This window comes from Spermophilus citellus (assembly GCF_964194105.1).
Source record: "Spermophilus citellus genome assembly, chromosome: 14".
NCBI classification, from domain to species: Eukaryota; Metazoa; Chordata; class Mammalia; order Rodentia; family Sciuridae; genus Spermophilus; species Spermophilus citellus.
In genome coordinates, this window is record NC_138194.1 from 105850291 (window position 1) to 105900915 (window position 50625).

The 50625-nt window shown below is 41.5% G+C and overlaps 1 long non-coding RNA gene across 2 annotated transcripts; it reads left to right on the forward strand.

The window, feature by feature from the left end:
• Positions 1-3390: 3390 nt before the first annotated feature.
• On the forward strand, positions 3391-31625 carry LOC308633162. 2 transcript variants are annotated; one of them, XR_014018721.1, is made up of 4 exons: positions 3391-3472; positions 28215-28334; positions 28799-28921; positions 31554-31596. It is a non-coding gene; the product is annotated as an uncharacterized lncRNA (long non-coding RNA). The 2 variants fall into 2 exon arrangements; XR_014018720.1 differs by lacking the exon at positions 28799-28921 and having other exon boundaries at positions 31554-31625.
• Positions 31626-50625: the final 19000 nt, after the last annotated feature.

Sequence of the window (50625 nt, forward strand, 5' to 3'; positions counted from 1 at the left end):
GAGCACTGATTATCCTCAACTGCCCACAATGGCCAGAAGAGGGTTGTCAGAGTGACTTTTTCTAATCCCCTTGAATCATATGACTGCCAGGGATGGATGTCCTATTCCCACAGCAAACTTTCTTCTCAGGACTTACCTGGCGAAATTCCATGGCTGGGGGTACCTGGGGTCTATGTCCACAGTGAGGTAACCCAAACCTTCAAGACTTGCTGTAACCCTCACCCTTGTGGTCCACCAGGGGAGACCATTGCTGTGGACACCTTGGGCTATGAGTGTGGTGACAAAAGCTTCCTTCTCCTTGGGACCCACACAGGGAAATGCTGTAGCTGAGGACACCTGGTGCCCATGTCCACAGTGAAGTAACTCTAACCCAAAACTGGGAACCCACCCAGGAAGGGACCATGGGTGCAGGCTAAAGGCACCTTGGAGCAATGACTGTTGTGACAGAGCTTCCTTGATACCCTCACAGGGAGATGCCTTGGCTGGGGACACCTAGGGACCGTGTGTACCATGAGATTTTTTTTCCCCTTGGCATCTACATGTGGATGGCACAGTGATTTGGGGATAACTGAAGTCTATCAGAGGAAAAGGTGGGGGAAGAATGAGGAAAAGCCTCTTTGTCCACTATCCCAGGCACTGAGAAAGAAGCTCTGCCTTGTTTTTACTTTTGTAGGTAATATTTTGGTGGGACTTAATTTTATGAAAGTATTCCTTGTGAGGCTTTGAGTGCTCACTGTCATAGTATATTTTATGGGGAGAAGGTATATTTTATGGGAGAAAACCCAGCACACTAAAAGGAGAAATTGAGGCACAAACTCAGGGCAGTGCAGGGGAGGCCTGGGGTTCCCAGTACAGGGGACTCACTAGTGCCTGAGGGCAAAGGCTAATGTTGCTTCATTGTTTATATTTATTCTGGGTAAGTTTGCACACAGTTGAGTTATTTGTCTGATAATTCCCAGAAGCCACTGTGGTGATAACTGTGCTTACATAGACATCTGACAGAGGTGTATGTGGGAAAAACACTGGACTACATTACCCATAATTCTCAGGGGGCAGTAGCAGCTTACAGGAGTGCTCCCCACTATGAACTAGCAAAGGGTGGGACTACATTACCCACAGTCCTAAGGAGGAAGAAGCTCTTAGGATCCCCCACAGAGAACCAGCAAAACACTAGCCTACATTACCCACAATGCTTGGGGTGGAGGTGGGAATGGGAGGTTCATAGGAATTCCTTCACCATGAGCTGTAACGTGGGACTACATTACCCACAATCCTGGGGGACAGAAATCACAGGATTCCCATGCCTCACGTGAGCTGGTAAAACATGTGACTAAATTATTCACAATCCTGAAGTGGCAGAGGCTCCCAGATTCCCCCATAGGAGCCAGCACAATGTTGCACTACAGTGCCTTCAGCCCTCTGTTGCAGAAGTTCTCAAGAGTCCCCTTTCTCCACCCCCCAGGCAGGCAAAATGCTGAACAACATTATTTATAATCCATGGAGGGGGAGGTAGAAGTGCACAGAATCAACCCCTCTGAGCCAGAAAATACAGGGACTTCATTACAATCCTAATGGGGCAGATTGTGGGTAATATAGTTCAGTATTGGTTCTGCAGAGAGAACCAATACTGGACTACATTACCCACAATCTATGGGGGGGTCACCTCACAGGAGCAAACTGACAAAATGCTGGACTACATTACCCACAGTCCTCAGGGTCAGAAACTCTTAGGAGAATTATTTCCACCTCTTCCCATGAGTGGGGAAAAGTCTGGACTAAATGACCTACAATCCTAAGGAAGATGAAGCCCCAGGAGCTCCCATGAACAGCTAGCAAAATGCTGAACTACATTACAACAAGAATAGAGTTAGGGTTTGGGTTTTTCTGACTCTCCTTGGGAGTTTCTGGGCGCTTCCTCACCCTAAGAATTATGGGTGATGTAGTCCTTGATCTTACCCACACACCTCTGCCAAGAGACCCATGAAAGCTGAACGTACATGCTTGCCCTTATACCCTGAGGATTCTGAGTAATTTTAGGGGTAGGGGTAGGGCTAGGCAAAAATTAGCCACAGGGCAAAGGTTAGTGAGATTTACAAAACCAAGAGGTACTCTTGAATTTCTGCCACTAAAGACCATGGGTAGTATAGGCCCAGGTTTAACCACTGACTCTGGAGATCCTGGGAACTTCTTCCCTTTAGGATTATGGATAATGTAGTCCCAATATTTCCTGCTCTTAGCTTGGTATTGTGGGAGGCTCTCCCCAAATATTGTGGGTGAAGTATTAACAGGTGTATGGCTCAGGTTGAGGAATTCTGGGTAATTCCTCCTACCAATTCACATGGAATTGTGGGTAATATAATCCCATGTTTTATTCAAACTGTGGAGACTTGTGGGAGATTCCTCCCCTGTTAGAGTTGTGGGTAATGTAGTTTCATGATTTATTGGCTCTGTGCAGAGGATCTTGGGAAATTCCTCCCTCCTAGGATTATGGGTAATATAGTACAAATTGCCTGCCCATTGCTGGGTATTCTGGGAGTCTCCTCCCTGAGGATTTTGGGTAATGTAGTTTCATGATTTGCCCTCTCCACATAAAGAATTCTGGGAATTTCCTGAGCCATAGAATTGTGGGTCATGTAGTACCACGTATTACACAGTCTTGCGGAAGCTTGTGGTGACTTGTGGAAGCTTCCTTTCCTGTGGACTTGTGGGTATTGTAGTCCCATGATTTAGCCTCTCTGAGCAAAGAATTCTGGGAACTTCCCCTCTTTAGAATCATGAATGACATAGTATCAACATTTGCTGTTCACCACTGGGTATTCTGTGAGCCTTTTTCCATAAGGACCGTGGGTGAAGTAGTAAAGAACATACCACTTTGGGCAGCTCTGGGAATTCCACCCATAGAATTGTGGGTAATATAGTCCCATGATTTGTCCTCTTTGTGCAAAGGATCTTGGAAACTTCCTCCCCTTTAGTATTATGGGTAACATAGTCCCAGTATTTCTCCACTCGCCACTTGTTATTTTGGGTTCCTCCTTCCCTGAGGATGATGGGTGAAAAGTAGTCAGGAGTGTGCCACTCACTTTGGGGAATTCTGGGAACTTCCTCCCCCTCAGAATTGTGGGTAATGTAGTCACATAATTTATACTATCAGTGGGGAATTGTGGGAGCTTTCTCCCTATTTGAATTGTGGGTAATGTAGTCTCATAATTTGTCTTCTTCATGGAGAAATCCTGAGAACTTCCTCTGCTAAGGATTATGGGTAGTGTAGTTCCAATATTTGTTTGCTCACTGCTGGGTATTCTGGAAGCCATCTTACCCTTTAGTTTTATTGGGATATGTAATCCCAAGTTTTGCCTGCTTACTGTAAGAGATCCTGGAAAATGCGTCTTCATAGAATTCTGGAAATTAAAGTTCCATTATTTGCTTGCTCACTGATGGCTGTCCTGGGAGACTCTTCCCCTAAGAATTATTAGTAATGTAATTTCAGATTTACTGCTCACTTTGGGGAATCCTGGGTGCTTTGAGCCCATATAATTATGGGTATTATATTTCTAGACAACCACTTCGGAGGGGGAGGGGGACACCATTACCCATAATCCTAAAATGGAGGAAGTTCCCAGTATCCCACTTCCTGCATTTTAGTATTACTGGTAATGTCTCAGGTTTTTCCCTGATAGCAGTAGGGTCTCAAACGAGGATTATGGGTAATGTAGTCAAAATTTCCTGCCCACTGCTGAGTATTCTGGGAGCCTCCTCCCTGAGGATTTTGGATAATGTAGTCCCATGATTTGCCCTCTCCATTCAAAGAATTCTGGGAACTTCCTGTGCCATAGAATTGTGGGTCATGTAGTCCCACATATTACACAGTAGGGTACTTGTAGAAGCTTTCTTTCCTGTGGACTTGTTACTCTCCCAGTGAGGATTGTGGGTAATGCAGTCTTGGGTTTATCACTCACTGGGGGATTCTGGGAGATTCCTCCCCCCATAAAGATTTAAATACAGAGTCAGGTTTACCACAGGCCAAGGGGTTCCTGGAGCATTTTTGCCTTAGGTAATACAGTTCCAAGATTTATGAATAACATGCCCCCATTTTTCCTTGATAAGCATTGGCAATACAGGGAGCTTCCCTTTTTTCTTGGGATTGTGGATAGTGTAATCCCTGGTTTAGCTGGCCCACAGTAGGGAATTAGGAGTTCCTAAACCTTAGTCTGTACATGATACATTTCTGGGTTTACCACTTATGTCAGAGGATGTTGGAAACTTTCTCCCATTAGGATTGTACGTAATGTAGTCCCACGTTTTACCTGATCACTTAGGGAATCTTAAGAATTTCTGCCCATAGTAGGATTGTGGGTAAATTGGCCTCACAATGAGGAACTTTGGAGTCTTTCTTTTTAGAAAGTTATAGATAATTATGGATAACTAAATTATGGTTAATTTAGTCCTGGGTTTAACCACTCAACATGGGGTATTCTGGGACCTTCCTACATCTTTAGAATTGGAGGTAATACATTTCCAAATTTATTTGCTTGCTTCAGGGATTCCTGGGAAACTTGTTAAAAATTATTGTGGGCACTGTAGTCCTATTTGACTGCCCATTAGATAATTTTGGTGCTTACTACCCCTTGGGATTGTGGAAAATGTAGTCCGTGGAATGCCCCTCACTGTTGAGGATCCTGGGAACTTCCCAGGAATGTGGATAATGTAGTCCCAAGTTTTGACTGTAAACTGCAATGATTCCTTAAAAACTTATTCACAAAGGATCATGGGCACAATAATTCAATTTGACTGGTCACTGATGGGCAACCATGGCAGTTTCTGCCCCTTACAATTGTTGGCAAGTTAGTCATTGGAATTTCCCTCTTGCTGTAGAGGATTATGGAAACTTCCTCCCTAAGAACTGTGGGTAATATAATCCCCAAATTTGCCTACTTACCTCAGAGAATTCTGGGAAATTTGTCCATGTAGGATTGTGGGTAATGAATATTTGCAATTTATCACATAGCAGGAAAACTTAGGAGCATTCAGTGTCATAGCATTGTGGGTTTTGTAGTCCTTGGAATTGCCCTCTTACTGTGGAGGATTCTGGGAGCTACTTCACTAAGTATTGTGGTGAATGTTATCTTGTAATTTGCCAGATGACTGTATGGATTACTAGGAAAATTGTGCATTAAAAAACTGTTCATCAGTGAGCAGTCAAATTAGTACAATTTGACTGCTCACTGATGGACACTTGAAGGGTCTTAACCCTTACAATTGTGGGCAATGTATTTCTTGGATTTACCTTCTCAATGTAGAGGATCTGGGGAAATTCCTAAGTAAAGATTATGGGTAAGGTAGTCTCACACTTTGAACACTGCAGAGATTCTGGAAAACATGTCCATGTGGGATGGTGGGTAATGTAGTCTAGCAATTTCACCACTCATTTCAGGAACACCTGAAAGGTTCAAGGACCATAAGACTGGGGACAATGCAATATTCAAAACTGCCACCTAGCTACATAGAATCCAAGGAACTACTACCCTAAGAATTATAGGTAATATAGCTCAACAATTTTAATGCTAACTGCAGGGTTAGGTTTAAGGTAAGATTGTTAGGGTCAGGGGTTAGGATTAGAGTTAGAGTCAGTGAACTGATTTCTATGATACCAAGACTCATAGCAGTACTGTACTCTACATGGTAACCTGGGGAATTTAGGCTCTATTGATGGTACCACTCTCAGAGATACTGGCTATATGTGCATAACCACAGAATAGGGTTTCTATTATTGAGTTTCACTGGCTCCTGAACTCTATGAAAAACCATATAACTCATCTTATATGATGGTAGGATACACAAGCCTGGTGAGCAAAATGTAGAACATAGTTAACTGTTTATAATATGTTAGAATTCCCAGAACTGTTGAGATCTTCCTATGGTTCTTGGGATTTATGATGAAAAACCTACCATATCATCTTGTGTCTATGGGAGCCATATAACTGGCTTTCCATTATGGCAGGATTCATAGATCTGCTGACCTCTATGTGTAAAAAAAGGAACCAGTTTCTATGATGGGAGGAAAGCAAAGCTGCTGGTATCTACAAAGAGAGTCAGAAAAGTGGTGTTGTATTTTCTAAGGATCCCCAGGTCTCCTGCACTTTATTTGGAGATCCAGATAAGTAGTGTCTTATGATAGCAGTTATAAAGGTATGCTGGTCTCCATGTGAAAAGCAAGTGAAATAGGGTTTAATTTTGGTAGAAGTCAAATGACTGATGGATTTACTGTGTGTCCAAAGCTAGGGAACTGGGTTTCTCTCATGTCATAACACACGGAGATGCTCAGCTGTCTGTGCAGAAAGAAAAATGAGTTTCTGTGATGGTTGGTACCCCTGGGCTTCTAAACTCTGTAGTGGCCAGCCAGGGATCTGAATTTCTTTTGTTGGCAATGTGATTATTGTTGCTGGGTCTACATATGGAGACAGGTAACTGGCATTATAGGATGGCAAGACACGCAAGACTGCCAGATTCTACTTTGAGAGTCAGGGAAATAGGGTTTATGATGATTGTTGGGAAAAGTATAAATGGCAGCTGTACCCCAGAGAAAAAACCCCAACACGGCACCTAAGGACTTCTTCTTCCTACCTTCTTCTTTTCTGCAGTGGCACGAAAAGTTCCCGCCCTTGTGAACTCTCCCACCGGTGCCAATTTCAAATCTCGCTGGCGGGGAACCTTAGCCCCAATGAGAGCTAATTCCTGGGCTCCAGAGCTGATATCTGGAAGAACTTGCCAATAAACAGGTGGCCTGCCATTTATCTAAGCCCTACCATCTCCCCTTTAGTTCTATATAAGCACACAGCTTTTTGCAATAAAATTGGAATTCTCCTGGCGAAGTGTCTTTGCATGGGGAATTCTTTCAATGATAGGTGTTTGAAGGCTGCTGGACTTTATTTGTAAATCCAGGCAACAGGGTTTAAATTAAGGCTGACTCCAAGGACTGCATGGCTCTCCAAGGAGGCCTGGTCAATTGCAATCTATGATTTCCTAATATCCAAATTGCCTCAAAAAATGTGGAGTCATAGAACTGGGTTTCTTTGATGACAGGACACCCAAAGCTACTTGAATCTCTGTGGAGAGTAAAAAATGACAAATTCTATGACAAAACTTATAGAAATGTTAGGTTTTTCATGGTTAGCCAGAGAACAGGAGAAATAAAATAGCAGGGATTCCAAGTCTTCATGATCATATTTGGCTAATCAAGGAACTGGAGTACTGATGACAGGAATTTCCATGCTGCAGGACTCTTTGTGGAGTGTCAGGGATTTGAGGTTCTATTATGACATAACTTGAGATTTGACACTATAATGGTGAAACTTACAAAGTTGTTGAGATTTATGTATCCTAGGTAAATGGGGTTATATTATGACAGGATTCACATTTTTTTGGGCCTCTTGGTGAAAATTGAGAGATCTTGATTTTATGTTGACAGTACTCAAAGTGCTACTGTGGTCCATGCAGAGAACAATGGGATGAAATTAAATTGATAGTAGAATTCCCATCCTGTCTGAGCTGTACATGAAAAACCAAAACAACAATAAAACAGGTTTTCTGTTTATGGCACGATGCACAGGGCTCCTGGACTCTACAATGAGAGATGGAAAACAGGTGTTCTATGACAGCAGGACAACTGATCTTTATGTAGAGAAAATAAACTGTTTTCTATGATAGCATAAACACCAGAGCTGCTATGAGATATGTGGAAAGCCAGGGAACACAGGTTTGATAAACTGGCCTCCAATGTTTTCTTGACTTTACTTGGAGACATGGAAATGGGGTTCTATCGTGTCAGAACTCACTCCAGTATATGGAGAGCAAGGGAACTTGGTTTCTATGATGACATGACTCTCAGGACTGCTGTTCTCCATGGATATAGGAAGTGAACTATTTTTTTTTTTAATGTTTCCAGGAAAATCTAGTCTGGTGGAATTTACATGGAAATCACAAGAAACTGGGGTTATATGATGACAGGACTCTCAGTACTTTTGACTATCATATTAGTATTAAAGTTCACAGGAGAGTCATTGTATTAGTTTATACATATGTATACATTATTAAAGATATTTAAAATACAAAAAGAAGGGGGGCTGGGGATGTGGCTCAGTGGTCGAGTGCCCCTGAGTTCAACCCGCATCACCAAACCAATAACAGCAACAACAAAAAACCCACAGGGGACTGCAATTCTAGGAGGTTGGACTATCTGTCCTGCTAATATTTGTGTGAAAAGCATTGAAGCTGAGGTTCTATTTATGGAAGAATTCCTGGTCTCCTGGGGTCGACAAGAGAGACAGGTAAGTGGGTTTCTCTGGTAGCAGTGAAGCCAGAATTAGACAGGCAGTCAGTGAAGATAGGTAAATTGAGTCAGGTCAGATCGAGGAGGCCAATTTGAGTGAGTATGGGCAGTTGGATATTGTCCCTTGAGGGATCTTATCAAGAACCTGCCCCTGCTCCAACCCATTGCCAAGGTAACCTGTCCCAAGATTTTCCCCTACTATAGGGAGCTATAAGTTTGTTCAAGTGTCCTTGGCTACTCTGCCCTGCCCTTCCCCCTTCAGCCCACCAGTTTTCCAACTTTTGGCCATCCCACTGGGCATTCCTGGGTCTAGTCACTAGGCAGGAAGGAGAAAGATCAGGGGGAAAAGGCAGAAGAACAAAGGAATTCTAGAACATATAAAAAGGGCAGAACACCTCATCTCTTGGGATACCAGGATCCCAGCTATGGCCCCCTTCTCCCTCGCTGTTACCCCCTTTAAAATAAACCCTGGTCATATGCTTGCTTTGGTGTGCTTCTCTAATGTTAAAACTTCAACATGTGGGGAAGCAGGACTTGTCACTGATAACTGGCAGTGTTACAGCTGTTTACTGGTGACAAGTCCTTGCTTCCCCGAACGTTGAAGTGTAACACCAGAGAAGCATGCCAAGGCAAGTGTACAGTGGAAAGTGGAAGGCTTTATTAAAGGATTTCAGAAAAGACTTCCTCCAGGATGAAAAAGAGAATCCATGATGGGGGAGGTCTTCCCTTTTTTATAGCTAAGGTCTTCTTTTAGTCTTCCCACATTTTTGTCCTTTGTTTCCCTTTATCCTGCAGTGATAGAATGTAGGTAGGAAGGCCAAAATGTGGGAGATAGATGACTGGAGGAGTTATCTGGGCAGGAAGGGCCTGGGGTGGTTTGATTAGCACTTCCCTGTTTGCTGGGAGCTGTTTCATTAACAGTTCCTTAGAATGAGTTCCAGGCAGGCCATGGGGACATTAACATTTCAATTTCCCCAAATGCTGCTCTGGTTTCTTGGACTCCAGTTTTTGATAATGGCCTCAATTTTCTTTATCTTACTCCATATTAGACCTGATTTATGTAACTACACTAACTACCTATCTTTAAATCTGGCTTCAGCGGTATCAGCAGGGCAGTCAGTTCCTCTGAACTCTATGTTTAGAAAAATGGAACTGGGGTTCTCTTGATGGTAGGACTCACAGTGATGCTGGGCTTTACATGATGAGCTAGCAAATTAGAGTCAATGACAGCAGTACTCACTGGGAATCTTGGCTTTTTTGTGGAGCATCCAGAACCTGGGATTTTATCATGGCAGTATAGCTGGGGTCTATGTAGAGAGCCAGGGACCTTGAATTGTGGAGAGCAGGATTTGCAGAGATGGTTACCTCCTCATGGAATGTCAGAAAACAGGACTGAGGGAGCCTTCTGGCTGGAGTGATGATGAGGTACACAGTAAGATGGACCTTAAACAATGGTGAGGGTTTTAATTAAGGCAAGGACATTCTAGGCACTCAGAGCAGCAAGAACCAAAGTTAAAAGAGAGGTGGCAAGTCATAATGACACAGGATTCATTTAGAGGAGTGGTTCTTAAATTTTTTGTGTCAAAGGCAGAGAGGCTGAGGCAGGAGGATCACTTGAGAGGTCTTGAATTTGAGACAAATTCTGTGCAACAGAGCACAATCCCATTTTTATTCATTATTAAACATTATTCATCACAAAGAGCCTTTATCATAAGATGACATCAATTAGTTTTTATTGTTTTGGGAATTAAAATTTATTAAAGTTTGAGTTACTGTGTCAATTCCCTATGGCTGCTCAAGGATATTGCCACAGATAATGACTTAAGTGACAAAAAATTATTATCTAGCTCCTGTAGTAAGAAGTCTAAGATGGGTTTCACAGGGCTAAAATGAAGGTATGCCAGGCAGCAATCTCTTGATGTCTAGCTCCCAAGATAAACCTCAGCTCCATGGGATTACAGATGTGCACCACCAAGCCCAGCAAAAGATTCTTAATCATATCTACAAAATCCCTTTTGTCACTTAAGATAACATATTGAAAATTTCCCACAGATGAAACATGTATATATCTTTGAAAGACCATTATTCTGCTTATCACAATTAGTAATTTACTAATTGCACATTGGCACACATTCATAAATCCTAGGGACGTGGGAAGTTGAGACAAGTGGATCAAAAGTTTGAGGAGAGCCTGGGACACTTAGCCAGACCCTGTTTCAAAATAAAACAGAGGGCTGGGGATGTAGCTCAGTGGTCCACATCCCTGGGCTCACACCTCAGTACCACAACACACACACACACACACACACACACACACACACACACGCTTATAAATGCATTACAAGTTAACATAAAATTGTTATAAATAATAATCAAAAAAAGTGAGAAGAGCAGTATTGTTTTACTCTTTTGCAAATATTTTAAATTCTAGCATGATAAAATACCAGATTCTTGAAATTTGCTTCTGCATTCAGTTTCTTGGGTTAATGTAAGTCTAGTAGTCTCTGGTCAAATTCTGCTATACAAATATGAAATGATGATAATAAAAAGGCAAATAATGTATTATACCATGAAAAGTTTTCACCCTCTGAAAGAGCTTCTTGTTCCATAGGGGCTTCTGGATTATACTTTTGATGGTTGTTTTGAGTTTGTCTGAGATACAAGGTGGTGTGGATGATGACCTTGGAACTATTGTTGTCATATTGATCTCCCATCTATGGTGGCCAAATGTCTGTAAGTTATACTGACATCAATAGAGGCTTTAAGAATTGGTAAAGGTGTCACTATGTTGTTTTTTTTTTTTTTATTTTTATTTTTTAGTTGTAGATGTGTTACCGCTGTTTTACCAGTGAAGAGTCCTTGCTTCCCCAATGTTGAAGTATAACACCAGAGAAGCACGCTGAGGCAAGTTTAGAGTGGAAAGTAGAGGCTTTATTAAAGGACAGCAGAAAAGACTTCTCCCCTCCCTGGAGGAATAAGGGGACCCAAGAGGTGGAATCCATGGAAGGGTGAATGTGTTCCCCCTTTCTATAGCTAAGGTCTTCATCCAGCTTTCCCCCATTCCTGTCCTTTGTTCTGTTATCTTTCAGTGATGGAATATAGGATGGGGCACAGGTGGGCCAAAGGAGTAATCTGGGCAGGAAGGACTTTTGGATTAGCATCTCCATTTTTGCTGGGAGCTGTTTCATTAACATTTCTTTGGGATGGGCTCTGGGCCTTGGGGACATTAACATTCCAAGAGTTGTTCTGCTTTTCCCTGACTCCATTCTCAACATGGCCTTCATTTTCAATTTTACCTAAGTACACTACCTATCTTTAAATCTGGCTTCAGATGGACACAATATCTTTATTTATTTACTTATTTTTATGTGCTGCTGAGATTCAAACTCAGTTCCTCATGCATGCAAAGCAAGTGATCTACCACAGAGCTGCCACCCCAGTCCATTATGTTGTTTTTGCTATTATTTTTGCAGTACTAGGGATTGAACCCAGGGGCTCCTGCATGTTTGGCAAGTGCTCTGCCACTAGGCAAGATCTCTGTCTCTCCTTGCCCTTTATGTTATTGTTATTTTGAGACACAAGGGATGGCTAGTTTGCCCAGGTTGGCCTTGAACTTTCCAGGACTCCTCCTGCCTCAGCTTCCCAAGTAGCTGGGATTATATGTATGCCCTACAGCACTGGCTCACCACATGTTTTTATTTATTTATTTACATTTTATTATAATTATTTCAGTTTTAGGTGGACACAACATCTTTATTTTATTTTAAGGTGGTGCTGAGGATAGAACCCAGTGCCTCATGCGTGCTAGGCAAGCACTCTACCACTGAGCCACAACCCCAGCCCTTCACCACATGTTTTTAAATGGAGAAAGATATGATTTAAACTTTCAAGTTACTTTAGTAGAATCCTGGTAACATTTTGTGGCAAAAAAGAAAAACCACATAATTTTCACATGGAGGGTGAGAGTAAAAAGTTTGTCATAATGAGAAATTAAGAAAGTAATAGTTCAGGGTTGAGCTCTTGAAGCTGAAGAGGTTGCTAAAGATGTTCAGGTGGAAGGTGTGGCTGTGACTGCACAGGGCTATAGGACCAGATAAGTGCTGTCTGGCATGGAGAGGTTCAAGGATGAGTGTTAGAAAACTCACCACACTGGCATCACTCTGCAAGACAGGGGGCCTGCTAAAATTACCAAACAAAACAGGAGGCTGCTCTGGAGGCCTTTAGGTGATGATATGTGAAACCAAGTATCATATCATTACTAACACAGACCTCCATAATTATCTCACTTCTAAATAATTTAAAAACTCATTTCTCTGTTTTAACAATGAGAATAGTAGCACAGTCAACTTCTATAAAATACCACATAGTAATAAGTTACTAGGGAGGACTTGTACTTGGCAAACACAGGTTATTAAGTTCCTATGACACTGAGATGCGATACTGTTACACTGGAGCCTTAACTCATGCTCAACAGTTAATGGGTTGGACTTTGCTTAAGCTCAGTGAGTGGTTTCTAGTGTGCCTCTGCTTGGGCTCACAGGAGGGCACTGTCTGCAGCAAGCAGCACCACCTAAAGGAGCCGACTCCATGGTCTACCGACTCACTCAAGTCGATTCCTTTCTATGGAACCTCCCGCTGCAAGGACACCGGGCAGCCTTGGCTTTATCTTTCCTGGGAGTCCACTTGGGTGAGCAACAAAGGCTTGGGGCCGCTCACCCTGGAATCTCAGCTCCAGCTGCGCAACTGCGCAGATCGCGACCTGGAAAGAGACCCCGCCCTTGAGGCTCAGGGGGCTAGACGGAGCCCAAGCGCAATGGCAGGCAGCCCAGTGCGGGCGCGCTTCCTTCTCTCTTCCGCTGGTCCTCCCGTGCACACCATTAGCTCACCTGGACGCTACTGTGGGTCTGCTGTCCATCGTGATTGCCTCCGCCCAGGTGAGCGCAGGCTCCCGACTTGCGGTGGCGTCAGAGAGCGAGAGGGCGGGCGCGGAAGGCGGGATTGGGGCGTGCTGGGGGACCGCGGGGCGGCGGGGCGCGGAGGCTACTGCCGCTGCTATACGGCGCTGCGGATATAGCGGCGCGGCGGGGGTGGGGGCGTGGGGGGGAGAGGGGCGCCCTGGAACGCGCCGTCCATGGCCGCCTTCGGAACTCTGACTGGGCGCCAAGGTCCTAAGGTGAAAGTCAGGTGGAGAGTGACAGCTCCCTCTGACCGGGCAGGCGGTGGTTGCATCCTTAATGCAGAGGGGTCTGCGCTGCTCCGGAGCCTGCGTCTTAGAGGTCAGGGCTGTAATTAGCTGGAGGGACTCATTGTGTAGCAAAGGGATCTGCAGCCTGTGATGGCAGGATGTTCAGAACTGATGGCTCTGAGTGGTAAGCAATGGAATAGTGAGTCAATGATGTCTGGACTCCCAGAGCTGCTGCTTTTTTATATGGCGAACAAGGAAGCTGATGTTCTGTTGATAAGACTTGAAGTGCTCCCAGATTTATGAGAAACATCAGGGAAGTGTGGTTCTGTGATGGTAGGACTCACAGTGCTGCTGGACTCTGGTAGTAAGGGAACTGGGATTCTATTGATGACTGGACAACTAGGACTACTGTCTTCTAGATAGAAAGATGGAACTGTTGTCTATGACAGCAGTACACACAGGGCTGCTGCAATCCTCATGGAGACACAGAAAGTTGTGTTTCCATGATATCAAATCCAAGGGCTGCTGGTGTCCACATGGAGAGGCAGGAAACTGGTGTTGTAGGATGGCAGAATTCACTGGGTTACCGGGCTGTATGATGGCAGGATTGACAGAGCTGATGAACTCCACGTGTAACCAAGGGGAATTTATGGTATGCCTCACAGTACTGCTGGGTTCTGCTTGGATAGCAAGTTAACTTGGTTGTGTGATGGCAGGAATTGCCAGGCTGCTGGTTTTAATGTGGAGAGCAGAGAAAATGGGTTTCTCTAATGACAGGATTCCTGGGGCTGCTGGTATGTATGTTCAAGGGGAGATAATTGGGTTTCTATGATGGCAGAAATTGTAGGGCTTCTTGAATTTACATGGAAGTCACAGAAAATTGGGGATCTGTGATGTCAGGACTTACAAACTTGCTCTGCTCTTTGTGGACAGCTAGGGAAATGGGTTCTTATGATGGCAGGATGTGAAGGACTGATGGGCTGCTGTAGAAAAGCCAGGCAACTTGGTTTCCATGATGGGTGGACACACAGTACTGATGGGCTGTACATCAGGAACAGGAGAATGGGATTCTATGTGGTCAGGAAATCATACTGTCCAGAATTTCCATTGCTAGTGGTCTATAATGGTCATGGTCTCAGAATGACCATGGCTGCTGGAATCTATTTGGAGATCCACAATGCCAGGGCTATTCTGTCCATATTCAAAGCCAGGCAACTGGGATAATGATAGCAGGAAATGCAGGGCTTCTGGGCACCAATTGTACAGACAGATGACTGGGGTTCTATCGATGGATAGATGTGCAATACTGTTGAATTCTATATCCAGAAAACTGGAGTTTTCTGATGGAAGGATTCTTAAGGTTGATCATGTCTACTGGCAGGTCCAAGAAACTTGATATCTAAAATGTGAACAATTGCAGAGTTGCACATGTCCACGTGGAGAGATAGGAGCATACAGGACTGCTGTGGTGTATATGGAGACCCACCTAACTGGTGTTCTATGAGAGCAAGAATCACAGGGCTTCTGTGCTCCGTGAAAAGAGCTGACAGTTTCTTTTTTTTTTTTTTAATGGGGGATGAAACACCATAACTATTATAATTTTTTACTCAGATCCACATTTTTCTTCCTGGAACTCTTTATGAGCCTACTCCTCATTTTCATGACTTAAACAGATGGAAAGAACACATACACATTTTGCTTTGAATATCTTCTTCCAGTTCTTTGGTGTAAAAACCTAGGAACAGACTTGAGTACTATGATAATTCTAATAATTCTAATTTTAACTTTTTGATGAAACTGCAATTATTTCACACACAGGTTACACATTTGTCTTCATTCTTACCAATGCTTGCTATTTTAAAGTATTTTGAAAATGGTTATATTAACAGGAGTGAGGAAATTTCACTGTGACTTTAACTTACATGACCATAATTAATGAGACCTTAAGCATCTTTTCATGTTTGCTAGTGCAGTGTGTATTCAAGTTCTTTTTCAAGTTGAAAAGTATATATATATATATATGCCATTTATTTCTTTATGTGTGTTGGTGAGTCATAATAAGAAATACGGGCAAGGCACAGTGTTGGATGCCTGTTAATCTAGTGCCTTGGGGAGGGTGAGGCAGGGGGAATACAAATTCAAAGCCATCCTGAACAACTTATTGATACCCTAAAGGAACTTAGGAAGACCTTATCTAAAAATAAAATAGTTGAATAAATAAATAAGTAAATAAAGGTACGGGGATGGAGCTCAGTGGTTAAGTGTCCCTGGGTTCAATCTCTGGTACCAAAAAAAAAAAAAAAAAAAAAAAAGGTCTTTGACCCAGTTTCCTGGCACTAACCTCCTGATCCTTCAATCTATGAAGCAGTGTGTCTATTTGCAGCCAGGGAGGAGAACCATGATCTATGATTTCTGGGTGGCCCTGGATGGCTGGGTGCAGTGGAACCAACTCTGTGATTAGCTCATTGGAACTTGTGCCCTCCCACAAGTTTGGGGAGGATTGAGGATTTGGGAGGATTAGTTCCAATGAGCTAATCACAGAAGTTGATTAAACTTGTGGGAGAGTACAAGTTCCAAAAAAATGAGCTAATCACAGAAGTTTCAGGTGATCACCATGAGCAATTATTTAATAAATCATTAAATGAAAAGCAAAAGGACAGGGGTTAAGGACCTTCCATGTTGCTGAAGGTGCTGGGAGGTGGGACCTGGAGAGGGCATGAAGGGACATGCTCTTTTTTTTTTTTTTTTTTTAAAGAGAGAGTGGGAGAGGAGAGAGAGAGAGAGAGAGAGAGAGAGAGAGAGAGAGAGAAAGAATTTTTTTTTTAGAGAATTTTTAATATTTATTTTTTAGTTATAGGCGGACACAACATCTTTGTTTGTATGTGGTGCTGAGGATCGAACCCGGGCCGCACACATGCCAGACGAGCGCGCTACAGCTTGAGCCACATCCCCAGCCCAAGAGAATTTTTAATATTTATTTTTTAGTTCTCGGCGGACACAACATCTTTGTTGGTATGTGGTGCTGAGGATCGAACCTGGGCCGCACGCATGCCAGACGAGCGCGCTACCACTTGAGCCACATCCCCAGCCCTGAAAGCTCATGTTTGTGTCCATGAACATGGGAGGTATTTACATCTTCTTGAGTCATCTTCAATTTCTTTATTCTATGTTCTATAGATTTCATTGTAGAGATCTTTCACCTCCTTGGTTAGATTTATTCCCAGGCATTTTATTTTCTTTGAGGCTATTGAGAATGGAATAGTTTTCTTGATTACTTTCTCTGCAGATTAATTATTGATGTATAGGAAAGCTACTGATTTTTTATGTTGATTCTGTAACTTGCTACTTTGACAAACTTGCTTATTAGCCCTGATAGTCTTTTGGTGGTGTTTTTTTTTTTTTTTTTTTTGATATTCTAAGTATAGGACCAAATCATCTGCCAACAGTGATAATTTGACTCCTTTCTTTCCTACTTTTAATCCCTTTATTTCCTTCTCTTGCCTAATTGTTCTGCCTAGAATTATATTAAACAGGAGTGGTGAAAGTGGACATCGTTGTCTTGTTATTGATTTTAAAGGAAATGCTTTCAGTTTTCTCCTGTTTACTGTGGGGTTGGCTTTAGGTTTTTTCATATATACCCTTTAGGGTATTGAGGTAGGTTCCTTCTATCCCTAGTTTTTTCATTGCTTTTATTTTGTCAAATTTTGTGCTGAATTTTATCAAAGGCTCTCTCTGTACCTATCAAGATGACTAAATGATTTTTGCCCTTAATTCAACTTATGTGATGAATTACATTTATTGATCTGTGTATATTAAACCATCTTTGCATCTCTGGTATAAAACCAAGTTGATCATGAGGTACAATCCTCTTAGTATGTTGTTGAACATGATTTGATAATATTTTATTAGGTATATTGTTTTAAAAGTCTAAGTTAATCAATGATAGTGGTCTGCAGTGTTCTTTACTTGATGTGTCCTCATCTGGTTTTGATATGAGAGTGATACTAGCTTCATAGAATGAATTTGGAAGTGCTCCATTCCTTTCTATTTCATGGATTAATTTGAGGAGTATTGGCTTTAGTTCTTCTTTAAAGGTCTGGTAGAAATCAGCTGAGAATCCATCTGGTCCCAGGGTTTTGGTTTTTGGAAGGCATTTTTTATGATTTCTATATATCATTCCTAGTTATTGGTCTGTTTAGGTTTTCTATGTCCTCTTGATTCAGTTTTAGCAGGTTGTATGTGTCTATTTCTTCTAGGTTTTCCAATTTATTGCAATATAAGTTTTCAATATAGTCCGTAATGTTCTGCTGAATTTCTGTAATGTCTGTGATTTCCTCTTTTTCATCTCTAATTTTATTTATGTAAGTCTTCTCTCTTTTCATTTTGGTTAGTTTGGCTAAATGCTTATCAATCTTGTTTATCTCAGAGTTAGCCACTTTATTGCACAAAGTGTGCCCACTGAAAGTCCATTTCACAGAAAGCCCATTTCTGTGCAAGGACAAACCTGCATTTACTTCCCCTTGGCCAGCCTTTCACATCCCCTTTTTGCAGCTGCCTGCTCTTTGCAGTAGCATCCATTGGGCTTAGACACTGAACTTCTGCTGAAATCCAGAAGGCCTTGGTGGAAAACTCTTGTGTCCAAGATGAGGACAACCTGGTGTCTGTAGGACAGGGAACCTCCTGGCAGTAAGTAGGTGGGGCTTATTGCCCCATGGGGAAGGGCCACAGGTCAGAGCAGTGCCCAGAGTCCAGCCAAGTGTAAGATCCCTTCTGCAGCCTTCCTTTCTGCCTTTTTCCTGTGAATTGCTTTCATGTATGCTATGTAGAAGTAGCTCCCATTCCACCTGTTAATTGGATAATTCAGACTCAAGATCAGAGAGGCAGGGCCTGGGTGTTTACTCAACAGTTCTCAAAACTTCTTACATAGGCTCAGTCACTATTCCTAGACATAACTTTGTCCCAGCCTCAATATCATGTGTAAACACCACATCATGCCTATCAGCTTCTGGCCCCACCATATTGCAGGGCCCTGTCTTAGATGAAGGAAAAACCAAACCCACTTGCATCGGACACTGAGAAATCTCAGATCCAAAACTTGAAAGAAAGGTTTAAGTCTTGAAAGGGGGAATAGCAAATGAGGGCATTTATTTTTATTTTTATTTTCTTTTTATGTGCTGAGGATTGAACCCAGGGCCTCACATATATGAGGCAAGTGTTCAGTCACTGAGCCACACCCCAGCCCCACAAATGAGGGCATTGACTGCATGGTTCTCCAAACAACGTGGGTTACATTGAAGTATGGGTAAGTACCTATGTGGAATTACGTTATGGCTGCAGTGACTTGAAGCGTGATTACAAGCTGAATACAGAGCTATGGAGAGGGGAGCATGCTAGAGCCCCAGAGCGCTTTCCAACCCTGAAAGCACCAGCTCCTCGCTGCCCATCTGGTGGGAGCCAGGACAGCACTGCCACCGCCTGGCGCAGGTGGGAAACTACAGCTCAGAGTTGTTAAGTCACATGGCCAAACCATGCAGGCTTGGGCCAGGGTGCAGCTTAGAAATCACGACCTGGAACGCAGAAATCATGACCTGGAACGCAGTCCTTTCTCCCACTCCAGCGCCCTGGATTGACTTTATGGAGCCTGGAGGGCACTAGCCCTTCCCAGGTGTGGCTTCAGGGGTTCCGGGTCTCCATGCTCTGCTGCCAAAAATGTCCTCTGTTTGTGTCACCCATAGGAGGTACCTGCGGACAGAAGCTAGGTTGTAGGTTTCTGAAAGGTGCTTGGTTTATCCTGCAGTGGAAACTGTGGGCCTGGCATCCGCGCACCACGGCTCTGCCCTTTCTCCTCCAGGCTCCCCAGCCCAAGGAGGCGCTCATCTGTTCTGCTCCACTCCCACAGAGCTGCCACCAGTCCCTGGGAGGCAGGACACTCTGCTCACCCGGAGGAGACCTGTAGGATTTCGGTGGGTTGGAGCTACAGTTGCTAACCTCAGGGCCACTATGGCTCAATGAAAATGAAGGGAAAAGTTAATTGGAACAACAGATAACACCTCTGCAGCCTCTGGGCACAGAGAAAGTTGCTCAGATGGCAGAGTGTGCAAACCCCAACAACTGCTAAACCACCCTTTTAGATCAAAACATGGGATGATGGGCTCTATTTCAGCTAAAATATGCAAATGTATGTTGAATAACCAGAACAGTGAATTTCAGAGGTTGTGCATCAGGACTAGGTAGTGGAATAGCTCTCTTCGCAACATTAAACAAGCTAATCAATCAACAGAATCCAAGCTCAGGATGCATTTGCAACCTGGGAAAGAGATGAAATTAAAAGTTGGGATGGAGGTATGAAGCTGTAGCATAATGTCCTCTAAGCTAATCAGAGGTGAGACATAGGGGCCCTAATGACAGCCATCTCCAGGTTCTCCCCTAGATGTGGTTCTGTGGGGACCCTGGAGTTGCCTCCATGTTTGTCTGTTGTTCCCCAGGAAGCTCCTATGAACAAAGATGTAGGCCTGGGTTGTTGTGCTTGCATTTTTCTGAGTTTACCACCCACATCCAGAACTTTTTAATCTCTTTCCATAGGCGGCAACTGCATACTGAGCCTGAGTTTATCAGCTGCATATACAGGTGTTTCTATTCAGAATTCACTTTTCCCCCTGTGAGGTGTGCAAAGATAAAGGAAGTCCAGAGTAGAGATCTGGGGGAGCTCAGAGACACCAGGGCCTCCATGGCATGGATTCATAGCAGTTATGCTATTTGTTCACCCATTGAAGCACATCCTGATTGCTTAAGGTATTGGGGCATTGTGAATAGAACTACTATATATAATGGTGTGCTGTTATCTAGATATACATTTTTGAGGCTGTTGTCTATATTTTTAGGACTATGTGGTGAAACCATGTCTAACTTTAGGGAAAATGCCCAGTTTTTTGATAGTGTTGAACTGTTGTGTGCTCTTCCAGCAATGCACAAGAGTGCCTGTGGCTGTTCATCATCCTCATGGTTGATACTACACTTACTAAAGACCTAGCAGCTCGGTAGGTGTGTAGTGCACTTGGGGTCTTAGTTTGTGCTTTCCTCATGACAGATGATACTAAGAATCATTTCTATGCTTCTTTACCATCTTGTATCTTTCTTGTGAGTTGTCTGTTCATATCTTTACCCATTATGTTGTCTTATTGTTGAGTGTCTTACTATATTTTGTACACAAGTTTGTTTTAGACATATACTTTCCAAAGATTCCCCCAGTGTTTGACTTGTCTTTTCATTTCCTTAATATGATTTTTTTTTACAGAGGAATTTAATACAGTCCACATTATCAGGTTTTTCTTTCATGGATTTCTTGTTGTTATTGTTTGTTTGTTTGATAGCAGGGATTGAACCCAGGGTGCTTAACCACTGAGCCATATCCATAGCTTTCATGGATTTTGGGGGTGGGTTGTATTTAGAACCTCATCATGAAACATGTGGTCATGCACATCTTCTAGAGTTTTACAGTTTCCCATTTTAAATGAAAATCTAGAGAGTATTTTGATAGGTTCTGGCATCCATATGTGTGGCTTCTTGAAGTGTGTGTCCTTTTGAAGTCAGTGCTGTCTAGTCTAGGTTTAAAAAGAGTGTGTTGGGAATTTCTGGAATGCACTGAATCTTTAGATCAGGTTTGAGGTAGTTTCATCTTAATTATATTGAGACCTGAACAAAGACTATCTCTGTTTTTATTTATATTTCATTTGATTTCTTTATAAACATTTCAAGATTTTCTGAAGTATGATTGTACTTTAATACTTACACGTAAGTACTTTAAATTTGGGGTCTCTATTTTAAATATTAATGCTTTAAAATGTTTCTTATTCCAGTTTATATATTTCACTGTTTCCCCTACATGATGGCTGAAATATAGGAAATCAATGAAATTTTGTCTATGGGCCATGTACTTTGCTGCTTGCTATCTCCATCCATTCTGATCAAGACATAGGAGGTAGGCTCTATTTCTTTTCAATTTCCAAAATCATGATCTGGAATAGTCAGAACTATGAATTTAAGAGCTTCATTGTGCCTAGCACAAGGGGGTGCAGCTCTGAACAGTGAACACCCAGCATCCTGCACTGCCCACAGTGGCCAGCAGGGGGCACTCAGAACAACTTTCTCTGATCAACTGCTTTTGGGGGCTGTGTTCTGTGCCCTAATCAAACTTCCTTCTCCTGGGGACCCACCTGAGAGATGCCACATCTAGGGACTCCTAGAGGCTCTATCTAAGGTGTAGACCAGAGGTTTTTTTTTTTTCTTTTTTTTTTAATCCTGGGGAGACACTGGAAAGATACCATGGACTAGGGATGCCTGGTGGATATGTCTGTGGTGAGGACCAGAGCTTCCTTCTCCTTGGCACCTACCCATGGAGACTCCACTGTGGATTCAGGATGACTGAGGTCCATGTGAGGAAAACATGAGGAAGAAGCTTCCTGTGCACTGCCTGATGGGCTGAGAAGTAAGTTCTGCCATGTTCTTTACTTTCTCAGGTAATATTTTAGCAGAACTTATTTTACAACAGTATTTCTTACTGAGGCTTTGGCTGCTCATTATCATGGTATGTCAATGTATTTTGTATGTCTTGAGTGTCTGAGGACACAAATGCCCCCTCAAGATGGTGCAGGGAGGGCCCAGTGCCTGGAATCTCACTGGGGCCTGAGGGTAAGGGCTCATGAAAATGCAGCAAGAAGCTCTCAGGAGCCTCTAGGGTGAGAGATGCAAAGATTATGATGGATTGTACTCCCCAGAATCCTGGGTAACTGTAGAATCCTCATTGCAGTTACCAGAGCCTTCTGCAGGGAGGGCAGCATGGGTCAAATGACAGACTATGCTACCCATAATTCTTGGGGACCTGCAGCTTTCAGAGACCTCTGCAGAGAGGGCTGTACTGACAAAAAATCAAACTATGCTGTCAATTACTTTTGGGTGCTTGCTCTACCCAGGAGCCTGTGGGGATGAGAATTGTAAGGGCAGAATACCAGACTTCAATGCTCAGAATATCTGGGGATGCCTACATACCCTGTAACCCTGTAAGTCCCAGAGGATTTGATGGTGATAGTTTTGTTGGTAGAGCTCACTTCCTAGAATCTCCAGGGTCCCAGGGAAAGCATGGGGTCTTCAGCTCCTGTGATCCTCAGCAGGACTGTGCAGGCCAAACACTAGACTGCATTATTAGAACCCTCAGGGACTGCAGTTTCCAGAATCCTCTGTGGTGAGGGGCAAACCACTGAACTGCATCACCCACAATCCTAAGGGGGAACTTTAGTTTCAGAATTTTCTGCAGTGAGTAGGAAAAACACAGGACTAAATTACCCACAAATCTCGGTGCCAGTAGCTCTCAGGATCCTCTGTTGTGAGAACTGTTGGGCTGAGAGCTTAACTACAGTATCCAGAATCCTTGGTGGGGTGTGTTGCCCAATAGTATGCAGCCTGCAACTCCCTGAGGCCTCCCAAGTGAGAGCTGTGCATTATGCAGGTCAGACTACACTACCTACAATTCCTGGGGACACACTGGTGAATGTGCTGCCTATAATTCCAGGAGGCTTCCACAGTGAGGTCTTCAGTACCAAGACAAGCATGTGGCCTTCAGTTCTCATGGCCCTTGCAGTAGGGGCATATAGGCAAAACACTGGACTACCTTATCCAGAATCCTCAGCGGGGATCACAGTTCCCAGGATCTGCAATAGTGAGGACTGCAGGGTAGGGAGCTGAACTACACTACCTAGAATTCTTGGAGGTGCCCCGTGTCCATGTGGCCTGGAACTCTCAGAGGCTTCCACAGTGAGGGCTATTTAGGTAGAGGGCAATACTATACTACCCAGAATCCCTGGGGGCCTGCAGCTCCCAGACACCTACCTTTTGAGTACTGCAGGGGCAAGCTTTGTATTGCACTACACAGACTCCTCAGGGGTGTCTATGTAGGCTTGTGCTACACAGATCCCAGAGCTGTGATGGGGGTGAAGTCCACTTAGGTAGGATGGATTGCACTACCCAGAATAATCATGGCCCACAGCTCTCAGAGACCTCTGTGGTCAGAGCTGACTGAGTAGAACTGACTACAATACTCAGAATTCCTGGAGGCTCCGAGCTCTAAGTAGTCACTGTACAGTTGAACATAGCACCAGGCTATAATACCCAGGATCCTTGGGGGATTGCAGCTCCCAGAATCCACTGTAGTAATGCTGCATGGGCAGAACACCAGACTACAGTGTCTAGAATCCCTAGGGATGCCTGAGTGACTGTGTAGCCTGCAATTTCTAGAGACCTCTGCAGAGGGTGCTGCATGGTAGAAGACTGGAGGTTGAATGTGCTACTTGAAGCCCCCATAGACCTCTGAAGTGAGGGATGAGTGGGCAGAATGCCAGGCTACACTGTTCAGAATCACTAGGGGTGCCTGAGTAGCCTGCAGCTGGCCTCTGCAGCTGGCCTCTGCAGCTGGCCTGCAATGTGGAATACAAGACTGCACTACCCAGAATCCTGATGGTATGAGGGTGAATGTGCTACTTGCAACCCCTAGGCTTCTGGGGTGAGGGCTGCACGGGTAGAACACCAGAGTCTACTGCCAGGGTTCTCCAGGGTGTCTGGGCCAGCACATGGCACACAGCTTCCATGGTCCCGAAGGGCAAAGACTGTGTGAGCAGAGCACCAGACTACACTGTCCAGAAACCCTGAGAACCCTGAATCTGTGTAGCCTGAAGCTCCCAGAGGCATCCATGGTGAGAGCTGGGCAGGCAAGACAGACTGAATGATCTAGAATGCTCATAGGCTACTGGGAATTTGGTCTGAGCTCAGGTTCTTCTACCCTCCTACAGTGGTCACCCTGGGCTGGGAATTAACATATTTTCTTAAAACCCCTGATTCTGAATTGGAGCAGTCCCTGCCTAAGTCACTCTGTCTCAAAGACTACACATCCCAGAAGCCTCTGAGGTGGTCTGTTTCTGGCCTCTGCCCTTGGGCTGAGGGTCTAGACTCCCTGTAGCTGCCTCCCTTTGTGCCTCTGCCTGCCTGTCTCAGGCTGCTGCAGCACTTGGCCTGGTGGAGTGCAGCGAGGGGGTCTCCTGGACTCCATTTCTCCTCTTCTGAGATTCCACTCCTCAGGTGCCACAGCCAGACCTAATTAGAGCAGTGGGAACATATTTTATTCATTAACTGCTGAGGGTGGAAGAAGGTGCAGACATTCACCAGGAAGCCAGGAGAGGCCCCGCCTCTGAGCTGGGAGGAGCTCCTGCACCGCGCATGGCCAAAGGGGTGTGGTCAATAAGGGGCAGGGCCTTGCCACCATCTTTAATACTGCCTCCTTGAGAGTGAGGAGCTGACCAACCTGGGAGAGCACCAGTCCTCAGAGTGTTGGGTCACTCCACAGGGAGTGGCAGAGCTTCCTTCTCAGAGCAGATTGAGAGAGACACCCAGGTTGCGGACTCTCGTGGGTCATGCCTCCAGGGGCTCACGGAGCTCCCTTCTCCTCAGAGCAGCCTCAGTGTTGATTCTTGGCTTAGGGACTTTCGTGAGTCGTGTCTCTAGGGATGCCTGGGGTTCCCTTCTCCTCAGCAGCCTGAGAGAGACACTTGGTGTGGGGACCCTCGTGGGCCATGTCTCTAGGGGTGCCTGGGGTTCCCTTTAACTCAGAGTGGCCTGAGGGAGATGCCTGGTGCGGGCACCCTCTTGGGTCATGTCTCTAGGGATGCCCGGGGTTCTGTTCTCCTCAGAGCAGCCTGAGGTAGGTGCCTGGTGTGGGGACCATTTTGGGTCACATTCTAGGGACACTGGGGGGCTCCCTCATTTTTACAGCAGCCTGAGGGAGATGCCAGGCCTGGGGAGCCTCGTGGGTCATGTCTCTAATTAGGCTGGGGGTTCCCTTCTCCTCAGAGCAGCCTGGGGCAGACGCCAGGGTTGCTGTGTGCAGGGGAAGGGGGCGTGGCCAACCAGGGGCGGGGCCTCAGCGCCATCTTTAAGGCCGCCTCCTTGAGAGTGAGGGGCTGGCTTCCCCCTCAGGACCAATCCAGGAGAGCCCCAGTCCTTGGAGTGTTGGCTCACTCCACAGGGAGGGCCAGAGCTCCCTTCTCAGAACGGATTGAGTTCCCAGGTTGGGGACTCTCATGGGTCATGCCTCCAGGGACTCACGGAACTCCCTTCTCTTCAGAGCAGTCTCAGTGGACTCTTGGCTTAGGTACTTTTGTGAGTCGTGTCTCTAGGGATGCCTGGGGTTCCATTCTCCTCAGAGCAGCCTGAAGGAGACGCCTGGTTTGGGGACCCTCGTGGGTCACATTCTAGGGACACTGCAGGACAACCTCATCCTTACTGCAGCCTGAGGGATATGCCAGGCCTGGGGAGCCTCGTGGGTCAAGTCTCTAAGTAGCCCTGGGTTCCCGTCTCCTCAGAGCTGCCTGGGGCGGTTGCCAGGGTTGCTGTGCTTGGCCAAAGGAGGCATAGTCAATCAGGGGTGGGGCCTCGCCGCCATCTTTAATGCCGCCTTTTTGAAAGTGAGGAGACTGCTTCCCCCTCAGGACCAACCCAGGAGAGCCCCATTCCTGGGAGTGTTGGGTCACTCCACATGGAGGGACAGAGCTCCCTTCTCAGAGCAGATTGAGAGAGACCCAGGTTGGGGACTCTCGTGGGTCATGCCTCCAGGGGCTCACGGAGCTCCCTTCTCCTCAGAGCAGCCTCAGCAAGGACTCTTGGCTTAGGGACTTTTGTGAGTCATGTCTTAGGGATGCCTGGGGCTTCCTTCTCCTCACATTGGCCTGAGGCAGATGCCAGATGTGGGGAGCCTTGTGGGTCGCAACTCTATGTAGGCCCTGGGTTTTCTTCTCCTCAGAGTGGCCTGAGGGAGATGCCTGGTGTGTGGACCCTCTGGTTTATGTCTCTTTGGATGCCTGGGGTTCCCTTCTCCTCTGAGTAGCCTGGGGGAGATGCCTGGCTTGGGGCCCTCATGGGTTATATTTTTAGAGAAGCCTGGTGTTTTCTGCTCAGAGCAGCCTGAGGAGATGTATAGCATGGGGACCCTCATGGTCATGTCTCTAGGGACACCTGTGATTCCCTTTTCTTCAGAGCAGCCTCAGAGAGATGGCTCAGAAGCTTCTGGCAGCTCTGGCAGCTGGTGAGGAGATGGTGGGAAGCATGAGGAGCAAACCCTGTCCTGGACCTGAGAGCTGAGGGCAGCCTTGGCTGTCAGCCCCACTCTGTCCTTCACAATTTCATCCTGGCTCCCTGTGCAGCAGTGACCCTTCCTTAGGCTGTGACCCTCATCATCTTAACATAGTGACCCAGGGTGGTTTCTAGGGAACCTGGCAGGGAGGAAGGAGGAATGTACAGCTTAAGGGAAGGGGACCCCAGTCCACTTCCTTGTTTTCCTTAGTGTTTAAATGGTTTGCTTTTTCTTGCAGTGTTAAAATAGTAGAAAAAAATATTGAAAAGTACATATGTTAACAACCCACTATGTTATTTTTTTAAAAAAATTTAATTTTTATTTTTGAGTACTGAGGATTGAACTTAGTACTTATCTTTTTTTTTTTTTTGTTGTTGTTGTTGCATGTGACCACTGAGCCATATCTCCAGCCCTATTTTGTATTATAGAGACAGGGTTTTACTGAGGTGCTTCATGCCTTGCTTTTGCTGAGGCTGGTTTTGAAGTTGAGATCCTTCTGCCTCAGCCTTTTGAGCTGCTTAAGTTTAAATATATTACTTCTAACTAAGCCAGAATTTATTAAAAATACATCTCATGTTTTTTGTGGAATCAAACTCATGAACCACATTTTTCTTTTTCTTTAATCTCTTAGTTTTTTTTTTCAATTTTTTTTAGTTATAGAAGGGCACAATATATTTATTTTATTTATTTCTTTTTATGTGGTGGTGAGGATCAAAACCAGTGCCTCACACATCTAGGCAAGCGCTCTACCACTGAGCTACCACAGCCACACGTTTTTCTTTTGGTGGAGAGTTTAATTAGCAAGAAGCCACCCCTCCAGGACCCTCTTGCTAAGGCCTTCCCCTCCAGACCCTGCCTCTCCTCTAGACCCCACCTATATTCTATGGCCCTGCTTGTCCTCCTGATCCACCCTTCCCCCTCCTTCCTACCCTGCCTCTCCTCTAGGTCCTACTCATGTTCCAGGGCCTGTCCCTTCCTCAGGTCCCACCCCTCTGTGAAGCCTTGCCCCCTTGTGACTCATTTTCCCCCTCCTTCAGACCCTGTCTCTCCTCCAGATCTTTCCCTTCTTCCTGTCCTGCCCCTCCTCCAGACCTCACCCCTCCTCTTTTAAATTTTTTTTTTTTGTTGCACATGGACACAATGCCTTTATTTTGTTTATTTATTTGTATGTGGTGCTTAGGTTTGAACCCAGTGCCTCACACATGCTAGGCAAGTGCTCTACCACTGAGCCATAACCCCAGCCAAACCCTCCTCTTTAAGACCCTGCCTCTTCTCCAGACCCCACTTATCTTCCAGCCCCCCCTCCTGACCTTCCATCCCCCTCCTCCAGAATCTGCCCCTGTTAGTCTAGGATGAGCAGCTCCCTGGCTGCTGTGCTAATTGGCAATATATTCGTATGGTGCACAAATAACATCTGTTGTATAAACACTGACATCCTGCATTGGATGAATTATCTTGACTATTATCAAAATTTGACATACCATAAAATAAATTTAGAAAACTCACCTTTTTCTCTCTTTTATTCTCTATAGATCATGAACATTTGAAATAAAATCAGAATTTGTTAAAGGGCAGATGACAGCCAGCCTTGAGCCCTGATGATCCCAGGATCCCATCCAGTGGGAGAACTCTAAGTATCAGTCCAAGCTTTTGTATGCTAATTGATTCATTATTTTTTCTTATTTTAGAGTTATTTTGCTATGTAATTCCCCATGGCCTTCAGTTCTGTGTAATAGGTTTTTCCTATTCAATTTTTAATTAACATTCTTTCAATTTTCTACAGAATTTTTAAAATATTTTTTTAGTTGTTAGTGGATCTTTTTATTTTATTTATTTATTTTGTTTATTTATATGTGGTGCTGAGGATTGAACCCAGGGCCTAACACATTCCAGGCAAATGCTCTGCCTTTGTGCCGCAACTCTAGTCCTGTATAGGATTTTTAATTCTGTGAACTTCTATTTTTTTATTCATTTTCTATTTGATTACACCAATAAGGAATATTTTAAAAATTTAGTCTACTTTGTTTTTGATTGAGACAATTGTTTTGTTTGAGAGAATTGTCTTGTTTGGAAATGCTCATAATCAAATGATTTTAATTAATTTCCATTTATTAAGACATGTTTGAGACTGGGTGTGCAGCTCAGTGGCAGAGCACTTGCCTGGCATGTGAGAGGCCATGGAGTCCATCCCAGCACCACACACTCAGAAGATGTCTTTGACAGGACTCAAGCATGAGAGGTATAGTTTCAAAAGATCATGTATTGGGGCTGGGATTGTGACTCAGCAGTAGGGCACTCGACTAGCACGTGCAAGGCCATGGGTTTGATCCTTGGCACCACATAAAAATAAGTAAATAAAACAAAGGTATTGTGTTGAACTACAACTAAAAGTAAAGAAAAAATTTTAAAAAGGATCATGTATTTACACATATACACATATACCAAAGTGCCTCTTCCAAATTCATATGAAATTATTCTAAGAAAATTTCAAATCAGTTTTAAAAGAGAAGAGGGATGATGATATTTTTAATGTTAACCATTGATATTTCATGATATTTAAAACCACTATAGATGAAATCTCGTGAGATGCAAATCATTACAAAATGTAAGAGACAAGTCAGTAGCTGCTTTTTTGTAATTCAGATACATTTACTCAAAATAAGCTTTTAAAAAACATATTTTCTTCTTTTCAAATTTAGAAAGCATTTTCATATGTCCTATTAAAGTTCTATATTCATCAGAAAGTTCTCTTATTCCTTGCATACAAAGGGATGGGCCTTCTAATGAGCATAATACTTTGTTGTCAGGAATTCTTGTGGGAGAACTCTTTAAGTGTTTTGCCTCTGTTCAAAGTATCATTTAAAATGTATCAATTTGCTTTTGATTTCAGAAATTTGTCTTTTGAAATTATGTATTTATTAGTATTTAGGGTTATTCATGTAGGAAATGCCATGATTACATTTTATCCTAATGTTGGTGCCCCTATGTGCTTATAAGGTGGCTTTCAGAATGCAGTTTAGTATCTCTCTCATATTTGTTGGATTCATTAGAAAAGTACATGCACTTTTGATCATATTTAAATGGTTGCATTTGAATTATTAGAAGCAGAAATCAGACATGTTAGTATTGTGAGCTGAACAAAGTGCAGGTTTACTTTAATCATTTTGAGGAGGCTGACATAATGGCTTCTGCCTTGTTCTGTACCTGCCATAGTTGTCAGATGTCTCACCTGGAGAATTTTTTTTTTTTTTTTTTTTTTTTGGCACTGGGGATTAAACCCAGGTCCTTGCTTGTGCTATGCAAGCCCTGAACTACATATGTCCCCAGTCTTTGTTACAATTTCATTTTGAGACAGGGTCTAGCTGAATTGCTAATGTCAGCCTCAAATTTGTGATCCTTCTGCTTTACCCTCCCAAATAGCCAAGATGACAGGCATGAGTCAAAGTGCCTGGCTTGTCCTGGAGTATTTTGATATCAGTATCATATGTTTCCAATGTGTTAATAATTTCCTAAGCTAGATTATGTTCATTTTTCTTATCAACAGTCAATAAAGCCTTTTTGTTGTTTTTTGATGGTATGCTTAATGTGAATATGGTTTATGATGTGACACCACTGTTTATGGTGATCTAGCTATGCAATTCACTGTAAGGAGAGTATTTTGATTCTGAGAGTCTCTCAAGTGTTTTAGGTCCAACATGTTTCCTTAAGAGGAGTGATTATTCATTTTCTATTTGATTATAAAAAGAAGACACAAATTCTTTTTTTTTTTTTGTGGTTCTGGGGGTTGGTCCTAGGGCTTCCTGCATGCTAGGAAATCTTTCTACATCCCCAGCCCCATAGATCCTTTAGTTGTCATTAGCTTCATGATGAGCTAGTGACAATAAAATTACTTAGAAGTTCAACTAGATTTAGACTCATACAAGAGTGTGGGCATCCATAGCTCCTTGTGATTTCTAAAAGGTAGAGTGTTTTCTCACAGCACAGCAGCATCTAATATAATTTCTGGACCAAGCTGACACCTCTGCTTCTCTTGGCTCACCACTTCATGCAGAGTTCTTGGAGGAGATGACTATTTCTTTGACTATTTGTCCCAGTCACAAATATTTGATTATATTGCTGCTAAAAAGGTATGCATAGAAATAAAATAGAGACAAGGATTCTTTGGGATAAATGATTCAGACACAGTGAGTCAATTTGCATTAGGACTTTTTTTATATATAAAGTCAGTCTTTCAGGAAAGTTAAACCAGGAGTTGAAATAGAATCTCTAAAATGTCATTTTTTTTCTCCTCTATTGATCAAGTTTTAAGAAGGCAAACCTAGAACCTAGTGACAGCATAAAAATATAAGGAGTTTATTTATGTTATTACTTCAACATGAAATATGTAAAAGAAGCACATACTTTGAATTTTATATTAATTTGAACTATTTGATTTTTGTGTTATGAATGTTCATAATAAAATACAGAACTAGCTAAGAGTGTCAGTTACCAGTAATTAACTGTATGAATAATTAAACAAGTAAGTGTTTATTTAGAGGCAGGTTCTCACAGAGTTACTTAAGGCCTCACTAAGTTGCTGAGGCTGGCTTTGAACTCGAAATCCTCCTGCCTCAGCCTCCCAGGATGCTGAGATTACAGGCATGTGCCACCATGCCAGGATTAGTTTTATCTTTATACAGAGATTGAAAAGAAAGTGTAGAGATTTCCCAGGTAGCCTCAATCTGGTTTCTTCCCTTGTTATGACTTAGGTGAGCTGTCTCTAAAGTGTTAACATCTTAGACCATTTGTCATGAAGAAAAAATAATGGTATGTTAACATTAACTAAAGTCACATATCCTTTGGATTTTCAGTTCTGTATCTTCCTGTTCTAGGATCCCATCTAGGAGCCAACATGACATCCAGTCATCATGTCTCCATAGACTTCTCTTGGGGTGACAGTTTCTATGACCTTGAGAGCATTGAGGATGACTTGTCAGGTATTTTTATAATTTTTTTTGGAATTTTCCTTTTTTCATATTTAAACTGGGGCTGTGGGTCTGGGGGAGGCAGGTAACAGAGGTGAAGAGCTGCTCTGTCATCTCTTGTCCTTATTGTCATATTAGTATTGACTGTGCCCACCTGGCTGAGGCAGTGCCTTTCAGGTTTCCTTGTGCTTCTCATATTTAGCCTGGGGCTATTGGACTGGGGGAAGCTGGTCACTGAGATGAAAAGCAGCTCTATCATCTCCTGCCCTCAAGTTGAAATGGTAGTATTGATTGTGCTCACCTGCTTGAGGAAGGGACTTTCAGGTTTCTTACTATGAAGTTACTCTTTTTTTGAATGTCCACATTGTCTGTTCTTCTGGAGGAAGTTGTAATGCAGAGCCCACGCTTAGGGATCAGAGAGTTAGCTCTACCTCCTTGATGACTGTGTCTCTCTCAATTATATGGAATTCTTCTGCACAAGAGGTTTCTACTCAGCCTCATTTGTTTGTGTATTCAGTCATTTATATATATCAGTCATCTGGATAGTTTGATTAAGCTGTTTTTTGTTCTCCCCCCTTTTTAAATACTACTTTGTGGCTCAATTCATCCCTACTTTAACCATTGGGAATTCTTTCCATTGGAGATCTTTCCATTATCTCCTGTTGTCCTTTAACATATTTTCTGGTTTTGTCCCAAAGTTTTTTCTTTCTGATATTTAAATTACCCTGACTTATATATTTACTGTGTTACTCTTAGTATCAGCCATTTCTTCAAAGAGTCATGGCTCCTTTGATTGGAGAGTGATATTAAAATCCTTCATCTGGCAGGGGCTGGGGTTGTGGCTCAGTGGCAGTGTACTCATCTGGCATGTGTGAGGCACTGGGTTCGATCCTCAGCACCACATAAAAATAAACAAATAAAATAAAGGTCTTTAAACAGTGTATAAAAAAATATTTCATCTTGCATCTTGATCCACACAACTGACAATGCAAAGAAGTTTATGTGTATTCTAATCTTTTCATACCCCCTAGTTATAACTATGTTTATGTGGAACCATCTGTGAATGTATTAAGCAAAATGTGAGTTTATACTGATCTGCAGTCAATGGATTCTGACCCATTATGACATAGATCCCTCTGCCTTCATCCCTTGTTTATCATAACTTCTCACCCCATCAGTGGGAAATCTAGCTCCCAGTTTCTGCCATATAATTAATTCATTGTTCCGTTATGAGCAATGAATTCATTATTGCTCCAGATTATGGGCTGTGACATAATAAGAAATACACATTCAGCCTCTGCACCCAGTTCCTGGTGCAGCACTCCTAAAATCTTTATATTTCCTGAGTGACAGAGGTGTTAGGAGCATTTTTTTGTCCTAATATTGATTCTTTTACCTTGGTTATTTGCACAGAGCTCCTAAATCCTGCAGAATCTCCTGGGGGCCTAGGAGGGGCTTGTGCTTTAATAAGGACTTTTGGTGGGCTCTAGGGAAGCTTCAGGATGGAGGATGGTCATGAGAAAAACCACAGGAAGGGTAGTGCACCACAACTCCATGTAGATGGAGACTCCTGTGCTGGGAGGCACCTGGGCCTCATCCTGCACAACTCTTCCTCTGTAATTTTGTCTTTTCTAGAATGTCATAAAAGGTAAACCATACAGCATGTAGCCTCTTCAGCCTGGCTTATTTCACTTAGTGTACCTGGTAGAATTTATCTATTTCTCTGTGTAGGGTGGTAGTTCATTCCTTTATATTCTGTGTTGGTTATGCATTCAGGTATCAGAGGACATTCTTTTTTTTTTTTAATTTTAATATTTATTTTTTAGTTTTCAGTGGACACAACATCTTTGTATGTGGTGCTGAGGATTGAACCCAGGCCGCATGTATGCCAGGCGAGCACGCTACCACTTGAGCCACATCCCCAGCCCTGGGAGGACATTCTTATTTGTGATCTGATCAGCATCATAGAGCTGCTATTCATAATTATATGCTAGTTTTGTTTTGACATACTTTTTCAAAGAATTTCTCTAAAAGAAGGTGATTTATAGGGACACTGTTGGGTTATCGATTGGACTTTTTTGCTTTGGGAAGAACTGGCACATCATCTTCCAAAATGGCCATGCCACATGTTCTCCTAGTAATGCCTGAGACTGCTGGTATCTCACATCCTGCAGCTGTTGGTGCACTGCTGTTTCTTAGAGATCAGCAGTTCTAATAGCTGTGCCATACTACCTCACTATTGTTTTAATTTATGATTCCCTGATGATATGGGATGCTGAGCATCATTTTGTATAACTATGTGCCATCTTTTACAGAGTAGGAAAAAAGTGTGTGTGTGTGTGTGTGTGTGTGTGTGTGTTTGTATGCATGTGTGCATATGTGAGTTGTGTGTGTGTGGTGCTGGAGATTGTACCACAGGGCTCACATAAACTAGGCAAGTGCTCTACCACTGAGCTAATCCCATCCTTTAAAAAATTTCCTAGGCTGGGCTCAAGTTTGCAATCTTCTTGCCTCAACCTTTTCAGTAATTGGGGTTGTTGGCATGCAACAGTGCACTTCGTAAAAAATTGAACTTTATAAAGTCCATGTTATTGGTATTTTTTTTCAGTCAGTTGGTATTTGGTATTGTGAGTTAAAACTCATCAGCAAGGACTGGCGAAGTAGCTCAGTATTAGAAAGTTTGTACAGCATGTGTGAGGCCCTACATTCAAAACCCCCCAAAACAAATATACACTACCATTACTAAATCTAAGATTACATAGATTTTCTTATTTCTTTCCAGATTTTTTTTTAGTTTTATCACATTTTAGTTGTGGACTATTATGAGTTAATTTTTGTAGGAGTTTCTGTTTGTGTCTACATTCATTTCACTTAATAAGGTTTGAATAATTTGTTCAATCACCATTTCTTTTTTTTTTTTTTAAAGAGAGAGTGAGAGAGGAGAGAGTTAGGAGAGAGAGAATTTTTAATATTTATTTTTTTTTAGTTCTCGGCGGACACAACATCTTTGTTGGTATGTGGTGCTGAGGATCAAACTCGGGCCGCACGCATGCCAGGCGAGCGCACTATAGCTTGAGCCGCATCCCCAGCCCTCAATCACCATTTCTTAAAAAACAAAGATACTGGGTTTCATTTTAGTTTGAATTTCCAAAATCACGGCCTTGAGTAATCTAGATACAGTACTGAATTTCATCCATTTCTCAGGAATGTCATGGGGTACCCATACACCACTGAATTGAAGCATTCTGTGCTGGGTCCTAATGACCACCAGAGGGTATGTGCCACTTTCATGGATATGGCAGAACTATGAATTTCAGAGCTTCACTGTGCCTAGCACAAGGGGGTGTAGCTCTGAACAGTGAACACCCAGCACCCAGCATCCTGCACTGCCCACAGTGGCCAGTGGGGACACTCAGAACAACCTTCTCTGATCAACTGCTTTTGGGGGCTGTGTTCTGTGCCCTAATCAAACTTCCTTCTCCTGGGGACCCATATAAGAGATGCCACATCTAGGGACTCCTAGGGGCTTTATATAAGGTGTAGACCAGAATTTTTTTTTTTTTATCCTGGGAACACACCTAGAAAGATACCATGGCCTGGGGATGCCTGGTGGATATGTCTATGGTGAGGACTAGAGCTTCCTTCTCCCTGACACCTACCCATGGAGACTCCACTGTGGAATCAGGATGACTGAGATCCATGTGAGGAAAACATGAGGAAGAAGCTTCTTGTGTACTGCCTGGTGTGCTGAGAAGGAGGTTCTGCCATGTTCTTTACTTTCTCAGGTAATATTTTAGCAGAACTTATTTTACAACAGTATTCCTTACTGAGGCTTTTGCTGCTCATTATCATGGTATGTCAATGTATTTTGTGTGGCTTGAGTGTCTGAGGACACAAATGCAACCTCAAGATGGTGCAGGGAGGGCCCAGTGCCTGGAGTCTCATTGGGGCCTGAGGGTAAGGGCTCATGAAAATGCAGTAAGAAGCTCTCAGGAGCCTCTAGGGTGAGAGATGCAAAAATTATGATGGATTGCACTACCCAGAATCCTGGATAACTGCAGAATCCTCATTGCAGTTACCAGAGCCTTCTGCAGTGAAGGCAGCATGGGTCAAATGACAGACTGTGCTACCCATAATTCTTGGGGACCTGCAACTTGCAGAGACCTCTGCAGAGAGGGCTGTATTGACAAAAAATCAAACTATGCTGCCAATTACTTTTGGGTGCCTGCTCTGCCCAGGAGCCTCTGGGGGTGAGAATTTTAAGGGCAGAATACCAGACTTCAATGCTCAGAATCTCTGGGAATGCATACATATCCTGTAACCCTGTAAGTCCCAGAGGATTTGGTGGTGATGCTTTTGTTGGTAGAGCTCACTTCCTAGAATCTCCAGGGTCCCAGGGAAAGCATGGGGTCTTCAGCTCCTGTGATCCTCAGCAGGAATGTGCAGGCCAAACACTAGACTGCATTATCCAGAACCCTCAGGGACTGCAGCTCCAAGAATCCTCTGTGATGAGTGGGCAAACCATTGAACTGCATTGCCCACAATCCTAAGGGGGACTTTTAGTTTCAGAATTTTCTGCAGTGAGTAGGAAAAACACAGGACGATATTACCCACAAATCTTGGTGCCAGCAGCTCTCAGGATCCTCTGTTGTGAGGACTGTTGGACTGAGAGCTTAACTACAGTATCCATAATCCTTGGTGCGGTGTGTTGCCCAGGTGAGTATGCAGCCTGCAACTCCCAGAGGCCTCCCAAGTGAGAGCTGTGCGCTATGCAGGTCAGACTACACTATTCCTGGGGATACACTTGTGAATGTGCTGCCTGCAATTCCAGGAGGCTTCCACAGTGAGGTCTATCAGTACCAAGGCAAGCATGTGGCCTTCAGTTCTCATGGCACTTGCAGTAGGGAAATGCAGGCAAAACACTAGACTATGTTATCCAGAATCCTCAGGGGCAATTGCAGTTCCCAGGATCTGCTATAGTGAGGGATGCAGGGTAGGGAGGTAAACTACACTACCTAGAATTCTTGCACGTGCCCCGTGTCCATGTGGCCTGGAACTCTCAGAGGCTTCTACAGTGAGGGCTATGGAGGCAGAGGGCAAGACTATGCTACCCAGAATCCCTGGAGGCCTGCAGCTCCCAGACACCTACCTATTGAGCACTGCTGGGGCAAGCTTTGTATTGCACTACACAAACTCCCAGGGGTGTCTAGAGAGGCTTGTGCTACACAGATCCCAGAGTTTTGATGGTGAAGTCCACTTAGGTAGGATGGACTGCACAACCCAGAATAATCAATGGCCCACAGCTCTCAGAGACCTCTGTGATCAGGGCTGACTGAGTAGAACTGACTACAATACTCAGAATTCCTGGGGGCTCTGAGCTCTAAGTAGTCACTTTACAGTTGAACATAGCACCAGGCTATAATCCCCATGATCCTTGGGGGCTTGCAGATCCCAGAATCCACTGTAGTGATGGCTACATGGGCAGAACACCAGACTACTCTGTCCAGAATCCCTAGGGATGCCTGAGTGACTGTGTAGCCTGCAATTTCTAGAGACCTCTGGAGGGGGGGCAGCATTGTAGAGGACTAGATTACACTGCCCAGAATCCTGGGTTGGTGTATGAGGGTTACAGTGCTACTTGAAGCCCCCATAGGCTTCTGGAGTGAGGGCTGAATGGTCAGAATGCCAGACTACACTGTTCAGAATCACTGGGGGTTCCTGAGTAGCCTACAGCTCACAGAGGCCTCTGCAGCTGGGCTGCATTGTAGAATACAAGACTGCACTACCCAGAATCCTGGGGTTATGAGGGTAAATGTGCTACTTGTAGCCTCTGGCTTCTGGGGTGAGGGCTGCATGGGTAGAACAGCAGAGTCCACTGCCAGGGTCCTCCAGGTTGCCTGGGCCTGCACATGGCACACAGCTTCCATGGTCCTGAAGGGCAAAGATGGTGTGGGCAGAGCACAGGACAGACTGAATGACCTAGAATGCTCTCAGGGGCTACTGGGAATTTGGTCTGAGCTCAGGTTCTTCTACCCTCCTACAGTGGTCACCCTGGGCTGGGAATTAACAGATTTTCTTAAAATTCCTGATTCTAAAATGGGGCAGACCCTGGCTAAGTCACTCTGTCTCAAAGACTACATGTCCCAGAAGCCTTTGAAGTGGTCTCTGCCCTTGGGCGCCTGAGTGAGGGTCTAGACTCCCTGTGGAAGCCTCCCTCTGTGCCTCTGCCCACCTGGCTCAGACTGCTGCAGCCCTTGGCCTGGTGGAGTGCAGGGAGGGGGTCTCCTGGACTCCATTTCTCCTCTCCTGAGATACCACTACTCATGGTGCCACAGCCAGACCTAGTTACAGAAGTGGGAACATATTTTATTCAATAACTGCTGAGGGTGGAAGAAGGCACTGACATTCACCAGGTAGCTGGGAGAGGCCCCGCCTCTGAGCCATGAGCAGCTCGCTGCATGTGGCCAAAGGGGCGTGGTCAAGAAGGGGCAGGGCCTCACCGCCATCTTTAATGCTGCCTCCCTGAGAGTGAGGAGAGCTGGTTTCCCACTCAGGACCAGCTCGGGAGAACCCCAGTTCACTGGAGTGTTGGGTCACTCCACAGAGAGGGACAGAGCTCCCTTCTCATAGCAGATTGAGAGAGACACCCAGGTTGGGGACCCTCGTGGGCCATGCCTCCAGCGACTCCTGGAGGTCCCTTCTCCTCAGAGCAGCCTCAGCGGACTCTTCGCTTAGAGACTTCGTGAGTCATGGCTCTAGGAATGCCTGGAGTTTCTTTGTCCTCAGAGCAGGCTGAGGGGGACGCCTGTCTTGGGGACCCTCATGTGGCATGTTTCTGGGGTTTCCAGGGTTTCCTGAGGGAGATGCCAGGGTTGGGGACCCTCACAGGTCATGACTCTAAGTAGGCCTGGGGTTCCCTTCTCCTCAGAGCGGTCTGGAGGAGACGCCAGTGTGGGGACTCTCTTGGGTCACCTCTCTAGTGATGCCTGGGGTTTCCTTCTCTTCAGAGTTGTCTGAGGAAGACTCCTGGTGTGGGGAGTCTTGTGGGTCGTGTCTCTAGGGACACCCAGGGTTCAGTTCTCCTCAGAGCAGCCTGAGGGAGATGCCTGGTGTGGGGCAGTCCTATTTTGTATTATAGAGACAGGGTTTCACTGAGTTGCTTGGTGCCTTGCTTTTGTTGACACTGGTTTTGAACTCAAGATCCTTCTGCCTCAGCCTTCTGAGCCGCTTAGGTTTAAATTTATTAAAAATATATCCCCTGTATTTTGAATAATGAACCACCTTTTTTCTTTAGTATTTGCTTAGTTTTGTTCAAAAAATTTATTTTTAGTTGTAGAAGGGCACAATACATTTACTTTATTTATTTTTATGTGGTGCTGAGGATCAAACCCAGTGCCTCACACATGCTAGTCAAGCACTCTACCACTGAGCTACCACTGCCACACATTTTTCTTTTGGTGGAGAGTTTAATTAGCAAGAAGCCACCCCTCCAGGACTCTCTTGCTAAGGCCTCCCCCTCCAGACCCTGCCTCTTCTCCAGACCCCACCCATATTCTTTGGCCCTGCCTGTCCTCCTGAACCACCTTCCCCCTCCTTCCTACCCTGCTTCTCTATGTCCTACTCATGTTCTAGGGCCTGTCTCTCCCTCAGGTCTCACCTGTCTGCCAGGCCCTGCCCCCTTGTGGCTCATTATCCCTCTCCTTCAGACCCTGTTTCTCCTCCAGATCTTTCCCTTCTTCCTGTCCTGCCCCTCCTCCAGACCTCACCCTCCTCCTCTTTTTAATTTTTTTAATTGCACATGGACACAATGCCTTTATTTTGTTTATTTATTTTCATGTGGTGCTAAGGTTTGAACCCAGTGCCTCACACATGCTAGGCAAGCCTTCTACCAGGGAGCCATAACTCCAGCCCAATCCTCCTCCTCTTTAAGACCCTGCCTCTTCTCCAGACCCCACCCATCTTCCAGGCCCCCTCCTCCTCCTGACATTCCCTCCACCTCCTCCAGAATCTGTCCCTGCTAGTCTAGGATGATCAGCTCCCTGGCTGCTGTGCTAATTGGCAGTATATTTGTAATGGTGCACAAACAACGTCCATTGTATAAACACTGACATCCTGCATTGGATGAATTATCTTGACTGTATCAGAATTTTATATACCATAAAATAACTTTAGAAAAGTCACCTTTCTCTCTTTTTATTTTCTCTATAGATCATGAACATTTGAAATAAAATCAGAATTTGTTAAAGGGCAGATGATAGTCAGCCTTGAGCCCTGATGATCCCAGCATCCCACCCAGTGGGGGAACTCTAAGTACCAGTCCAAGGTTTTGGTTTCTAATTGATTTATTTTCTTATTTTAGAGTTATTTTGTATTGTAATTCCCCATGGCCTCCAGGTCTCCAGTTCTGTGCAGTAGGTTTTTCCAATTCAATTTTTGATTAATATTCTTTCAGTTTTCTACAGAATTTTTAACATATATTTTTTTAGTTGTCAGTGGATCTTTTTATTTTATTTATTTATTTTGTTTATTTATATGTGGTGCTGAGGATTGAACCCAGGACCTGACACATGCCAGGCAAATGCTCTGCCTTTGCACCACATTCTAGCCCTTTATAGAATTTTTAATTCTGTGGACTTCTATTTTTTTTATAAGGAATATTTTAAAAATTACTTTTAGCTTACTTTGTTTTTGTTTGAGAGAATTGTATTGTTTGGAAATGCTCATAATCAAATGATTTTAATTAATTTCCACTTATTAAGGTATCTTTGGAGAGTGGATGTGCAGCTCAGTAGCAGAGCACTTGCCTGGCATGTGAGAGGCCATAGAGTCCATCCCAGCACCACACACACACAGAAGATGTCTTTGACAGGACTCAAGCATGAGAGGTATGCTTTAAAAAGATCATGTATTGGGGCTGGGGTTGTGGCTCAGTAGTAGAGCACTCACCTAGCACATGCAAGGACCTGGGTTCGATCCTCAGCACCACATAAAAATAAGTAAATAAAACAAAGGTATTGTGTCCAACTACAACTAAAATAAAGATTTTTTTAAAAAAGGTCATGTATTCCCACATACATACATATACCACAGTGCCTCTTCCAAATTCATATGAAATTATTCTAAGAAAATTTCAAATCAGTTTTAAAAGAGAAGAGGGATGATATTTTTAATGTTAACTATTGATATTTCATATTTAAAACCACTATAGATGAAATCTCCTGAGATGCAAATCATTACCAAATGTAAGAGACAAGTCAGTAGCTGCTTTTTTGCAATTCAGATACATTTACTAAAAATAAGTTTTTTTTTTAAAAAAAGATATTTTTTCTTCTTTAAAATTTAGAAAGCATGTCCATATGTCCTATTAAAGTTCTATATTCATCAGAAAGTTCTCTTATTTCTTGCATACAAAGGGATGGGCCTTCTAATGAGCATGATACTTTATGTTGTCAGGAATTCTTGTGGGAGAACTCTTTGTTTTGCCTCTGTTCAAAATATTATTTAAAAATGTATCAGTTTGCTTTTGATTTTAGAAATTTGACTTTCTTTTGAAATTATGTATTTATTAGTATTTAGAGTTATTACATGTGGGAAATGCCATGATTACATTTTATCCGAATGTTATCCTAATGTTGTGTTAATAATTTCCTAAGCTAGATTATGTTCATTTTTCTTATCAACAGTCAATAAAGCCTTTTTTGTTGTTTTGATGGTATGCTTAATGTGAACATGCTTTATGATGTGACACCACTGTTCATGATGGTCTAGGTATGCAATACACTATAAGGAGAGTGTTTTGATTCTGAGAGTCTCAAGTGTTTTAGGTCCAACATGTTTCCTTAAGAGGAATGATTATTCATTTTCTATTTGATTACACAAATAAGACACAAATTCTTTTTTTTTTTCCTTTTGTGGTTCTGGGGGTTGGTCCTAGGGCTTCTAGCATGCTAGGACATCTTTCTAACACTGAGCTACATCCCCGGCCCCATAGATCCTTTAGTTGTCATTAGTTTCAAGCTGAGCTAGTGACAATAAAATTACTTAGAATTTCAACTAGATTTAGACTCATGCAAGAGTTTGGGCATCCATAGCTCCTTGTGATTTCTAAAAGGTAGAGTTTCCTACAACACAGCAGCATCTAATATCACTCCTGGACTGATCTGACACCTCTGCTTCTCTTGGCTCACCACTTCCTGTAGAGGTCTTGGAGGAAATGGATGTTCTTTTTTTGAAATGGATGTTCTTTGACTATTTGTCCCAGTGACAAATATTTGATTATATTGCTGCTAAAATGTGTTCATAGAAATAAAATAGAGACAAGGATTTTTTGGGATAAGTGATTCAGTCACAGTGAGTCAGTTTGCCATTAGAACATTTTTTTTATAAAGTCACTCTTTCAGGAAAGTTAAACCAGGAGTTAAAATAAAATCTCCAAAATGTCATATTTTTCCTGTGTAGTGATCATGTTTTAAGAAGGAAAACCTAGAACCTAGTGACAACATAAAAATATAATAAGTTAACATATGTTATTATTTCAACATGAAATATGTAAAAGAGGCATATACTTTGAATTGTTTAAAAAAATTTTTAGTTGGACACAATGCCTTCATTTTCATTTATTTCTTTTTATGTGGTGCTGAGGCTCAAACCTAGCACCTCACACATGCTAGGTGAGTTCTGTATCACTGAGCTACAACCCCAGCTCACATACTTTGAAATTTATATTAGTTTGAACTATTTGATTTTTGTGTTATAAATGTTCATAATAAAATACAGAACTAGCTAAGAGTGTCAGTTACTAGTAATTAACTGTATGAATAATTAAACAAGTAGGTGTTTGAGAAAATATAACCATGTCCTAAGGTTTTACTTTAGAGTAGTTTAATCTTTTTTGGGGGAGGGTACTGGGCATTGAATCCATGGGTGCTAACCCTAATCCTTTGGCCTTTAATATTAATATTTACCCATATTATTGCATCAAAAAGTGATATAATAACTGCCCTGTGGACTTTAATACTAGTATAAAATCAATACTATAAAATGTAAGTGATATAAATGCTACCTTGTGACTTTAAGTACTTACACTATATCCAACTATTATAAAATTGATAAAATAGCTTCCCTGTGTCAATTAATACTAATGTAATATCCTCATTCTAGAATCTAAAGCTAATATTGTAGCAGGAAAGTGACATTTAACATCAATGTGGTATCAGTACTATAGCATGACAAACTAATGTAATAGATTCCCTGTGGAATTTAATACTAATATAATATCCTAATACACCATGTAAAATAAATATGATAGCTCTACTGTAGCCTTTAATACTGATGTTATATCCATTCTAAAGTATTTTATACTAATATATTAGCTGTCCTGTGAACTTCATGCCAACATGATATCCATATTGTAGCATCTAATGCTAATATAATAATATCTTCCCTGTAACCTTTAATATTTACCCATACTATTGATACTATAATGTAATATCCAGATTATAGCATCTAAGACTAATATACTATCTGCCCAGTGAATTCCAGTAATAATAAAATCTCCACAGAGAAGCACATAAACTTAATATAAGAGCTGTTTTGTGTCTTTTCATGATCATATGATATCTATAATATGCAATCTAAAAGTAACAGTAGCTGACTTTGGTTTTTAATATTAATGTAATATGCATACTATAGCATCCTAAAGTACTATAGCAGCTTTGGTATGGATATGGTATATCCATACCAAAACTTCTAAAACTAGAATAATAGTGCTCTGTGGCCTTTAATGCTAATAGGTATTCATACTACAGTATTTAAAGCTGATACAATAGCTGAATTGTGGTCTTCCATATCAATGCAATGTCAATATTATAGCATATTGAACTAATGTAGTAGCTTCCCTATGACATTTATATGCCAATATAGTATCTAACCTGTTCACTTTAATACTAACATGATATTTGTACTGTAGCCTCTGAAACTGATATAATAGCTAATTTATCATCTAAAAGTAATATAGTAGCTGCCCTGTAACTTTAAAACTATTACAATTTTTATAGTATAGCATCAAAATTAATATAATAACTTCCCAGTGGCTTTTATATTAATATGATATCTGTGCTACAGTATATCCAATACTAATAAAATAGTGTCACTGTGGCTTTAAATACTAATATGATATCCATGCTACTGCAACTCAAGCTAACATAATAGATGATTTGTGTCCTTTAATCTTACTATAATATCTATATAATAGCATATATTACATAATAGATGATTTCTGGCTTTAAATATTAATATTATATCCATAATATAGCATCTTAAATTAATATTACATATGTCCTGTCTCTTTAGGACAAATATTATATCCATACTGTTGGATTTAAAACTAGCATAATAGATACCTTGTGGACTTTAATACTAATACGCTACCCATACTGTAGCTCCTAAACTTAATATAGTAACTGCCTGGGCCCTTTAATATGATATGTAATATGATAAACATATTGTGCTCTTTAAAACTAAAGTAATAACTGCTCTGTGGCCTTTAGTGCTAATATAATATTTATAATATACCATGTAAAACTAATGTAATAACTTCCTTGTGTCCTTTAATATTGATAGTGTAGCATCCAAAACTAATATGATAGCTGCCCTCTAGACTTTAATATCATAATATTCATACTGTGACCTCTAAATTTAATACAATAGCTGTCTTGTGGCCTTTATTATTGGTATGTTATTCATACTATACCATGGAAAACTGATTAAATAACTGTTCTGTGGCCTTTAATATTAATATGATTTCCATATTATAGCAAAAAAACTGATATCAGAGGTCTTTATTACTAATAGATGCAAACTATAATATCTAAAACAAGTAAGTAGCTGTGCAATAGAATTTAATACTAAGTGACATCCATGCTAAAGCATGTTAAACTAATAGCTCCCCTGTAACTTTTGATACTAATATTATAGTCTCCAAAACTGATGTAATAGATGTCCTGTGGCCTTTAATATTAATGTTACATCATTCCTATAACCTGTGAAACCAATTTAATAAGTATCTTATGAAATTTAATATTCATTTAATATCCATAATATAAATCTAAAACTGATAAACAGGTGCTCCATATAAAACTGGTAAATAGGTCCTATAGTATTAATATGATATTGTATCACCTTAAACTAATATAATGTCAGCTTTGTGGCCATTAAACTAATATGATATTTATAGGATAGTGTTAAAACCAATAAACTTCCATGTTGACTTTAATGCTAACATGATATCCATACTTGAGAATCTAATAGTACATAATTATTGACCTGGAGTGTTTAATTCTAATATGATATTCATATTGGAACATCTGAAACTGATGCAATAGTTGCCCTGTGGCCTTTGATATTTATATGATATCCATCCTATAGTATCCAAAGCTAATAAAATATATTAGCTACCCTGTGGCCTTTAATATTAATATAATATCCATACTGCAGCATTTAAAATAATAGATGGGGCTGGGGATGTGGCTCAAGCGGTAGCGCACTCGCCTCGCATGCATGCGGCCCGGGTTCGATCCTCAGCACCACATACCAACAAAGATGTTGTGTCCGCCGAGAACTAGAAAATAAATATTAAAAATTCTCTCTCTCTCTCTCTCTCTCTCTCTCTCTCTCTCTCTCTCTCCTCTCTCACTCTCTCTTTAAAAAAAATAAAAAATATAAAATAAATAAAATAAAATAATAGATGCACTGTGGCCTTAATATCATATAATTGGTTTGGATATGCTCATGTGTGAGACAATGTAAGAAAGTTTAAAGGTGAAATGATGGGTTATGAGAGCCTTAACCCAAATTAGTAATCCTCTGACAGGAATTAACTGAGTGGAAACTGCAGGCTAATAGTGTGTAGCTGGAGGAGGTGGGTCATTGAGGCTGTGCCTTTGGGGTACTTATTTGGTGAGCTATGCCTAGGTTCTCTGCTTCCTGATCACCACTTTCCTTCACCACACTCTTCTGACCCACCTTAAGCCCCAAGGAATGGAGTTGGCCATCTATTGGCTGAGTTCTCTGAAACTGTGAGCCCCTAAGTGAACTTTTCCTCCTTTAAAATTGTTCTTGTCAGATCCTTTGGTTAAAGCAGTGAAAAAGATGACTGAAACAATAACATACATAACATAGATCTAAAACAAATACAATAGTTGCCCTGATGCCTTTAATACTAATATGCTATTAAGAGTGTAACATCTAAAACTGATATATAATAGTTTCCCTGTGACATTTAATGTTAATATAATATTCATGCCATAACATCCCAAACTAACATTATAGGCTCCCTATAGCCTTTTATACTAAAGTAATATCCGTACTATAGCATTTCAAGCTAATATAATATCTTCCCTGTGGCCCATAAAGCTAATGTAATACATACTATTGCATCTAAAATTGATATAATAGCTGCTCTGTATCCTTTAATATCAATAGACATCCTTATTATAGCATCTTAACTTGATATAATAGTTGCTCTTTGGACTTAATATTTATATGATACCCATAATAGCATCTAAAACTGATAAAATATTAGCCCTGTGGCCCTTATAGGTAATATGATACCCAAACTATATCTCCTAGAACTAATATAATAGCTAGACTGTGGCATTTAATATTAATATTTTATCCATATTATGCCCTCTGAAACTAATAAAATAGCCCCCTTGTCATTTTAAGTAAAATATCCATATGATACCAATAAACCCTATAATATAGCATATCCATATGATAGCATATAAAGTTATCATAATAGCTGACCTCTGGCATTTAATAGTAATCTGTTGGGCTGGGGATGTGGCTCAAGCAGTAATGCACTCACCTGGCATGCTTGATATGGAACTACAGATCTTGTTTTCCCAGCTGGATTTTGGTCTTGTTTTGGTCCCATCTCTTCTTTCTATGCCCCTATTTATCACTTGTAGAATGGAAATGTTTAATCTATGCCATTATATATTGGATTATGTAGCTTGCTGTGATTTTTATGGGGTCTCATGCTGACTTTTCCTTAAGTTTCAGAAGAGGTTTTGGACTTTGACTTTTGGGGAATACTGGAACTGTTAAGAACATGTGGACTCCTGGATATGAACTCAATGTATTTTGCATCATGAGATGGACATGAACTTTTGGGGGGCCAAGGGCACAATGTTATGGTTTAGATATGAAGTGTTACTCTAAAGCTCATGTATGAGAAAAGGTAAGAAAGATTTAAAGGTGAAATTATTTGGTTATGAGAGCCTTAACCTAGTGAGTGCATTAATCCACTGATAGTGTTTAACTGGGTGGTAACTGTAGGAAGGTAGTGTGTAGCTGGCGAAGGTGGGTCACTGCTGGCATTTCTTTGGAGTGTATATTTGTCTCTGGTGAGCAGAACTCTCTATCTGCTTCCTCTTTGCCATGTCTTGATTTGCTTCCTACCTCTGTACCATTTGGGCAAGAGCCATGGAGTTGGTCTTCTATGGACTGAGATCTGGAAAATATAAGTGTCAAATAAAATTTTCATTCTCTAAAAATTGTTCTTGTCAGGAATTTTAGACACAATGACAAAAAAGCTTACTAAAACAATACTGTACTATCTAGAAATAATAGTGGCTCTTTGGCCTCTTATATCAATAATATAGCATCTAAAATTAATAGTTACCTTGCAGTGTTTAATCAAATTATGATATAAATATTATAGCATCCAAAACTAAGATAATACCTTCAATGGCTTTTAATACTACTATGATATCCATGATATTACAACTAAAACTAATATTATAGCTTCCTTGTGGCCTTTAATATTAATGTAATATCAATAATGTGGTCACAGGGTAGCTATTATATTAGCTTTATAGATAACTGTATGGATATTAATATTAAATGTAAGGAAAATAAAAAGAGAGAAGATGCAGAGTCAGAATGACAGAATGGCAGAATGGTCAAGCTGCCAGCTTTATTTATATCAATAGGTTGCATTTGGTCATTGGCATCAGTAATATACTATTGTTTCTTGTGTCATTTGGAAGGTTATAGAGTTAGCAACGTTATGCAGCTTATTCCTCAGTTACATTCTACAGTTACAATATGCAATGTTAGAAGCTTTGTGTAGCTATCAAGAAAGTTTATTGTTTACAGTTACTGTTAGGTGGGCAGGTCCAGGAGCATGGGAGCTTGGTGAAACATTTTTATTGTATAACAAGAGTGTTTCTTTATTCCCAGGAGCTGTGTGCCTGCGATCAAGGTCAAAGCCGATAAGACTCTAGCACAAAGCCTTCTAATGCAGGGCATTGCTACAGCAGGTAGGCATCCTGTGTCTTTGCACAGAAGTTTTCCTAGCATCCAGGAATTCCTCGTCTTGGCACAGAAACTTCCTAGCCACCAAGCATGCCACATTCATGAAGCCATCAGAGACCCCAGTCCCAAACACAGAACCCTTGTGGGCCAAAGGGAAGCTTTAAGGCCAAAGGAAAGCTGTTATATCAGTTTTACATGCTATAATGTGGATATAATATTAGTTTTAAAACTGAAGAGCTGCCTGTGACCTTTTAATACAAACATGTCATCCATACTATGAAATTGTAATGGATATAATAGCTCCCCTGTGAACTTTATAACTAATATGGTATCCATATTATGGCATCAAAAACTGACATAGTAGCTGAAATGTGTAATTTAGTATTATATCCATACTGTGGAACTAAAACTAATAACATACCTTTCCTGTGGCCTTTCATATTAATATAATGTCCATATTATAGCATCTAAAACTAATATAATAGCTGTCCTATGGCTTTTAGTACTAATATGATATCCATATTATAACATTTGCCAGTCCCTTAATATTAATATGATATTGATAAACTAGCACCTAAAACTAATAAAATATTTTCCCGTGGGCTTTAATACTTTTTAAAATTTAATATATTTAAATATATATATTAAATATACATATATATATATATATATATATATATATATATATTCATAGATACCATCTAAAAACAATATATTAGCTTCCCTATGGTCTTAAATATTAATATAATATTCATACTGTGACATATAAAACTAATATAATAGCTACACTGAATTTTTTAAAAATATTGTTTTAGTTGTATATGGAAACAATACCTTTTCTTTTTTTTTTTAAAATGTGCTGCTGAGGATTGAACTCAGTGCTTCACATGTGCTAGGCAGGCACTCTACAAATGAGCCACAACCCCAGCCCAATTACCCTGTGACTTTAATAATAATATAACATCCATAGAGTAACCCATAAAACTAATATTGTAAATTCCATGTATATTATATTAATATAATCATTATATTATTATTATATTATTATTAATTATTAATATGACATCCTTGTTATAGTATCTAAAACTGAAGATCTCTCCTATGGCCTTTACTATAGCTATTAAAAGTGGAATAATAGTTTTCTTGCAGCCTTTAATACTATACTAACATGATATCCATACTCTACCATCTAAATATAACAAAATAGCTTCCCTGGAGTCTTTAATAATAATGTAATATAGTACTACAGCATCTAAAACAAATAGAATAGCTGCCATGTGGCCTTAAATACTATCTTATTCATATTATTAGATAATGCTGACAAAATGGTTGCACAGAATAGATGCTATAACAGAAACATGATAGCCTCATTATGGCATGTAAAACTGATACAACAGCTGCCCTGTGACCTTTAATACTAACATTATCCATATGATAGCTTAGAAAATTGATAAATTATCTGCCTGTGGTAGGTAATTTATCCTTACTATAGCATCCTTATTATAGCATCTAAAACCAATATAATAGGTTCCCTGTGGATTTTAGTACTAATATAATATTCATATCATCAATCTTAATCTAATATATCTGCCTTGTGGTCTTTAATACTAATAAGATATCCATACAATAGAACCTAAAATTAATGTTATAGCTGTCCTGTGGGCTTAAATACTAACATGATATTCACATTATAGCTTCAAAATTGAATATAGTAACTGTCTGTGTTTTTAATTCTAAAATGATATGCATATTATTGTATCAAAACCTAAGATAATGTATGCCATGAAGCTTTTAATAAGATATTCATATTATAGTATGTAAAATGAATAGCTGCACTGCCTCATTTATTACTAATATGATACTCATCCTATAGCATCCAAATGTGATATAATAATTGTCTTGTGGCCTTTACTACTACTATAATATATAATAATATCTAATTACTACTAATATAATATCCATAAAATAGTGTATAACTGTAATGTAAGAGCTGCAAAGTGGCTTTTATTATTAACTCAAACTCCATTCTATAACTCCTTAAACTTAGCTTGTAACTCCTTAAAAATAGCTTGTTGTGGCATTAATATTAATAAAATAAGTATCCTGTGGCTTCTAGTATGAATATAATAGGTAGCCTTCAATATTAATATAACATCCATATTATGAACTATAAAACAAATATACTAGCTGCCCTGTGACCTTCAATATTAATATATAATCTGTACTATAGCATATAAAACGAATATAATAGCTGCTTTGTGGTCTTTAAGAAGATATCCAAACTATAGCATTTGAAGCTTACATAATTGTTGCCCTGTGCCATTCAATATTAATAGGATATCCATACCAGAACATCTAGAACTAATATATGCCCTCTTACCTTTAATACTAATACAATATTCCATTGGTATTAAAGATCACATTATGTGTGTTATAGTAATATTGAAGGCCACAGTTCAGCTATTCCATTGGTATTAAATGTGACTGGGTGGGTGTGTATATACTAATATTTATGACCTGTATTACTAACTTAAAATCCAAAATATAGCATTGGAAATGGACATAATAGTTTCCCTATGGCCTTTAATACTAATATAATGTACATATCAGAATATGTGAAAATGATATAATAACTACCCTATGCCTTTACTATTAATAT